The sequence below is a fragment of the Pelobates fuscus genome, chromosome 9 (assembly GCF_036172605.1).
Source record: "Pelobates fuscus isolate aPelFus1 chromosome 9, aPelFus1.pri, whole genome shotgun sequence".
Lineage (NCBI taxonomy): Eukaryota > Metazoa > Chordata > Amphibia > Anura > Pelobatidae > Pelobates > Pelobates fuscus.
The window spans coordinates 22,385,214-22,457,302 of NC_086325.1; the positions used below are offsets into that span (position 1 = coordinate 22,385,214).

General features: G+C 43.7%; 1 protein-coding gene across 1 annotated transcript; it reads right to left on the reverse strand.

The window, feature by feature from the left end:
* Positions 1 to 10,269: 10,269 nt before the first annotated feature.
* Positions 10,270 to 58,248, reverse strand: LOC134572484 (complement factor B-like). The gene is made up of 18 exons (XM_063431473.1): positions 57,986 to 58,248; positions 50,769 to 50,963; positions 50,010 to 50,195; positions 48,437 to 48,610; positions 45,950 to 46,048; positions 40,862 to 40,995; positions 39,886 to 40,024; positions 38,588 to 38,719; positions 37,365 to 37,463; positions 36,733 to 36,870; positions 35,572 to 35,666; positions 19,337 to 19,457; positions 18,762 to 18,906; positions 14,313 to 14,392; positions 13,759 to 13,862; positions 12,833 to 12,965; positions 12,560 to 12,609; positions 10,270 to 10,619 (listed from the first exon to the last, which is right to left on the reverse strand). The coding sequence occupies exons 1-18, from the start codon at positions 58,050 to 58,052 to the stop codon at positions 10,458 to 10,460; spliced, it is 2,253 nt and encodes a 750-aa protein (XP_063287543.1). The 5' UTR covers positions 58,053 to 58,248; the 3' UTR covers positions 10,270 to 10,457.
* Positions 58,249 to 72,089: the final 13,841 nt, after the last annotated feature.

Below are 72,089 nucleotides of genomic sequence, written 5' to 3' on the forward strand. Positions count from 1 at the left end.
GTGTGTGTCTGACACTGAGTGTATATGTGTCTGTCAGTGAGTGTGTATGTGTATTTAGAGGGGGGGAGTGGGGTGCCTTAATTTTGTCATGCCTAGGGCAGCACAAAACCAGGATACACCACTGGTGGCTAGGGCTGCATAAACAAAGTAATTTAGCTCCTAAATTGCAGAGAATTGAGCAGTAAGACTTCAAAAGCATGATCTATACACCAAAACTGCTTCATTAAGCTAAAATTGATTTGGTGAATATAGTGTCCCTTTAACTGTAAATATGAACAAATGGCCTTGCAGCAGCTCCAGCTGGGGTGCGTGACTCGAGAATCATGTAAAATGTGGGATGTATAAATCACAATTCAATATCCTTCCATCTACCCCTTCTGACCTGCCCCCCTCCCTCTTTTTCAGTTAGTTTAATTTTGGTTTACGTTTGTTATGAATCCAACTGTTATACTCATCTTGATTGTTATTCAGAATGGAACACCAAGTTGAGCACTACCAGGGCCGGACTGGCCCACCGGGATACCGGGAAATTTCCAGGTGGGCCGTCGGCACCTGGGGCCGGGGAGACATGTGGGTGTCCTGCGGCCGCATAGTGTCAGGATCGGGACAGGGATCCAACACGCAGAGTACAAAGAGTGGAAAGGTACGTATACCGGGCCTTAGAATGGCCGGACTAACGTACCGAGAGTAAAGAATAGTCAGAGGCAAGCCGAGGTCGAGGAAACGAGAAGACAGATAAGCGAGAGACAAGCCGGGTCAAGGGATAACAGAGAAACAGGGTAGTACAACGAGCCGAGTCAAAACCAAAGGAGCAAACTAGAATACCAGAGCACTGAGTGACTAGACAAGCTAGAACCACGACAGGGCAATGAGCTGAAGTAAGGAGTAAGCTTAAATACCCTGGCTCTGGATGGAAATCACGCCTCTGTCAAGTACCGATTGGATATCGGACACTTGAGTGACAGATTGCTCGTGCTAGCGTCATGACGTCACGTATTGAGCGTCCTGCTAGAAAAGGACGTGGATTCCTCGCGGCCGGTGTTTAAGTGACTGGATGAACCGCGAGGAACGGAGGAAACAGCTCGCCTGGACGGATACATCACCAAGTCTCTACCTCCCTTAGAGGTAGAGGCCTCAGGTACCCTGACAGTACCCCCCCTCTCAGATACGCCCACCGGGCGGAATGAACCGGGGCGAGATGGGAAGCGAAGGTGAAATGCTCTGCGAAGGCGAGAAGCATGGACATCCTCCTGAGGTACCCAACTCCTCTCCTCAGGACCATATCCCCTCCAGTTGACCAGATATTGCAATTTTCCCCTTGAAATTCTGGAGTCAATGATGGAGTTGACCTCGTACTCCTCCCGACCCTCCACCTGAACAGGACGAGGCGAGGGGACCTTAGAGGAGAATTTGTTGCAAATGAGGGGTTTCAACAAGGAGACATGAAAAGAGTTAGGAATGCGTAAGGCAGGTGGCAGAGCAAGGCGATACGCAACCGGATTGATACGAGTGAGAACCCTGTAAGGGCCTATGTAACGAGGAGCAAATTTCATGGACGGAACTTTTAGGCGAATATTCTTAGTACTCAACCATACCCTATCCCCAGGAACAAAAACAGGAGCCGCTCTTCTATGTTTGTCAGCGTGTTTCTTGAACAGCGAGGAACTATGTAATAGAATTTGTCGAGTCTGATCCCATAATTTCTTCAGGTTGGCGACATGATCATCAACCGACGGTATCCCCTGAGAAGAGGAAACCGAAGGAAAAATCGAAGGATGAAAGCCATAATTCATGAAGAAAGGGCTAGAGCGAGTTGAATCGCAAACAAGGTTATTGTGTGCGAACTCCGCCCAAGGAATCAGACCGACCCAATCGTCCTGGTGTTCGGAAACAAAGCAACGCAGATACTGTTCGATCTTTTGATTAGTACATTCAGCAGCTCCGTTAGACTGAGGGTGATAGGCAGAGGAAAAGTTCAATTTGATGCCCATTTGAGAACAAAAGGATCTCCAGAAACGTGAGACAAATTGAGAGCCTCTATCAGAAACAATCTCTGAAGGGATCCCATGTAGACGAAAAACTTCTCTCGCAAAAATCTCCGCCAATTCAGGAGAAGTCGGAAGTTTAGGTAATGGCACGAAATGGGCCATCTTGGTAAATCTATCCACCACCGTGAGAATAACAGTCTGTCTTTTGGAAGCAGGCAAATCAACGATAAAGTCAATGGACAAACAGGACCAAGGTTTCTCAGGAATGTCCAAGGGGTGTAACAGGCCACATGGGGATGCATGAGATAGTTTAGTCTTGGCACAAGTCTCACAAGCTGCGACGAACTCCTCAATATCCTTACGAAGTGAAGGCCACCAGAAATCTTTGGATATCAGAGAGTACGTCTTGCGAATACCAGGATGACCAGCTATTTTACTTTCATGAAAACATTGTAAGAGCTCCAGTTGAAGTTCAGGAGGAACAAAGTTTCTTCCCTCAGGAGTGTTTCCGGGAGCTAGATGTTGTGACTTCAAGATCTGGTCAAGTAGCGGGGAATGAATTTTGAGACTGGTATTAGCAATAATATTGCATTTGGGTACAATGGAAGACAAAAGTGGTTCAACTGAAGCAGAGGGTTCATATTGGCGAGATAGCGCATCGGCTTTGGAATTCTTTGACCCAGGTCTGTAAGTCAGAACGTAATTGAAATGGGTAAGAAACAACGACCAACGAGCCTGCCTGGAGGACAGACGCTTGGCCTCTCCGATATAGGACAAGTTTTTGTGGTCTGTCAGGATGGTAACAGGATGTAATGTACCTTCCAATAAATGTCTCCATTCTTTCAAAGCCTTGATAACCGCTAGTAATTCTCTGTCACCAATGTCATACCTGCTTTCAGTACCGGTCAATTTTTTAGAGAAAAATCCACATGGATGTAATGGTTTATCAACACCCAACCTTTGAGATAGAACAGCACCTAAACCAGTCTCTGATGCGTCTACCTCGAGCAAAAATGGCAGGGAAGTGTCAGGGTGAACTAAAATTGGAGCGGAAGCGAAAAGCTCCTTGAGAGTCTTGAACGCAAGGAGAGCTTCAGTAGTCCAATTCTTAGTGTCAGCCCCCTGTTTGGTCATGTTAGTGATGGGTGCAATAATGGAAGAATAGCCCTTAATAAAGCGCCTATAATAATTGGAAAAACCAATAAATCTCTGTATAGCTTTAAGACCTGTGGGTAAAGGCCACTCTAGAATGGATTGGAGCTTATCCGGATCCATCTTAAATCCCTCCCCAGAGATCACATAGCCGAGAAAGGTTACCTGGGTTTGATCAAAGCTACATTTCTCCAACTTGCAGTACAAGCCATGCTGGAGAAGCTTGTGCAAAACCCTCCTGACTTGTTTGTGATGAATCTCAATGTCACTAGAATGAATGAGTATATCATCTAGGTATACAATGACGCACTCTTGCTGAAATTCCCTAAGAACCTCATTGATCAGATCTTGGAATACTGCTGGCGCATTGCATAACCCAAAAGGCATGACAGTATATTCATAGTGGCCATATCGAGTATTGAATGCCGTCATCCACTCATGTCCCTGCTGGATTCTCACCAAGTTATATGCCCCTCTGAGGTCCAACTTGGTGAAAATTGTAGAGCCCTTCAAACGATCGAAGAGTTCGGTGATCAAGGGAATCGGGTAGGCATTTTTAATGGTTATCTTATTCAAGCCTCGATAATCAATACAAGGTCTCAAAGAACCATCTTTCTTTTTAACAAAAAAAAATCCAGCCCCGGCAGGGGAGGAGGACCTCCTGATGAATCCCTTGTCTAAATTTTCGTGAATATATTCCTCTAGGACTGAGTTCTCCTTTATAGATAATGGGTATACATGACCTCTGGGAGGCATGGTACCAGGGAGTAGGTTAATTTTGCAATCAAAGGACCTGTGTGGGGGTAAGGTATCGGCTTTCTTTTTGTCAAATACTGCCCTTAAATCTAGATACTGAGATGGAATTTGTGTCTCTGTAGGATTGTCAGAGGTACTCGATGTATTAGTTAATCCAAGAGGTAAGACCTTCCGCAAGCATTTTTCTTGACAATTCTCTCCCCACGAAACTATCTCCCCTGATTCCCAATTAATAATAGGGTTGTGTCTCCTCAGCCAGGAGTACCCCAGAACTATGGGAATAGACGGAGAAGAAATGAGCATCAAGGATATATCCTCTTTATGCAGGATGCCAACAGTCAAGTTAATCGGTAAGGTCTCATGAAAAATAACAGGCTCAAGTAACGGTCTACCATCGATGGCCTCAACAGCCAGAGGTGTCTCTTTTAACTGGGATGGAATAGAATGCTTGGCAGCAAAACCCTGATCTATAAAGCTCTCAGCAGCTCCAGAATCGATTAGTGCCATAGTCTTAACTACTCCCTTCTCCCACTTTAAAGAAACGGGTAACACAAGCCTGAGCTCCTTGTAGTTGTGAATAGAGGACAAAGTAGAAACACCCAAGGCCTGTCCTCTAGAGGAACTTAGGTGCGAGCGTTTCCCGAACGATTGGGACAATTTAGGCGTAAATGACCCCTGACTCCACAATACATACATAAACCCTCCCTTCTCCTGTACTGTCTCTCCCTTTCAGTGAGATGAGTACTGCCTATCTGCATAGGTTCAGGAATACGTAAGTCTTCGAACTCAGAGATTTGAAAGGTAGGCGCTAGTCTAAAGGAGGGTCTACGGGTCCTATCTCGAGTGTTCTGCCTCTCTCTTAAGCGTTCATCAATACGAGATATAAAAGAAATTAAATCCTCCAAATTTTCAGGGAGTTCTCTAGTAGCGACCTCGTCAAGAATTACATCTGATAACCCATTCAGAAACACATCTATATAAGCCTGTTCGTTCCACTTAACTTCTGCCGCCAAGGATCTGAACTCTAGTGCATAATCCACAAGTGTTCGATTGTCCTGTTTAAGGCGCAACATTAATCTAGCTGCATTGACCTTTCTGCCAGGAGGGTCAAAAGTTCTTCTAAACGCAGCTACAAAGGCATTATAATTATAGACGAGTGGATTATCATTCTCCCATAAAGGATTGGCCCATCTCAAAGCTTTTTCAATGAGCAGAGTAATAATAAATCCAACCTTTGCTCTATCTGTAGGATAAGAGCGGGGTTGTAGTTCGAAATGGATGCTAATCTGGTTTAGAAAGCCACGACACTTCTCCGGTGACCCGCCAAAACGTACTGGTGGGGTAATACGGGAAGAAGCACCTACAGTGGCTACCTCTAGACCTGAGACTGCAGGAGAGATAGAAGGAGTACGTGTCTCCTCAGGTGGATTACTAGCACGAGATAAAAGTGCCTGTAGTGCCAAAGCCATCTGATCCATCCTATGTTCCATGGCGTCAAACCTGGGATCCGAAGAACCAAGCTGACTGTTTGTACCTGCAGGATCCATTGGCCCTGTCGTAATGTCAGGATCGGGACAGGGATCCAACACGCAGAGTACAAAGAGTGGAAAGGTACGTATACCGGGCCTTAGAATGGCCGGACTAACGTACCGAGAGTAAAGAATAGTCAGAGGCAAGCCGAGGTCGAGGAAACGAGAAGACAGATAAGCGAGAGACAAGCCGGGTCAAGGGATAACAGAGAAACAGGGTAGTACAACGAGCCGAGTCAAAACCAAAGGAGCAAACTAGAATACCAGAGCACTGAGTGACTAGACAAGCTAGAACCACGACAGGGCAATGAGCTGAAGTAAGGAGTAAGCTTAAATACCCTGGCTCTGGATGGAAATCACGCCTCTGTCAAGTACCGATTGGATATCGGACACTTGAGTGACAGATTGCTCGTGCTAGCGTCATGACGTCACGTATTGAGCGTCCTGCTAGAAAAGGACGTGGATTCCTCGCGGCCGGTGTTTAAGTGACTGGATGAACCGCGAGGAACGGAGGAAACAGCTCGCCTGGACGGATACATCACCAAGTCTCTACCTCCCTTAGAGGTAGAGGCCTCAGGTACCCTGACACATAGAGAGCATGGATGTCGGCCGAAGGGGAAGCTCTTCTTGCGGCCGCTGGGGGAGCAGGCTATTCTGTCTCTGCTCCCCCTCCCTCGCGCGCTAGAAATAGGTCTCATTAAGCTGCACGCGAGGGAGGGGGAGCGGAGACAGAACAGCCTGCTCCCCCAGCGGCCGCAAGAAGAGCTTCCCTTGCGGCCGACATCCAAGCTCTCCATGCGGCCGCCAGCACAGCTATCAGTCTGCCCACCCAAAGGTACCAAAAACTATGTATGTCAGTGGGAGTGTGTGTGTGTCATGCTGTGTGTGTGTGTCTGTCTGTGTCATGGTGTGTGTGTCATGCTGTGTGTGTGTCTGTCTGTCATGGTGTGTGTGTCTGTGTCATTGTGTGTGTGTCATGCTTTGTGTGTCTGTCTGTCATGGTGTGTGTGTCTGTGTCATGGTGCGTGTGTCATGCTGTGTGTGTCTGTCTGTGTCATGCTGTGTGTCTGTCTGTGTCATGGTGTGTGTGTATGTGTGTGTCTGTCTGTGTCATGCTGTGTCATGCTGTGTGTCTGTCTGTGTCATGGTGTGTGTGTGTGTGTGTGTGTGTCGGTCTGGGTCATGGTGTGTGTCTGTCTGTGTCATGGTGTGTGTCTGTGTCGTGTGTGTGTCTGTGTCACGGTGTGTCTGTATCATGGTGTGTGTGTGTGTCTGTCTTTGTCACGGTGTATGTGTGTCTGTCATGGTGTGTGTGTGTGTCTGTCTGTGTCATGGTCTGTGTCATGGTGTGTCTGTCATGGTGTGTGTGTGTCTGTCATGGTGTGTGTGTCTGTCATGGTGTGTGTGTCTGTCATGGTGTGTGTGTGTCGTGGTGTGTGTGTGTGTCAGTCGTGGTGTCTGTGTGTGTTTTTAAAAATAGTGTTTTACTCATCTTTTTTTTTTTCCCAACGTCGTGCTGGTCTCTGCCTCTATGACTGAGATCATCAAGCTTGATGATCTCAGCCAATCTGCACTGACACAGGAAGTGCCTCTAGTGACCGTCTGAGTGTCTGTCACTAGAGGTGTCACTAGGAAGCAATGTAAACACTGCCTTTTCTCTGAAAAGTCAGTGTTAACATTCAAAAGCCTGCAGGGACAGGCTATAGACACCAGAACCACTACATTAAGCTGTGTGTGTGTGTGTGTGCGCCTGCTAGTGAGTGAGCTTGCTTGCATGTGTGTATGTGCCTGCTAGTGAGTGAGCTTGTGTTTTTATGTCAATGAGCTTATGTATATTAGTGAAATTGTTTGTCTATGAGGCTGTGTATCAATGAGCTTGTGTGTGTCAGTGAGATGGTCTGTGTCTGCATGTGAGTATGCTTACTGTATAATTAAATGTTTTACTCTGAAAGGACCAATATTTTATATTAGAAAAAGCAATATATATATATATATATATATATATATATATATATATATATTACTCAATAATCTGGGGTGGCAAGACATAGCCCTACATATTACATGCGACAATATATGGCGCAATGACTTATGGGGCTGGCATAGATTTTTGTTTCCAGGGCTGCTTTGTATCCCTAGTCCGGCCCTGAGCACTACAATAGGCACGATAAAGTAAATCACAGCGTTAACAGAGTCTTTGTTAAGAGAAACATATGTAAGTGTGAAAGATGACTGTTACTGCTTTAATCTATCATTGTTTGACCATGTAAAATCATGATAATGTAACTGGATCTATTCCACTGTAATATATTGTATAGCATGGTAAAATAAATAAAAAAAAAATCCAAGTTTAAAAAATAATAACTAAACACCTCCTGGCTGTCAATCAAACATTATATATAGCTTCAGAAACATATCAATGGCAAAAGTCTCTGCCAGGAAAAAGCGGAGGGTTTGCAAAGTTCATAAGAACAGAAGCTTTTGTAATCTGCTTAAAGGGACACTATAGTCACCTGAACAACTTTAGCTTAATGAAGCAGTTTTGGTGTATAGAACATGCCCCAGCAGCCTCACTGCTCAACCCTCTGCCATTTAGGAGTTAAATCCCTTTGTTTATGAACCCTAGTCACACCTCCCTGCATGTGACTTGCACAGCCTTCCATAAACACTTCCTGTAAAGAGAGCCCTATTTAGGCTTTCTTTATTGCAAGTTCTGTTTAATTAAAGGGAAACTCCAGTGCCAGGAAAACGATCCGTTTTCCTGGCACTGTAGGGTCCCTCTCCCTCCCACCCCTTCAGTCACTTACCTCAGGCAGCGACATGTCCCACGTCGCTGCCTGTTCCTCCCCCGCCGCTCCTCCTTCTTCCTCCGTCGGCCGGTGGGCGAGACTGATCCCGCCCACCGGCCGAGGAGTCCCAATGCACATGCGCGGCAATGCAGCGCATGCGCATTGGCGCACCCCATAGGAAAGCATTGAAAATGAATTTCAATGCTTCCCTATGGGGAATAGAGCGACGCTGGAGGTCCTCACACAGCGTGAGGACGTCCAGCGACGCTCTAGTACAGATAATCTGTGCTAGGGACCAGGAAGTTCCCTCTAGTGGCTGTCTAGTAGAGCAGTGAAATTGCAGGGGAATCATCTATACACTAAAACTGCTTTATTTAGCTAAAGTAATTTAGGTGACTATAGTGTTCCTTTAAGATATACCCCCAATGAGTGCATGCATTTTTCAGGAATCTATTCATTCGGGATATATCTACTAAATAATGTTTTTTAATGATTTTAAGCGTGGAGTGGTCCTTTAATCCTGTTCTGTGAGGAAGGTGAGTAAAATAGTTTTCAGGGTGCTTTGGTGAACGTGATCTTTTATGATTTTGTTAAAGCATTTAAAAGAAAAAGGGTGCATTGGTGAAAACGTGTCCGCGTGAATTGAATAGTGGCAGAAATAATGCAGACAGCTGAACAATGAAGAGATGGAATTATCTGACTAGAGAGGTTATATAAATATAATAAATATTCCCAGCCTGTTGATTCAGGGAGTTCCATGGTATTTGCTATAAAGAGATCAGATTTTATTTGGAGCCATCGGTCTAAATAGAGAAACTAGGGGACCGTTGTTACATTTTCGGCTTGTAGTTGGGGCATGTATGAAGGTATTAAATTAAAGCATCTGGAGGTTTCAAATTACAGAAGTTCCTACTTATTTGGTATTTGAGACAAAATTATACAGTTAGTATCTTTTTTATAAATGTACTTATCTGTTTTGTTCTTTGTTCTCTGGTATTTTACATAGATCTTTACTATATATTCATCTGGATTCACTAATTGCAGTAAGATTTTTTTATTGGCATTGAGTTACGCCAAAACGGATATTCACTCAATGGCGTAACCCTGTAATTGTAAAGCCAATTAGTAAAAGGTTCCGTCCAGACTTCTCCACAGAAAACAATAGAAAATGGAACACTATTTAGTACTCACTAACCTGGTTGGCTTCAAAGCCAACCAATCACAGTGCTCTAAATGGCATTCAAAGTTTGGGAAGGCCTTTATAAAGGAATTTCCCGCTTTGAGTGCTCAGTAGCCCCCAATATTGCGACGCAGATTTTCTTTTGACAGTTTTAGTGGTTTATTATGATTTATTTTGGCCTATTTTACAGCCCCAAAAAAGAATAAAAAATACATAAATATATATATATTTTAAGGTTTTTTTAGTCATTATTTTAAATTGATTGACAATTAGTGTGAGAGTAGGTAGGTAGGGGAATATTTGGGTTGATGAGAGACAGGGGGATTTCTAGCCACCAAGGATGAGAGAAAGGAGGTTGGCAGATGCACATAATTTAGATATATGGACCCAATAAACTGGGCATCTCCTAGGCCCACATATAATATACTGGATAAAGTAGACTGGGCATCTTCTGATCCAAATGTGGGTGCATAGTCAAATAATACCCATATTTGTTTGTGTTTTTGTTTGCTTTATACTTTTTGATTTTGTATTATTATGGTCTGATCAGTTAAGGCAGACTTTAGCATGCAATTTTCTTTTTAAAGTATTAGCAAATTGTAGCTGCAAAACGTTTCACAGTTTGCAGCTATAACGGACAGCCTTACATTTGCTATTTACCTGTTCTTGTGCGTTATTAGCATTTACGCTAGGGAAACAGATCCTCTGGCTGAACTCCTGCAACACATGATAGTAAACATCTTGGTTCCCCAAACTGATAGTCATGTGGAGGTAGAATAACAAAACTTTACACTTTAATATGATGCTGTCCAATCACTTTACTTTGACTTATTATCAAATGCAGACAGAATACAGCCAATGGGAGTCTCCACCTGTTGGGTTTTACACAGGAATGTTAACTTGGTAGGTGTTTTCTAAACTATGAATATTTTGTATAATTCTAAGATTACCCTAGGAGGTTCAAGGTTATTGGAAGCTACTTAAAAAAGGTTTACAGGGTCAATTCCTTCACCCCTGTTACATTGCCCCCTTCTGTATTCCTGAAACTCCGAGATCGAGGGCTTCAGTTGGGAAGGTAGATAAGTTCTTCTTTCACAATCTCCTCTATCCAGGGCAACATGGAGAAAATACTGATATGGAAGTCCCGAGAATCTTCTGGAACTGGAGTTTTGAGTCTGACGGGGCCTTTGCAATGGTTTATGGATCCCCAGCTGATAACCCCCACCTAAAGAAAGGGACAAGAGACTGGTAATAAGGGAAACATGAGAGATGTCTAATGATATGCAGTCTCGGGTATCTGTAGATCATTTACAGCATCTAAAATTCACTAGAAGAAAACATTGGATCCTTATTGAGCAAATGTAGCGTTTTCAAGTTTTACGTTGCTTGTCCACATAGTAATGAAAATCTTCAAAAACATGTAGGGAGGAGGAAGCAGAAGATACATCATTAACAGTAACAATATTAACAGTAACTAAATATAGTAATATAGTAACTACAAATATTAACTAAACAAGTAAACATCATAGAATGTATTTCCCCTGTGGAACTGAATGTCACACTTAATGAGACCCTTGCAGAGCTTCTCTGCGGAGCTGAATGTTCTGCTAACTGAAGCTGAGTTTAACCACGTGGAGCTTTTTCTTTTATGACGTTTTATTCAGGGGAATGGGGAGAAAAGAGCATGATCGTGGACAAGAACAATCTGACTGGATAAAAAGCCTTGCTTTATGGAGCTAAGGAGAAAAGATGAGTAATCAGGATGAGATGTGAAAAATGTCTGGAGAAAGGAATTATGTAAAAGTTTAAAAAAAAGATTTATAAAAAGCGTGAAGGTCCCTTTATATGATTTCCATAAAAATGTCTTTTTTTTTATTCTTTTTTTTTTTTGAGTAAATTACAGGCATAAACAATGACTTGTTCAACATATGAGATCATCATAAACAATTGGTGTGGGTAGTCAAGAAATACTGCACTTTTTTTTTGTGATAACAAGTTTGAGATATGAGGAAGACAAGAAAATGATACAGTGATGATTTACATAACTGTTTAAGCTAAGCATACATATCTATTCGATTTACCAGGATTAGGTTTATGCACAAAATACTAGATATGAAAGGTTGCTTGGAAACACCCCAGGGGCTCCCAGGTCGCCAGTCCCAGGCATAGGAAGCCGAGCTTTCTGAATGAGTCCATCAATCTCGATATAGAGATGGGTGTACAAGAAGCATTACCATGGTATTTGATTGCTTTGGGGATTAGCAACAGTGTTAGGCGGTAAGGTTAAAGCCTGGTACCCTTTAACCTATGCCTGTGGTAGGTAGAACATAGTCACCCCAGAGTCTGCGGATCTGGAAGGTTCGGCGCTGGACTGCTGTCAGCCTGACTGCAAAGAGCCTTTCCGGTTACCCGTGTGAATTCCCGGCCATTTCCCTCCTCCTGGAGGAGGAGGGGTAGCAGGGCGCTTGTACTGTGTGCATGGTAGCCGGCTCCTGCCGGATAGGAAGAGCGGCCGCCTCTCCCATCTCCGGCGTACACCAGGCCACACTTATGGATCTGCGTCCGGAAGGCTTCATGTGGCTGCTGACAGCGACCCCGAGCCAGACAGTTGGTGCTGGGTGTCTGAGCCGCTCGATTTGCCTTGGATTAATAGCTGATAATGTCGGTATTTAGGGTGAATTGAGTATTGCTCGAGGAGCTTGCTGAAAATACGTCCGGGCGCCATTACAGTCAGGCCCCGCCCCCCACTATTCATGCCTTAATTCAGATCAAAGCAAAAATAGAAAAGTGAACCACACACTATATACGTAAAGTAAAGGGTGCTTAATTGGACCAAGGGCCAGCACTAGTCCAAAGGAGTAAATACCAGAGGTAGAGAGATAATCCAGGCACTCCAATGACTTCAAGCACGTTTACCGGTAGTTGCGGAACACTGCAACGTTTTGACCCCTGATAGAGTCTTTATCACATGTTCCACATGTTCCAATAAATGTACTTGAAGTCATTAGAGTGCCTGGATTGTCTTTTTACTACCGGTACCTAAGTCAGATAATAGGCCCCATTACTGATGGTTTATTTCCTCTTCCAAATTCTTATGGAGGAATTATCTCCTGCAGCTAGAGAGAGAACTTTCCTAATTATACATAAAGCCTTGATTTACCTTACCTGAATGTATCGATTTTTATATTCAATGATCAGGGGACCACCCGAATCTCCTGTATAATATGGGCACAAAGCATCGTGTTAGTACTTGGAGATAAATGTGTATCAGGTATTTGAAAATAGGAGAGCGGCGTTATCTAATGGAATTGGAGAAGAAAGGTGCAGGTAGAAAATGGTTAACAGGAAGATTTAATGAAAGGAAAGAAAAAGTATAACAGTGTGGCTAACAAATGATCAGTTAGAATAGGATTGGTTACAATAAATAGAAGGCGTTACCTTTACATGTTGGGGGTTCCACATATGGCTCTGTCCCCCCTGTACAGAGGAACTGATCAGTCACCATATCATGAATATCAGCTATATCTTGAAATTTCTCGATTCTTTCTGTAGCTCGGAGACAGGATTCTCGCTACAGGATAAGACAAAGTAAATTTGTAGGGGGAAAAGGTTGAAGTATGGAGGGCTAGTAGAGGACAGTGAACTGTGGCCAACGGTGCAATTGTGGAAAGATAGTGAAAAGATGAGGCAACCAGGCAATTTGATAGGATGAGGACCATAAATACTATCAATTTAAACTGGGAGATATGTTCAAAGAATAAGAGGATGAGATCTATAAATAGGTTGTTAATTAGTGTGATTAGGGAAGGAGGAAGAAAAAAACAGTACATTAATGTTTCCTTAATCCCCTTAAGGACCAAACTTCTGGAATAAAAGGGAATCATGACATGTCACACATGTCATGTGTCCTTAAGGGGTTAAGGAACATGACCCCAGTCACAGGATTCTGCTTCAGTCAGTAAACTATGGGAACATTGATTTTCAAATACTATCAGGATAAACGAGAGGAACAAACGAAAAGTATTAAACGTCTACATATAAGAACACCTACTGTCCATGTCGTGTTGGGAATTTCTCTTATTATTAGTTATGACCTCCAACATCTTGATCTCTGCCTATGTTCCATGGGAACTTGGTTATATTGTTATTTGGCTTGTTAATATATCTTTATAAAAATATCAGATTATTGCTCTCAGAGTAATAGAAACGAGGAGAATTCAGGGTCAGAAAAGGTTACGCTCACACTATGAGCCTGGAATGGTTCCACAAAGTAAATGTAAAAACCCACTAAATATGAAGTGATACGGGTTTATACAAGTAAAAAAAATACATTTAGCATAGGTTTGTGTTAACTCTCTTCATACCGCATTCCCTAGCTTGATTGTTACATTCATCCCCTCCATGGGTTTTGGGTCTTCCTCTGCAATAAACATCGCCTTGACCAACTCTTCTTTGAATAAAAAGTCCTCTGTGGGTGAAAATATTGTGATTTCGACAATATTTAATGTTGACTCAAACCCCTGTCCGTCTGCTGAGCTTCTTATTTCGTTCTTTTGTCCCACTATATATCTAACTTTTCCTTCACATATCTGTTTCATGCAATCTCTTAACTATCCGTTCTCTGTCTGCGTCTCTCATCTCTTCCATATGCTAACTGTTAGCAATAATCACTAGTGCCTAGTCTGAATGTGTTGGAGGACTTCCTGTTACTTTGTAACATTTGTATGTCTATCCTCTATGGTCTCTGTGGTGCTAGAGAGGAGGTGTGTTATCTTTCTGTCTATCTCTTCTTCCTCTCTCTATTGCTAGGCAGCCATTTTGCATTTGAGATCCTGCACTAGCTTCTACATGCTGTGCTAAAACAATTCTTCTAAATTTTAACAATGATCACACTATTTCAGTCTCCTCCATGACTCACTGTGGTCTTTGCATTTTGTCGTATCTCCCTTCATCCTTAGCGCCCATGATGAGCTTTTAGTGCAGGGAATACAGATAGGCCTGAAAGACAGAGTTAATGATTGCCAGATTAACGATTACAAAGACAATTTTCGTTTGTGGACAAAATTATATAATTCAATAGACTCAGACTGATGCATGTTTTGGCTTCCCAAATTTTCCCATAAAACAGACCTCGAACATATTGACTCTTGACATGTTTAATGAGACAGCAGTAGAGACCTTGTGGACATTCCTAAGGGCTACTTTAGGAAAAGACTGTACATTTCAGCTATTCAGAAGGACAATTCAGATATGTGGTTCGCAAGGTGCACACCTAAACCAAGAAGGTTTGAATTAGAGGGCAGATGGGTGAATTATGGGGCAAAACAAGGAAAATAGAAAATAGTGCCCTGGGACAGAAAGGATCCCTCTGTAGTAAAGCTGTTACTCCTAAATCAACCAGATCTCTCCTACTCCTGGACACATAGCCTCAAATACTGGTTTACAAAAGATGGGGTTAGGTGGGAACCAGGAGAAGTAAGGAAGTCCATACAGAAGTGGTATGCTGTAAGCAGTGTGAATTAGGAGGGAGTGGAGCATGTTCCCCTGGATGAAAGGGAAGTCAGTGATAAGAAATGTACATGGCTTGCAAAGTTCAACCTTGGTGGCATTTTCTTTTTAAATGAGTGGTTATTCATACATTCTAAATGATAAATTATGATTAATATTTTTATAAAGTTTTTTATTATTATAAAGTATTCTATTGCATTGTAGTACGGGATATAGAATTTAACATGCCAGGGGACAAGACTTTTTTGTTCTTTAAAGTAGATTTTGATTAAACGTAGGCAGATTTTTTTGGAGGTATACCGAGAACCTGGTTAAATTTGCTATTTGTTTCTCACTTTCCAACAACACCTTAGCAGGTCTCGAGTCCTGCAGGAACGCATGGGAACGGCGTTCCTGCACTTTTTCCAAAGCAGGAACGCCGTTCCCGTTCCCAGTCCTGCAGGACCTGCCCTGCTACCTGCACACAGGGGCCATCACACGCTGTGTTTCCTCTCCAGCTCTAACTCTCGCGAGACCCGCGGCTGTGAGAGCGTTGCCACCGGTTACCATGGCAACGCTCCGCACAGGCGAGTCTCGCGAGAGTTAGAGCTGGAGAGGAAACACAGCGTGTGATGGCCCCATGTGTGCAGCGGCTGCCTCCCTCCACCGGACCACCAGGCGATCTCCCCCCTCCCTGACAAGGTAAGAAGCAGGGAGGGGGGAGTAAACGAAAAAAATAAACACACATACAGTTTAAAAAAAAAATGCTACCCCCCCTATCATCCAGCACACACACACACACACACACACCATCCAGCACACACACACACACACCATCCAGCACACACACACACACCATCCAGCACACACACACACACACACACATCATCCAGCACACACACACACACACATCATCCAGCACACACACACACACACACACACACATCATCCAGCACACACACACATCATCCAGCACACACACACACATCATCCAGCACACACACACACACACACACACATCACCCAGCACACACACACACACACACACACATCATCCAGCACACACACACACATCATCCAGCACACACACACACACACACATCATCCAGCACACACACACACACACATCATCCAGCACACACACACACACACATCATCCAGCACACACACACACACACATCATCCAGCACACACACACACACACATCATCCAGCACACACACACACATCATCCAGCACACACACACACACACACACACCATCCAGCACACACACACACACCATCCAGCACACACACACACACACACACACCATCCAGCACACACACACACACCATCCAGCACACACACACACATCAACCAGCACACACACACACACACACCATCCAGCACACACACACACACACACATCATCCAGCACACACACACACATCATCCAGCACACACACACACACACACACACACATCATCCAGCACACACACACACACACATCATCCAGCACACACACACACATCATCCAGCACACACACACACACATCATCCAGCACACACACACACCCACATCATCCAGCACACACACACACACACATCATCCAGCACACACACACACACACACACCATCCAGCACACACACACACACACACACACACACACATCATCCAGCACACACACACACACACACACATCATCCAGCACACACACACACACCATCCAGCACACACACACACACACCATCCAGCACACACACATCATCCAGCACACACACACACACACATCATCCAGCACACACACACACACACATCATCCAGCACACACACACACACATCATCCAGCACACACACACACACACACATCATCCAGCACACACACACACACACACACCATCCAGCACACACACACACACACACCATCCAGCACACACACACACACACACCATCCAGCACACACACACATCATCCAGCACACACACACACACACACACACACACCATCCAGCACACACACACACACACACACATCATCCAGCACACACACACATCATCCAGCACACACACACACACACACACACATCATCCAGCACACACACACACACACACATCATCCAGCACACACACACACACACACACACATCATCCAGCACACACACACCATCCAGCACACACACACACCATCCAGCACACACACACACACACACACACACCATCCAGCACACACACACACCATCCAGCACACACACACACCATCCAGCACACACACACACACATCATCCAGCACACGCACACACACATCATCCAGCACACGCACACACACATCATCCAGCACACGCACACACACATCATCCAGCGCACACACACACACACATCATCCAGCACACACACACACACATCATCCAGCACACGCACACACACATCATCCAGCACACGCACACACACATCATCCAGCACACGCACACACACATCATCCAGCGCACACACACACATCATCCAGCATACACACACACACATCATCCAGCACACACACACTGCATTCATTATACACAATCTGCACTAATTACAAACACACTACATTCATTATACACACTCTGCACTCATTACAAACACACTAGATTCACTATACACACTCTGCATTCCTTATACACACTCTGCACTCACTACAAACACACTACATTCATTATACACACTCTGCACTCACTACAAACACACTACATTCACTATACACACTGCACTCACTACACACACACTACATTCACTATACACACTTTGCACTCACTGCAAACACACTACATTAATTATACACACTATGCACTCACTACAAACACACTGCATTCATTATACTCACTCTGCACTCACTACAAACACACTACATTCATTATAAACACTCTGCACTCACTACAAACACACTACATTCACTATACACACTTTGCACTCACTGCAAACACACTACATTCATTATACACACTGCACTTACTACACACACTACATTCATTATACACATTATGCACTCACTACAAACACACTGCACTCACTACAAAAACACTACATTCATTATACACACACTGCACGCACTACAAACACACTGCATTCATTATACACATCTGCACTCACTACAAACACACTGCATTCATTATACACACACTGCACTCACTACAAACACACTGCATTCATTATACACACACTGCACTCACTACAAACACACTGCATTCATTATACACACACTGCACTCACAACACAAACACTACATTCATTAGACACACTCTGCACTCACTACAAACACACTACATTTATTACACACAGCACTCACTACAAAAACACTACATTCATTATACACACACTGCACGCACTACAAACACACTGCATTCATTATACACATCTGCACTCACTACAAACACACTGCATTCATTATACACACACTGCACTCACTACAAACACACTGCATTCATTATACACACACTGCACTCACTACAAACACACTGCATTCATTATACACACACTGCACTCACAACACAAACACTACATTCATTAGACACACTCTGCACTCACTACAAACACACTACATTTATTACACACAGCACTCACTACAAACACACTACATTTATTATTCATACTCTGCATTCACTACAAACACACTACATTCATTATACACACACTGCACTATATGCATAGGAGTGTAAAAAAAAAAAATTTTAAGGGGGAGGGGCGGGAATCTTGGGTGAGTTCCCACACTTTTCCCCCCAGGACTTGACCCCTGCACCTTAGCCATCATCACAACAAACTATAAAACAAGTGTAGCGCACACAATTATCTCCCATTACCCTGTTTTCTATGAGATGCCGCTTCTCCATAAGGAATATTTTGTTAATTTTGACCATGACCATTCTCTCACCTGACACTCGATGAATATGAAATCTTTTTTTCCATCTCAAGAATCGCTATGTCATAATCAAAGTTCTTTGGAATATTTTTGTCCTTCTTGGCATCTGGGTCATACAGAGGGTGCCGATAAAAGTTTTTTACATTCACTAATCGGCCTGTCGAGGAGCAAAAAGAGGAAAGAAATGGAAAAAAACGCACAGACAGACCAGTCCGATTTTATTCTAGAGGAATATCGTTCACTAATATCACATGATCAATATCATCACCAAATACTAGCCTACCGCAGTCTGACATATAGAGCTAGCTGTTATTCCAAGCAATGAGACCTTTAAATTATTTTAGAATATGGACTGCTTTATGAAAAATACCATTAGATCTTACAGGTTGTGTTAGTGGTGCCATATTACACGTGTTCATATATTTCTGTGCTGGACTTTTGTATGTTATAAGGGGTAAATTATAATATAATAAATTTAGTGGTACAAATCGCATGATTATATCGTATTATTAAAGTGTATATATGTACGCATCCCTCATAGACTGATATGTCAGCTCACAAAATGCTGAGAAAGAGCGAGCACTTACCATCTCCCAGTTGGACTTTGATATAATCTAGTCTTTCGTCAATGTAAAAGCAGTGCGCAGCCGTCAGGATAAAGTTTTTTGTCAAAATGGATCCTTTGCAGATTTCTTGTGCCCCTGGACGCTGGATTGAGGATAAAAGAATATAAAGTCTAACTGTCTATGAGTGAGATAGCTCAGTAATGTCTGTCTGTCTGTCAGCAAGAAAGCTCAATAATGTTTGTCTGTTAATAAAAGAGCTTAAGAATGTCTGTCTGTCAGCAAGAAAGTTCAGTAATGGTTGTATGTCAGTGAGAGAGCTCAGTAATGGCTGTCTATTGGTAAGAGAGCTCAGTAATGACTGTCTATTGGTAAGAGAGCTCAGTAATGGCTGTTTTTTGGTAAGAGATAAAAAAATATATGGAAGGGCTGCGCCAAATAAGGGTAGATAGTCCAGTAAAGTATTGCTAGGGTGCCAATAGATGGTCTAGGATACTTGATAGAGTTCCTCTGTGGATGCGTCTGGTGTAGACCGTTCCGTATATGTAAATACAAGAGAGGTAGAGGCGACTAATGGTATAGTAGGAAAGTTCAGGGTGTGATAGGTAACAAAATGTAGAGAACTCACATTCAAGAGAGCTATGGCCAGCTCTGGTGTGGTTTGCCTACAGCGGTATAATCCCCGCTTATGGGATATGTAGGGAGGGGGTCTCCGTCAACACCGTCTGGTAGTCCAGAACTCGGAAAAGAAAGACAGAAAGCGACAATAGTGCTCTCAATTTTGATGTGGTTCAGTGTGCAGATAAGTAGAGGTAAAAAACTCAAATTTGAGGGAGCTATGGCCAGCTCTGGTGTGGATAGCGTACAGCGGTATAATCCCTGCTTATAGGATATGTAGCGGCGATACGTCCGTCAGCACCGTCTGGTGATCCAAGGCTCCATTATAGAATAATAAAAAGGAGCAATAGTGCTCTCAATTGTGAGAGGTTAAGAGAGTAGTAGAGGAAATAAAATAATACTCACAAAGATAGAGCAGAGGTACTGCTCTATGTATAGGCGCTGGTGGTATGATCCCCACCTAGGATTTCTTGGAGTACTGGAACTTTAAAATTGCCAGTGGAAGTAAAAGTAACCAGGAGAGGTTAAAATGCCAGGAATAGGTAAAAAAAAAAAAAAAGTTTAAAGTGCATAGAGGGGGGGCGTGGTTTGGATGCCGCTCCACCGGTCCCAACACAGCCCTTCTAATCGGCCAAAACTGCTCCTAATGGGAAGAAATCGTAGGGGTGACCCTCCAAGAACCCCCAGGGGACCCCAGACACATCAACCGGTGGGCCCAATGGACGATTTTGTCCACTCTCCGGCGGACTCACGCAAAGAAACCGAAGGCCCCAAAATGGCGTCTGCCTCATCCACACCCGGAGCTCCGTCTTCCTCCACTCTGGACGGGGTCATGGACGAAATCCGCGTCCTAGCAGCCAACATGGTCACCAAGGCAGACCTACTGATACAAACTACGACCATCCAGGACGCCCTACGAGCTGAAATAGCCGGCATTAGAGCAGAAGTAACGGCACAAGGTACCCGCGTGCAAGGTCTGGAACGCTCCCATGAGGCCCTGAACACCAGACTGATCGCCACAGACACAGCCGTGGCCCGACAGGGCAATCTGCTCCTACAACTTCGGAGAACAACGGAGGATCTGGACAACCGCGGGCGCCGCTGCAACATCCGGGTGCGCGGCCTAACAGAAGCAGAGGGCGAGGAGCAGGTTGAGGCCGAGCTGACGGCCCTGTTCCGCCTGATTTTACCCGACAACAACACCATGGAGATCAGGTACGACAGAGCGCACAGAGCACTCAGGCCCCGCTCCTTAGAGGACAGCCCAAGGGACATTATCTGCTGTTTGCACTCCTTTGCTGTCAAGGACGCCATCATGAAGGCGGCCAGATCCCAACACACATGGGAATACAAGGGGGCTCATGTATCTTTATTTAATGACCTGTCCCCAATGACCCTGGAAGCTAGAAGGGCGCTAAGACCCATCACCACACTCCTTAGAGACCGCAACATTGCGTACAAATGGGGCTTCCCATTTGCCCTCATGGCGAGACACCAGAACGGGTGGATAGCGATTCACTGGCCGGAAGAGGTCCCCAAGTTCTTGGAGGATCTCGGCCTACCGCATGTGACTGTACCGGATTGGGTGCTGGGTCCGCTGGAGGCGGGCCCGAGGCCGCAACGAGCATCACGCCGACACAGGGGTCGGTCCCCACTGGAACTACCCCACCACCGCCGAGAAGCGAGAGGGGGACAGGAATAACGACCACCAGCGATAACGCTGTCCCACCAGGTGGTCCCCACCCCACACATCCTAAGGCGACCCTTACCCCGTAATGTCGCAAGGCCCACCTACCCAGAATTGCAAACCTCGCTGACGCTTGTACGGGGTCGCTATACGACATTGGACTAACGTTATCAATAGACCTGACCTGCCCGAATCCTGCCGCAAATACACCACTGGTGCCACCTGCCTAGTGTTGGAAAAACTCTCTCCGGAACTGTGAACTTGTCTGGCAATGACTCCCTCACACACGATGCACCGACGGCTCCGCTGCTTATATCCCTCTACAACCCAAGAAATCCAGTCCCTCCCTCCAGAAGCGTTTGCAAGGGCCCACGGGGATACCCATATTGGGTTGGGAGGAAATGGGGGGGGGGGTGCGGGGTCATGGATTGCCTAGTTCCTGCTCAGTTGCTGCTACTGTTACCCCCCTTTTCGCTGTTTACACATGGGACACTGCCACGCATGGAACAGCCTTCAACACCGTTGCTGTAACAGAACTGTGCGACACCTTCAGCAACTGGGCCCAGAGACTACCCACAACTGCTAAGTACCCACAAATACCGTATTATCGTGTACATGTTTTGCTATTCTGTCTCTTCATATGTTTATATATTCATCATAACTACTACTGCTGATATGCATCTCATGCTCTCTGAATGGGGACATCAGACTGGGTACAGAGTTAGATAAACGGACAGTTAACGATGATTTAGGGGCTGGTGGGTGCAATTAACTTGATCACCGCTATAGGAACTGTAGAGAGTGACATACATGCAGCGGGTGCCACGGGAAGGACACATGGGACCCACCCATGTAGGGTTCCCAGCGAGAAACACACATCACTCGGGACTGGGATAACACACCCGCAATTCACAGTTAACTCCACCTTCAACACCTATCTAGATAAAGGGTTACACTCACTACTGGCGCAAAACACTGGGCGGGATACCGGGGCAAAGGCTATGGGGGTTAGCCTGGGGGGTGGGGGGTTGGATAGACTACCCGAGGGGAGGCTTCTACGGAAGGGGTGGGTAAGGGATGCCACCGGTTGTTAATATTGTTATTGTTATTGCTGATATTGTAACTGCAAATATCCACAGAGTTTAACATGCTATGATACTGTTTGATTCCCCATATGATTGACCTACCCACGACTACACACTAGGGCAGGGCACTGGACGGAGCGTACCGGACTGGAACCTGACTTATATATAACACTCAGGACACACAAACCCTGGATTGAAATCCAACCACCGCTCTACACTATCACTGGCGCAAAATCCTCAGAGGAGCCCCAGGTTTTTTCCCCCACCGATCAGGCCATCGGGGGGACACCTGGCCACTCCTGCTGCGGCGCAAGTGACTCTCCTCTTCTAGGAGATTGCGGGGTACCCTCCCCCGCTGGGGACGCTCCCCTAAGGAAGAGCACCTCTGGCTCACCCTTATTTTATTTTACCCTAGATTTTCCCTTATACTCCCCCATCCACTCCACTGAACCTCACTACGTACATCTCCCACATTCAATCCCACACACACCCACACGAACCCATTCTCGCCCACACTACCACTGGTGGCGGCTGCACACATCCTAGCCAAGCACAGATAACAGGCGGAGACATTCCCCCGAGAACTGGTCGCAAAACAAGACACGAGGGATCCCTGTCCCCCTAACTGTATTCAGAACTTACCTAGTGTCAGGGTACCTGTGGTCTCTACCTCCGAAAGAGGTAGAGACTTAGCTGTTCCTCCATCCAGACGGTCTGATGGCTCCCTTCCCCGCGGTCTATCCGGTCATGCTAGGCCGGCCGCGAGGGAGTGACTGCCTTTTACAGCATCTAGGCAGGAAGTAGTCATCAGGACACTCCCCCGGAACAACCTGTCAGTCAATGGCTGCAGGACCAATCAGGACGCCTTGGGGGCGTGGTTACTGCTCTGAACAGGGTATTTAACAGAGCTTCTTTCATTAGCTCATTGCCCTGTCGTGGTTCTAGCTTGTTCTAGTCACTCAGTGCTTGTGTATTCTATTATCCCTTTTGGTTTTGACCCGGCTTGTTTACCTTACTCTGCTTATCTCTGTTACCCTTGATTCGGCTTGTCTCTCGCTTACCTGTCTTCTGTTACCCTCGACCTCGGCTTGTCTTTGACCATTCTATACTGTACTACTTACGTTAGTCCGGCCATTCTAAGGTCCGGTATACGTATCTGGCTACTGTTTGTACTCTGCGTGTTGGATCCCTGTCCCGATCCTGACATTACGACAGGGCCAATGGATCCTGCAAGTACAAACAGTCAGCTGGCTGCTCCTGATCCTAGGTTTGAAGCCATGGATCACAGAATGGATCAGATGGCGCTTGCGCTACAGGCTCTATTAGCTTGTGCCAATAAACCACCAGAGGAGATACGTAATACCCCTGTTTCTCCTGTCGGTTCAGGTCTAGAGGTAGCCACAGTGGGTGCTTCTTCTCACATTACCCCCCCAGTACGCTATGGTGGGGCTCCTGAGAAGTGTCGTGGTTTTTTAAACCAAATTAGTATCCACTTTGAATTGCAACCTCGCTCTTATCCTACAGATAGGGCAAAAGTAGGATTTATTATCACCCTACTCATTGAGAAAGCTCTGAGATGGGCCAACCCACTATGGGAGAACGATAATCCATTAGTTTATAACTATAATGCATTTGTAGCTGCTTTTAGAAGAACATTTGACCCTCCAGGTAGAAAGGTTAATGCAGCCAGATTACTGTTGCGCCTGAGACAGGAGAACCGAACACTGGTGGATTATGCACTAGAGTTCAGGTCTCTGGCGGCAGAAATCAAGTGGAATGAGCAGGCGTATATGGATGTATTTTTGAATGGCCTATCTGATGTAATCCTTGATGAGGTTGCTACCAGAGAACTCCCTGAGAATTTAGAGGATTTAATTTCGTTCATCTCTCGTATAGATGAACGTCTAAGAGAGAGACAGAACACTCGAGAGGGGAACCAGAGACCTTCTTTTAGGTTAGCTCCCGCTGTTCCAAGTCCTGACTCCACGATATCTTTGCTTACTGAACCTATGCAGAAAGGGTATACCCGCCTCTCTGAGGAGGAAAGACAGCACAGGAGAAGAGAGGGTTTGTGTAGGTATTGTGGAGCCAAGGGTCATTTACTCTCGAACTGTTCTAACCGCCCGGGAAACGCTCGCACCTAAGTCTCTCTAGAGGACAGGCCTTGGGTGTTTCTATTTTGTCCTCTACTCCTGATTATAAAGATCACAGGCTTCTGCTACCAGTTTCCTTAACTTGGGGGAAGGAAGTAGTAAGGGCTATGGCATTGATAGATTCCGGTGCTGCTGAGAATTTTATCGACCAAGCCTTTGCTAGTAAGAACAATTTCCCATCCCAGCTAAGGGAGACACCTTTGGCCGTTGAGGCCATAGATGGTAGACCACTACTAGACCCTGTTATCTTTCGTGAGACCATACCCATTAATTTAAATGTGGGTATCCTACACGTGGAGAATTTATCTCTTCTGCTCATTTCGTCTCCTTCCGTTCCCATAGTTCTGGGGTACCCATGGTTGAAAAAACATAACCCTATTATCGATTGGGAGTTAGGAGAGATACTCTCGTGGGGCCAGGGCTGCCAGGATCGGTGTTTGTGCAAGGTTTCTCCATTAGCTAATATTAACATACCGGAGAATCCTACTCAGTCCACAGAAAGACAAATACCAGACCTTTACCTAGACTTAAGGGCAGTGTTTGACAAGAAGAATGCCGATTCTTTGCCTCCACACAGGTCATTTGACTGTAAGATTAAGCTTCTACCCGGCACTATGCCTCCGAGGGGCCATGTATATCCTTTGTCTGTTCAGGAAAACTCGGTTCTAGAAGAGTATATTCGGGAGAATTTAGAAAAGGGATTCATCAGGAGGTCTTCTTCTCCGGCCGGGGCTGGGTTCTTTTTCATTAAGAAGAAGGATGGCACGCTGAGACCTTGTATCGATTACCGAGGCTTGAATAAAATAACTGTCAGAAATGCCTATCCTATCCCACTGATTACCGAGTTATTTGATCGTCTTAAGGGCTCCAAAATCTTCACCAAGTTAGATCTCAGAGGGGCTTACAATTTGGTGAGAATCCAGCAAGGTCACGAGTGGATGACGGCATTCAATACCCGGTATGGCCATTACGAATACACTGTTATGCCATTTGGACTATGCAATGCTCCTGCAGTATTTCAAGATTTGATTAATGAGGTACTTAGGGAGTTTCAGCATGATTGTGTTATTGTTTACCTAGACGACATACTAATACACTCTAAGGAGATTGAGACTCACCATAGACAGGTCAGAAAGGTATTACACAAGCTGCTGCAACATGGTCTATATTGCAAATTGGAGAAGTGCAGTTTTGATCAGTCTCAGGTAGACTTTCTTGGATACGTGATTTCTGGGGAGGGTTTTAAAATGGATCCTGTAAAACTTCAATCTATTTTAGACTGGCCCTTGCCCAAAGGACTCAAGGCTATCCAAAGGTTTATTGGTTTTTCCAACTACTATAGGCGCTTCATTAAAGGATACTCCTCTATCATTGCGCCTATTACCAATATGACCAAACAAGGGGCTGATACTAAGTTCTGGTCTAAGGAAGCTCTGGGTGCTTTCAAGACTCTCAAGGAACTTTTTGCCTAGGCTCCCATTCTAGTCCATCCTGATACGACTCTGCCTTTCTTGCTCGAGGTCGATGCCTCTGAGACAGCAGTTGGGGCTGTTCTGTCTCAAAGGTTAGGGGTGGATAAACCGTTACACCCTTGTGGTTTCTTCTCTAAGAAATTTTCTGGGCCTGAGAGCAGATATGACATCGGGGAAAGGGAACTGTTAGCAGTCATTAAAGCCTTAAAGGAGTGGAGACATTTGTTGGAGGGGACCCTACACCCTGTTACGATTTTGACGGACCACAAAAACTTGTCCTATATTGGGGAGGCTAAGCGCTTATCCTCTAGACAAGCTCGTTGGTCCTTATTCCTGACTCACTTCAATTATGTACTGACTTACAGACCTGGTTCTAAAAACTCTAAAGCCGATGCATTATCTCGCCAATATGAACCTTCTACTGTACCTGAACCAGTTCTTTCTTCTATAGTTCCGAAATGCAATATCATTGCTAATACGAATCTCAGGATTCATTCTCCATTACTGGCAGAGATCATTAAGTTGCAACATCTAGCACCTAAACAGACTCCTGCGGGCCGTCATTTCGTTCCTCCTGCTCTTCAACTGGAACTTTTACAGTGTTTACATAATAGCAAGATGGCGGGACATCCTGGTATCCGCAAAACTTACGCATTGATCTCTAAGGACTTCTGGTGGCCTGCTTTACGGAGGGACATTGAGGAGTTCATCGCTGCATGTGAAGTTTGTACTAAAACCAAACAACCCCATACGCTTCCATGTGGATTCCTGCAACCCTTGGAGGTTCCAGAAAAACCATGGTCCTGTTTGGCCATGGACTTTATTGTCGATCTACCTATCTCTAAAAGACAGACTGTTATCCTCACCGTGGTTGACAGGTTTACTAAGATGGCACACTTCATTCCCCTGCCTAAACTCCCGTCTTCTCCCGAATTGGCAGAGATATTCGCTAAGGAGATTTTTCGCCTACATGGGATACCCTCTCAAATTGTATCGGACAGAGGCTCCCAATTTGTTTCCCGCTTTTGGAGGTCCTTCTGCTCTCAACTTGGTATTAAATTAAACTTTTCTTCTGCCTATCATCCTCAGTCTAACGGAGCTGCTGAACGTACCAACCAGAAAATTGAACAATATTTACGATGCTTTGTTTCTGAACACCAGGATGATTGGGTCGGTTTGATTCCTTGGGCGGAGTTTGCACACAACAATCTCGTTTGCGATTCTACTCATTCAAGCCCCTTCTTCATGAATTATGGTTTTCATCCGTCTATTCTTCCTTCGGATTCCCCTTCCCAGGGGGTGCCGTCGGTTGATGTTCATGTTGCCAATTTGAGGAAGTTGTGGGATCAAACTCGACAAATCCTTGTGCACAACTCTATGTTGGTCAAGAAACACGCTGATAAACGTAGAAGGGCGGCTCCGGTCTTTGTTCCAGGTGATAGGGTATGGCTGAGCACGAGGAACATCCGTTTAAAAGTGCCCTCCATGAAGTTCGCTCCTCGTTATATTGGACCCTACAGGGTGCTGACCCGTATCAATCCAGTTGCGTATCGTTTAGCTCTTCCTAATACCTTACGCATCCCGAACTCGTTTCACGTTTCATTGCTGAAACCACTCATATGTAACAGATTTTCCTCCACAATAGCCCCTCCTCGCCCCGTGTAGGTGGAGGGTCAGGAGGAGTATGAGGTTAACTCTATTATTGATTCTCGAATCTCCCGGGGGAGAGTACAATATCTGGTTGATTGGAAGGGATATGGTCCTGAGGAGAGGAGTTGGGTACCTCAGGAGGATGTTCATGCTCCCCGTCTCCGCAGGGCGTATCACTCTCGCTTCCCATCTCGTCCCGGTTCATTCCGCCCGGTGGGCGTATCTGAGAGGGGGGGTACTGTCAGGGTACCTGTGGTCTCTACCTCCGAAAGAGGTAGAGACTTAGCTGTTCCTCCATCCAGACGGTCTGATGGCTCCCTTCCCCGCGGTCTATCCGGTCATGCTAGGCCGGCCGCGAGGGAGTGACTGCCTTTTACAGCATCTAGGCAGGAAGTAGTCATCAGGACACTCCCCCGGAACAACCTGTCAGTCAATGGCTGCAGGACCAATCAGGACGCCTTGGGGGCGTGGTTACTGCTCTGAACAGGGTATTTAACAGAGCTTCTTTCATTAGCTCATTGCCCTGTCGTGGTTCTAGCTTGTTCTAGTCACTCAGTGCTTGTGTATTCTATTATCCCTTTTGGTTTTGACCCGGCTTGTTTACCTTACTCTGCTTATCTCTGTTACCCTTGATTCGGCTTGTCTCTCGCTTACCTGTCTTCTGTTACCCTCGACCTCGGCTTGTCTTTGACCATTCTATACTGTACTACTTACGTTAGTCCGGCCATTCTAAGGTCCGGTATACGTATCTGGCTACTGTTTGTACTCTGCGTGTTGGATCCCTGTCCCGATCTTGACACCTAGGCACATAAAACAGTACACCTCATAGTCACATATCAGACACCACTAGCTGGCATTGCTCTCCCGACTGCCCATCTCGCCCGGACCCTCCAACTGGGGACCGAAACGAGGGGACACGAAGGCACTATGGCATACAGCCGTGCACCCCTGTCCGTCATGACCCTCAATTGCAGGGGCCTGAACATCCCGGAACGCCGCTCCTACCTGCTACGATCCCTGCGACAGAAACACATCTCGATAGCAATGCTACAGGAGACCCACTTCAAGGAGAACGCGGCTCCCAAACTTAGGAGCACTCACTACCCAGTGAGCTACTGCAACAACCATCCGACGGCTCGCCGAGCGGGGGTCGCGATCCTACTTGCTGCGAACCTAGGCTTTCGGGAGCTAGATAGAATGGCTGACGAACAAGGACGCTACCTCTTCCTGAAAGGTATAATAGCCGACAAGCTGTACACCCTTGCAACCATATATGCCCCCAACTCGAAACAAATGCAATTCCTACGTGGGACACTGGACAAGCTCCACGGATTTTCGGAAGGGGCGTTAATAGTGGGAGGGGATTTTAACGCCCCCTTAGATCCTCTCATGGACTCATCTACTGGCCACAGTTGCCTATCTCAATCCCGCATCAGGTCCATCCGCAAATCTTTGGATAAATTGACATTGGTAGACTGCTGGAGAACGATTCATCCTTCCGTCAAAGATTATACACACTATTCGGTGATACACAACCGATACTCCCGAATAGACTACATATTCGTCAAACAAGAAGGACTCTCCCGTCTACGGACGGCCACCATAGAACCGGCCACATGGTCGGATCATGGATCAGTCCGGGTGGAACTGGAATCTCCACTATTTAAGCCGGCAACATGGACATGGCGCCTGAATGAATCCCTACTCCAAGACGTTGGGGTGAGAGGGGAAATCTCACGGGCACTAGAAACTTATTTCGCCGAAAACGGAACGGATGAGATGTCCCCGGTGACAGTGTGGGAAGCCCACAAGAGCGTGATTCGGGGTACACTAATCAGTATCGCAACGCGCAAACGGAAAGACCTGACCAACGCGATGGCAGACGCGTACAAATCCATCACACGCCTCGAACTGCAACACAAACGCTCCCAGCTATCCGCGACCTACAATGCACTGACAGAAGCCAGGCAAACTTTGCAGACCCTACTCACACAAAGATACCATCGCTCGCTCCAGAGATCCAAAACATTTTTCTATACCCATGCAAATAAAGGTGGGACGTTTCTCGCCCGCCTTTTGAAAGGAGACACACCCCGCACTCAGGTGAGAAAGTTACGTCTAGCAAAGGGCAATACATCCCCGTACCCAGAAGAAATAGCAAATGAATTCCGGGAATACTACAATGCTCTCTATAACCTTCGCACCTCGGAAAGTCCGGCACGCAGAAGAGATTCATCGTCACTCATTAGAGCGTACCTGGAGAGTAATGTGCGAAAACGGCTGAATCCTGAGGCAGCAGCTACAATAGATGAGCCGATCACTACAGAAGACCTGGCAGCAGCGCTGAAGAGCACGAAAACCGGACGAGCACCAGGACCAGACGGGTTCTCTACGGGGTATTATAAACACTTCGCCGCGACACTCTTGCCTTGGCTGATGAAAGCAGTCAACAAAGTCGCGGAAGGAGGCAGCTTCGGCACGGAATCCCTGACAGCAACAATCACAGTCTTGCTCAAACCCGGCAAAGACCCGGAACAATGCGGTAGTTATCGCCCGATTTCTCTACTGAATGTAGATACGAAACTCCTAACGAAAGTATTGGCAACTAGACTCCAAAGGACACTACCGAGCCTGGTCCATGCAGACCAAACAGGGTTCATCCCGGGTCGGGAAGCACGAGACAGCACATTACATCTATTCTCCATTCAACACCATGCACAGAAATTTCAGAAACGGCTCCTTCTACTGTCTACGGACGCCGAGAAGGCATTTGACCGGGTCAACTGGGACTACATGTTTCAAACTCTTCGATCCTTGGGCATTGGTCAGAGGACCATGACGTGGATTACTGCCTTATACAGTAAGCCGAGAGCGGCAGTTAGGGTCAACGGAGCACTGACGGCTAGCTTCGGTATCGCGAACGGTACCAGACAGGGCTGCCCCCTATCACCACTCCTGTTTGCACTCGCATTGGAACCACTCCTACAGGCGATCCGGGACTGTCCAGACATCCACGGCTACACCTGGCAAGGTACGGAGCATAAGGTGGCCGCATACGCGGACGACCTTTTGTTTTTTATCTCACAACCTCGGATCACATTGCCATGTGTGCTCTCGGAGATGGACAGGTTCGGCCGAATATCGGGGTTCAAACTCAACCTGGCGAAATGCGAAGCACTAAACATCACCATGCCCACGGCGGAATACTCAGCCCTCGGCTCCCTATTCCCATTCCGGTGGTGCACGGATGCGATGAAATATCTGGCCATCTGGATCACCACGAATCACCGGGACATATACCCACGCAACTTCGCGAAGCTACTGTCGAGCATTGAAACCGACTTAAAAAGATGGTCCCACCCACACATCTCGTGGCACGGCAGAATAGCAGTCCTTAAAATGAATATTCTTCCGAGGGCCCTATACCTGTTCCAGACTATACCGATAGCCCTACCGGCCACATTCTTTTCGTCCCTAAAATCAGCGGTTATCAAATACGTATGGAGAGGGGAGAGGTCCAGGATACGCCACGACATACTATGCATGCCTAGACACAGGGGGGGCTTAGCACTTCCCGACTTCAGAAAATATCACCAGGCAGCAACGTTACAGAGGATTCTGGAATGGCATGAAACAGAAACGACCAAACATTGGGTACTCCTGGACCGAGAAGGTGGGGACACCAATCTGAAAGCGGCGATCTGGAGGAGACGAGCGACGAGAGCCAACAGAAATGTAGATGGCGATCCAATCGCACAAACCCTCCTCACATGGGAGACCCTCAGGGAAACAACACAAGTCTCCCCTACCCCCAGCCCCTTGTTACCAATCGCTCATAACCCCGACATAGGTGGAGGACTGCCACCGAACGCCTGGTCCTTCCTGGGCGAGGCGGACTACATCCCAATCTATAAAGTTACTAGGGACGGCAACCTGAAATCCTTAGATTCATTACTAGACACACGACCGCGCTCACATATGACGGTCTTTCGGTACATGCAACTAAAGCACTACTATGACTCACTCCCACACAAAGATAAGCTCCACAGAGACCTAACGTGGTACGAGAAGTTATGCTCGCATGGCACCCCATTAGAGAATGCTATCTCGAAACTCTACCAACATCTACTAACCAGCCCCGACATGGAAAATAACACCTTTAAACGACACTGGGAACGAGCCATGGACAAGACCTTTACGCAGACACAATGGGACAAGGCCTTGATATGGCAGCATAAAAGCTCCTCTAGCTCCCACTACCAGGAGGTGAATTATAAGTTACTCTCCATGTGGTACCGCACTCCGGTGTTACTACACAGGATTTTCCACACTACACCACCAACATGCTGGAGATGCCAAGAGGATAGGGGAACCATGCAACACATATGGTGGGACTGTAGACATATTGTTCCCTACTGGGATCGAACCAAATCCGACATCCAACTGATCCTGGGGGATGACCTTGACTGGTCGGAAGAATTAGCTTTATTACACATCTCCCCACAACCGGTGTCCACCTACAAGAAGTCTATCATGCGCCACCTACTCAACGCAGCCAAATCGCTCATACCAGTATATTGGAAGAAAACAGGCATACCCACACGGGAGGAATGGATCCACAGAGTCGAGGACATCAGGTCAGCCGAAGCCCTAAAAGCGGAACTGACGGGCAGGGAGACACAATTTGCTGAAGCCTGGTCACCGTGGTACACCTACCGTGCACGACCATAGGGGGATTCCGGGAGGTAGACGGGCCGTGGGACAGTAATACGTCCGCAGCACTCGCGATACACGCATTACGCCCCGAGACCACTGTTTCCCACCCACTCAATCAGACTGAGACGCTAACATACCACACATATGCCACAAAACGGTCGAGAGACGAACACATCCCTACCGACTGGACGAGCACATAAGCCTACACTCCCTACAGTGACAACCCTAGACTTCATTCTACCACAGCCACGGGAAGACTCTTAGAGTTGGCAACCACGCCCCCACAGAGACCACAACGAAGTGCACCCCGCACAGACACCACCGGGGACTCTACACCACTAATGGGCCAACTTTGCAGTAGGGTCTTGGGATGTGTGCAGCAACCCCGAGACACCACAACATACACACGCCAAACTCCTACATCACCTCCTCCCAGAAAAACATGAACAAGATAGGCCCACGATTACACTAAACCAGGCAAGTAACAGGCAAACTTCCTCACTCTTTACCCCCGTCATGCCGCAACACAACCAAGGGAATCAGACACGTGACAGACACGTAATCACGCAAAAGAGGAGGCGGAGCCAAAATACGAGCCGGGAATACGGAAGTAGAGAACGAGCTTACACTCACCTGCCGACCCGACTTCAACAACAGGAGCTCCATTCAACTCGTGTGATTCAGGAGACATCACCCAGTGTGGGACAGTCTTGCTGTGAGCAAACGGGAACATATACCGTTATGCTCACCACCATTTCCAGTAAGCAGGAATTTGTTTTTACTGCTATTTAGCTATATTCTAGCTGTTTTTACTGAATTGTATACAATAAATTGTTAATTTTTATACTATACATACGCATATGAATTTATATCAGTCCATACAGATCTGTACTATGATCTTTTGTTGATCTTTTTTCTTTTACATGTTGCATTTGAAATTTGAATCATATCCAGCAAAGTCTAAGTATAAATTTATCTTTGTTTGGTGATAGGGGCTTATTCACTTCATATCGCTCCACTTCTTATACATCTTACTAGATAGAACATCTGCCTGGAAAATGACCACCCTTCCCGGCCATATACCTACTACCAAACTAGATACTGTAATAGGCTCCCTACGATTGACCACCTATGCCCACTTCAGGGTGGGAGACACAACTGCTCTAAGAGCGAAGCCAAAACATAATCGTATGAAACGAGATAGGGGGACACTGACTACACAACGACCTCGATCCGCACGGATCGCCCCCCCCACTATTTTCCCTGTCCCTACACAATACACCTAACAACACCCCAACACTACTCACTCCTCCACACGATCTCTAGGTAGATCGCCCTCCTCCTTCAAATCGATCTGTACGACATACCCTCATAGACGACGGTCTGGGAAGGTACTGCGACCACGGAACCACACTTGTTATATACCTATGACCGCTATTATGCTTACTTAATCCTAAAACACTCGGATGCTCTCGGCCCCAAAACATATTGACGCTCAGATCCTTTGAACTCCACCCTATAGAACAGGAACACTTTACACAATGTTATTGGTTAAGTAACAAAGCAATAGGACAAAACCTTGTTTACACCTGTATGTAACCATGTCATCTGTAAAAATATTAATCTACTGCATTATTTCGCTAACTGTTTTCTCGGGGGCCTGCGTGCTCACCACTATCCCTACTTTTCTACTAATAAAATCTTGATTTTCAAAAAAAAATAAAGTGCATAGAGAGTGCAATAAAAAGAGGATTGGTACAATAAAGTAGCCCAAAAACTTTTATTGATCTAAAATACACAATAAAATACAGAATTAATAACCATAAACGTGTTTCACCATAAGTGGCTTCTTCAGAATGGGATAAAGAGTGTTTATCCCTGAACTTTCCTACTATACCATTAGTCGCCTCTATCTCTCTTGTATTTACATATACGGAACGGTCTACACCAGACGCATCCACAGAGGAACTCTATCAAGTATCCTAGACCATCTATTGGCACCCTAGCAATACTTTACTGGACTATCTACCCTTATTTGGCGCAGCCCTTCCATATCTTTTTATATCTATCCACCGAAGGACCCGAGGGGTTTTCCTTCATTTAGGTTGCTGCCTACCTTGACTAATTTTGTGATTACTAGCGCTGAATTATTTTTGTGTTCATCTATTGGTAAGAGAGTTCAGTAATTTTTATCTATTGGGGAGAGAGCTCAGCAATGGCTGTCTATTGGTAAGAGAGCTCAGTAATGGCTGTCTATTGGTAAGAGAGTTCAGTAATGGCTGTCTATTGGTAAGAGAGCTCAGTAATGGTAAGAGAGTTCAGTAATTTGTATCTATTGGGGAGAGAGCTCAGTAATGGCTGTCTATTGGTAAGAGAGTTCAGTAATATATGTCTGTGAGCAAGATAGCTCTTTATTGTCTATCAGTCAGCAAGAGAGTTCAGTAATGGTTGTATGTCAGTGAGAGAGCTCTGTAATGGCTGTCTATTGGTAAAAGAGCTCAGTAATTTCTTTCGGTTGGCAAAAGAGCTCAGTAAATGCTGTCTATTGGTAAGAGAGTTCGGTAATGGCTGTCTATTGGTAAGAGAGCTCAGTAATGGCTGTCTATTGGTAAGAGAGCTCAGTAATGGCTGTCTATTGGTAAGAGAGCTCAGTAATGGCTGTCTATTGGTAAGAGAGCTCAGTAATGGCTGTCTATTGGTAAGAGAGTTCAGTAATATCTGTCAGTGAGTAAGATAACTCATTATCTATGGATTTTGCCCTCCCCCTCTGCCCCCCCCCCCCCCCCCCCCTCCCTATTACTTTACATTTGGGGGCTCTAGTTTTGGTCCTCACACTCCCTAGTGCTGTTTCACAGTAAGTACCGACAGCCATGCTTACAGTGATTTTTATCTTAGTGATCCAGGGAAACAGCTCAGTGGGTTGATTTGAATGATATTTGTTGAGTCCGCACATATCCATAGCTTCTGTCTCATCTGAGAGAGCAAGGAAGAGATGCAGTTAGTGGCAGAAGATTTGAAAATAGGCTCTAAAACCTTTGGCCCTATTGTGACAGCCATGCTGTCCTGTGAGAGTGTTGGTGAGGTCACATATGTGATTGGATGGAGACGGGATGGACGAGTATAAAATAGGAGCTTGTGATGAGAGACAGCGTATTATGTGGAAGAAGGAGCTTGTAAGGTGACAGACTGCAGGGTGTTCTCAAAATGCCACCTTAAAGGGGAACAGAGAATAATCCGGGTAATACTGAGCTTTAGGGGAGAAACTGAGTTAATATACGTGGAGGTTCTAGTAGGGTAAAAATATAGAAAAGTTTGAGAGAAGGAAAGTATATACTAACTGGGAACATGGGGTGAGTAGGGAATGTGAATGTAAGCTAGGAGAGACTAAGCAAAGGGTAAATAGTTAAATTAAATATAACATCATAAAATTATCGAATATTTAGAAAAATATTTTAATATTTTAAATATTTAGAAAAAATATATATTTTAAGCATTTATCCAAAAATATGGAATCATTTAAAAAGTTTATCCAAAATATAAAATCAAAGTCAAACTTAGGGAATCTAGTCTCATGATTTATGATCTTTTTTCTCTGACAAATCTGCCCATGAATATAAGTAGTACCCCCATTAACTAGCATGCGTTCCCTAAAATGTGTCAACAATATTTTAAGGGGTAAAGATATAAAAATAAAATAAAAAAAAATAATAATAATTTAAAACATATAAAAGATAATAACATAATGAAACCTCACACTGGAATCATCAAAAGAAAAAAAAAGTGTCTGTAAAACAATAACCTTATAGAGAGAACAAGTGATTGCAGGGGGCATACAGAGGAGAAAACGCCCCTTCAGTCTATCAATATATTAATATATTTTGCACTGTTAGATAGATTGTTGTGTGTGTTTTATGCAACTTGTGCCAAATCAATGCTTATGTAAAGATGGTTGTTTGTTAACGATTTTTTGTATCTATTTATCTGTGATAAAACTCATTAAAAAAAAAACAGATGGGAAAACGCGTGACACGGTTCGTACCTAACATATGGTCGAAGGCCTTTTTCATGCTGCTTACATCTTCCAGATGGAAGACATGCTGTTCGTGAGGTTTTTTTGACGCAAGATTATTAAGCTCAGTTTGACTGATATCGTCTCCAAGGCCAAAAACGTACACATCTGTAAACATGACATGGATTAATCTCTATGAAGACTCCGACTGTAACACTCACCAAATACACACATTACTCCACTGCCTTTTACGGGTACATTGCATGTTACACTACTGATGTTGCCAACTGGTACACAGCACTTTACATAATATGTATAATGTGACTATGTTATTGGATTGTACGTGACATAGTTTATATAATATACACAGTGTGGCTGTGGTAGTTGATTATATTTTGTACACTTTATTAAATATATTGAATTCTAAGTGGTGTCGTTTGAATTATACAGAGTGTGGTTTATGCTACAGGATTGTACGTGGTATAGTTTTTATAATATATTGGATTGTACGTGATATAGTTTATATAATATACACAGTGTCCGTAGCACATGGGATACAAGGTATAGTTAATAGGTAATAGGTAAAGTTAATTTAGTGTATATGCTGTTGTTGTGCTATATTATTACATATTGTATTTCTGCTACAAAATGTTTTTTTTTACCTAGGAAATCCTCTCGTATATTGTCTTTCATTCCGATATCCAGAAAATGTCTGATGCTGTCTAATTCTACCTTTGGATCTCCACCCATATTGTACTTTCCTAGAGAGACAAACAGTGATGTAGATAACATATTGTAAGAGGTGGAGGCACTCTGAGGAGTGAGATATGTATATTGTAACTCAGAAGAGGTGTGGGCTATCAGTCAGTAAAGGAGTAAAAGGTGGAGGCCGTTAGTCAGTAGAGGACTAAGAGGTGGAGGCTATCAGTCAGTAAAGGAGTAAGAGATGGACGCTGTCAGTCAGTAGAGGAATAAGAGTTTGAGGTTATTACTCTGTGACGTAAAAGGTGGAAGCTCTGTTCTATGGAGGAATAAGAGGTGGAAGCTAGCATTCAGATGTATAAGAGGTGGATGCTTCCAGTCAGCAGAGGAGTAAGAGTTTGATTCTATCAGTCAGTAGAGGAGTAAGAGTTTAATTATGTCAGTCAGTAGAGTAATAGATTGTATAGTAAAAGGTGGAACCTCCATTCTATGGAAGAATAAAATATGGAGGCTATCATTCACTAAAGAGGTATGATGGCGGCTGTCATTCAGAGGAACAAGAGATGGAGGCTATCATTCAGTAGAGAAGTATGATGGAGGCTATAATTCAGAGGAACAAGAGATGGAGGCTATCATTCAGTAGAGAAGTATGATGCAGGCTATTATGCGGAGGAACAAGAGATAGTGGGTATCATTCACTAGAGAAGCATGATGGAGGCTATCATTCAGAGGAACAAGAGATGGAGGCTATCATTCAGTAGAGAAGTATGATGCAGGCTATTATTCGGAGGAACAAGAGATAGTGGGTATCATTCACTAGAGAAGCATGATGGAGGCTATCATTCAGAGGAACAAGAGATGGAGGCTATCATTCACTAGAGAAGTATGATGGAGGCTATTATTCGGAGGAACAAGAGATGGTGGGTATCATTCAGTAGAGAAGTATGATGGAGGCTATCATTCAGAGGAACAAGAGATGTTGGGTGTCATTCACTAGAGAAGTATGATGGAGGCTATCATTCAGAGGAACAAGAGATGGAGGCTATCATTCACTAGAGAAGTATGATGGAGGCTATCATTCAGTAAAGAAATGAAAGGTAAAGTCTATCCCTCTGTAGTGGAGGAAGAAGCGAATGATAATTGTGGGCAGTGAGTAATTATTGCACGGTGTGAATGCTCTTACCATCAGTCATGAGCAGAATGACATTTCGAATGTCCAAGAAGTTTTCCTTGTTTCTCAGGTGCTGCAAAGACAGCATCTCATTCACAGCATGAAGAGCAGCTCGCGTGTTTGTTCCACGTTTATCTTCGTGTTCTTGGAGAATGAGAGGAGATCAGATGGAACTCTTGTTCTGCAACAACACCTAGTCCAATGTCTCCAATCTCTGCAATTTTACTCCCTTTACTAGATTGTTCTTTACCTCTTGTCTCTGTCAATATTATTTTTTATGTAAATTACTCGTTATCAAATTTCAAATGATCTACTATTTTTGGATACATTTTTAAAATGTATTTATTTTTTTGTTATATAAAAATATCTATTTATAAAAAATATATAATTATTTTTTGAAATATTACAATATTTTAAAAGTGTATACAAATATATTAAATAGTTGTGAATTCATTGTGTTTTCCCTTTCTTATTTCATCATTAAATTGATACTCCAACATGTAATGTCTTTATGGGCTTGGATACGAAAGCTGAATAGGCTGAGAGTGAATACATTGGGATCTAGAAATCTACCATTCACACTGAACAGGGCAGGATGCACCACTCTCCGCAGCTTACAATGTAGGCAAAGAGCAAAATTAATGTTTTGGCTAATATTAAAGAGACCACATTGTGGCTGTCAGGCTCTGTGAGGTGTCTAGTTCCAAACCAAGCCATTCTGAGTCTCTGACCCTCTGGAACATTTGACACCAAAATCTGTTTAAAAATTATGGGTAGAAAAGCTAAAATGAAATAATGTCAAAGGACCAGAGAGAGAGAGAGGTGACAAACACACACACATGCTGTTTGAATCTTGGGATTCCTATGTTTTAGATTGTAAATTAGGATTACCAATGGTCAAGCGTCTAATGCAAATTATTTTGATATATGTAACGTAGACGCATAAAAACCATCAGCAGGTGTAACACGAAGAACGTATGTCAGTGCGTTATAGCTGTCAGCATAATATGATTGGCTGGGTTGTTCCAACCAATCACATTGTTCTTTTGCTTTGACACATAGGTTTCAAATCCTAAATCCAGTAGCCTCGCTATACTGCCTTATAAAGGTTATAAAACACCTCAAATCTTCAATCCTGCTATCACTTCCTATCTCCACTACCCAGATATGTTCTATTGTTGTCTGTAGGTGGAAAATAAACTAACACTTAAAATGCAACACATGACACTGTATCGTATAGCTGTCTATCATAGGGGTAACACGATACACTATACTGTTATATGTTACTAGTTATTTCTTACGGCACTAACCTCTATAGGTGAAATCACTAAGTTTTTCTATCACCGCGTCTGCCTCCAGACTCTCTTCATCGGACAGACGTACAATACTGATTGCCAGAGAAGCAAAGGAAATGATTGCATATCGGGGTTCGATATCGAAAGAAGAAACCTTCAGAAATACATTTGTACAGTTCATTTACATACAAGATGTCCACTTACCCTCCAGTCAGCTCCACGGGATACAAGCCTCCATTCTACGCCACATATATTATTATTATTACTATTATTTTATTATTTATATAGCGCCATCAGATTCCGTAGCACTGTACAATATATAACCTCCATCCTGTAATACCCATTTTACCCTCCATTCTACTGCTCTTATATAACCCACCACTGCATTACCCATATATAACCCACCACTGCAGTACATATATATATATCTTTATTCCACTACACATATATAACCAGCTGCTTTATTATACATATATAACCCATCATTCCACTACACCTATATAACCCTCCCCTTCATTACTCATATAAAACACTCTATATATACACCTTGATTCACTAAGCAATGTAAATAGCCACGCTGACTTCAGTTTCCCTAGGGAGTCATTTTAAAGACCAGTAATATTTATCACATGTGGCAGGCTGGCTTCCCCTGGCAGTGAACGCACTATGTCAGAGAAAAAGAAGTCGAAACCAATGACACCCATAAACTCGCTATTTCTATGTTAAATGATTTTTGTATTGGATAGCATGCCAGTGACAGATAATGTGCTATATTTAAAATATTATATAGATCTGTCGCTCTGATTGTAACTGTTGGCAATGCTTCTACAATTGCATTGAGCCTTCAAAATGAGTTGACTATTGCTGAAGCACCCCCTATTCTGTATATATGGGGTGCCACAGATAAAGAATAATAAAAATAAAACATTATGGGATAAATTATTCAGCCCTAAAATATTTCCCCCCCTCTCAGTCCATCACTGTATTTTACCTTCTCAATGAATATTTGACTACTTTCTTTTGCTATCTCAAAATTTGTTTCTCCAACGCTTTTCGATGCATCCAGGAGTAGAAATATGTTCATGGGGTCCCCTTTCTTTATGTGTATTTTTCGTGGTGTGTAATCTGATAGAAAAGAAAGAGCGTTATAAACTAGGAGAGATATATGAGAGAATATACACAAGTGGAATAATCCAGTTTCATTGTCAGTTATTTACACAGATTAACAGATTAACAAGTTATGATTTTACACATACAAATTATGATTTAAAGTAGATCTGTTTTGTTTTCATTTTAGCATTATAAAACGCTTTCACAAAATCCAGCTATAAGCAATTCTATATCAGATTATTTTTATAGAATTTTATTGAAATAAGAGAGGTGTACAAGACATAAAATATGTGTATTCAATATTCAGTAGAACATCAATAAAATGTATTTGAGTCAAGTTGTTTTATCTTTTTTCTCTTCTCCTTTTACTTTTTTCCTTCTTTTTCCCATTCCTTTCCCTTTTATTTATTTTTTCCTCTTTTCTCTCTTTTTTAGCCTTTTTTTCAGTGTGATGTCTCATTAATCGCCAATTATGTTTCAATTTAAAAAAAATTATACATAAAAAAGAACATATGACAAAGTCTGTGGATCAGGAGTAACAAAAAACAATATTAATAAACAAATCTCTATAGTAAGTTAATAGAACAAAAAGGATGAATCAGATCTCTGGGAAAAAAAATAGACATTTTAAAAAATGTATGGGGGAGGAATGGATAAAATAAAATGATGATAAATAAGAAAAATTAGCAATAAATGATGATAAATAAGAAAACAGTATAGTATGCAAAATGGAAATTTTTTAGATGTGGGAGATGCAGTACATGCAAGTTTCAAGCAAATAAAATTACAGAATTTCAAAACTTTGTTACGAAATAACTCTTTAAAATTAAGCATTTTATTAATTGTCAAAGCGCATATGGGGTTTATTTCTTACAATGTAAGTGCAATGTGCAATATGTTGGACACCCCATTAGAAAATGACACATAAGGATTTTAGAGCATTTTAATGGTATTAATAAATACAGATTTAGATAAACTGGCTTTTATAGAATTAATTTTGTACTGTATACCATGTCATTAATTTCCTTTTTTTATCTCACCATCTTTTTGTCTCCCCCCTTCCAACTTCTTTTATATGTGATTTCCTATAATTTTTTAATGGAATTTTTAAATGGAATTTTATATATGCACTTTTTCGAATTATATATATATATACGTATATATATATAAAATTATTTTGTGTTTTTTATGCATTTTTAGATATCTCTTACATATTGTGAATTTGTATTTTTGAACCGTACTATATACCTCTGATTGATTGATTCGTTTTGTTGTTATTTATTATTTTATTTAAACATTGAGTTAGATTTTCCGATAAGATACATTTTAACATTATAAGAAAATCAGCCATTTATAAAGATATATGTTAATGATTAAGAATTTCTCTTTTGAAATATGAAATCCCTCATTTGTGAAATTACCATGATTATTATTTTTATAATGATTTTTATTTTTGATCGAATGAAACAATTCCTGTTCTACATAAAATGCTCCTGATGTCTTCTTCCAATGACTCCATGTTACTAGACAATCAGGTTTTAATTTATGCCTATTATATACATATATAAAAAGACTATTCTGCATACATGCTTTATTCATATATATGGGTTTTTATTTTCATAATTTATTTCCTTTTTAACATCAGGTCCAATTTATATACATTTTTATCTGTGCTAGTATTCTCTCTGTTAGCGATAAGATAAGGCATGAACGTAAACACAAACCGCAAAGACTCTGAACTTTTCAAAGTTCGTAATTTCAGAGATGCGGCTGTGTAAATTGTCAATAAAGTTAACTTTCGTCCCAGCTTGGAACCGTCCGTGCATCATGATTTATGACGTTATGCCCGGCGTGGCTCGCGCATGCAAGTTCACCTGATTTAAAAGGCACGTTCACCTGCGGATTTAAAAGGAAGAAGACCAGGAAAGAAGATAGAAGCTCGAGGGGGCGGAGCCAAGCTACCATGCTGAGAGGTCACGCTCTTAATAAGCCATAATTAGGGCAAAAACCCACCAATTTGACGGTTGGGGGACCTAGGGAAGTGAGCACCAAACCGTGGAGCCCAGACTCAAGTATCGCAACCGAAATCGGAGGACTCTAAACAGGGATAGATCCGAGGCCTACTCAGACAAAATGAGGGAAGCGGCCGATCTCCACACCGCCTGCAGCCACTCATCTGGAGGTCTCCCCGGTACAATTCCTCCCCCCCCTGCCGGTGAGGGATATCCCGGCACATAAAACTTAAAGCTTGAGACACAGCAGCAAAACCGAAACAGGGACTGCCCCACACAGCCAGAACAGCACCAGCAACCATCAAGCCACTGGGACGCAGCTACGATGGCCGCCCAGCGAAGGCCCCAAAAGCGGAGCGCATACGCCCAACCACCCACGCACCCCCTGGGGGAGTTCGACCGGCTCTGCGAGAGCCTCTGGACTATGCTGTAGAAATGTGGAATGGCTTCTCACCAGGCAGCAAGACTAGTGGCTACATGGATTCGTCCAGCGACCCGTCGGCGCCATTATAGGCACCCACCACAGGCATCCAGAAAGGCTGCCAAACTACGCAAACACCGTCGTTCACACTTTAATGGGTGCGGGACAACTAAACCAGCCTTCCATGCCAGCTACTCACCTTACCCGAGAACCGGCGCTCAGCAGAGCTCGACCCCATCCCTCCAGAATGCAGCCGCAAACCGGGGTACCACACGGGTTAACAATCCACTGAATACCGGAGACGGAACCCGAAACAAGGCCCTGCACACGAGTGCAAGGAGGAAGAGCGAGGTGACTAAGCAGCAAGGAGCTCCGACGCAAAGCTGGTGGAGATCAGCGACAATGCTCACTAATGAACACTCTTCCTGGCTAGTGGGACTTTATCCGACGGGCATGGGCTGAACCACTGACTCTCCGCAACCTACCAGCCACAATGACTAGACTTCCACAGGCATACCAAATCATTTCCAACCAGCGGTATTTTTCACTCTTTACATGTTTTTGATATGTTATCTCAATTTTCTGGGCCCTGCATGCATGTATAACCTGCCCATAGGTTGCCCCACGCTAACACGTATGAGAATAGTTACCTACTGTGGTCCACATGAGAGGAGGGCTGACTTCAGGCTAATCCCGACGCCAGCTAATTGGACACGGCAGACTCACCAGACCCAGGATCAGAAACAAGTTATTAACATTTTATAAGTTATGCCATACTAACCCTGTCTTACCTGCTTAATGCCTAATAACATTTTTTGTACCACACATGACAGCTAATGCCAGCGAACTACTACACACACAACTCTCATCCCACCACTAGCTTACTTCATAAATGAGCTGTGCATCATATATACACATAATGAGAGCAACGACACTCACCTATACTGCCTTTAGTGTATATAGTGTCCCCATGCATGTACAGCAGGTTACGTGTTCCACGCTGCGCAGTACCACCCCTTAACAATACTCTGCTAAGATACTTAAGCTCTTCTACAACTACATTACCACATTTAACCCAACGATGTTAAAAGCTAATTATTCCACTGCATTTAATATTGACACAAATACTGTTTAATCAAGCTTGACTTCCACACATAACGTACTCTCTACATCTAAGCGTGCTCACTGACACTACTCATGCTTTATCACCACTTACTCTCACTTTAAATATAAAATGTGCATATGTCTATGTACACCCCACTGCAACAACAGTCTTTGATTTAAGCGAGTGGACTGCCTTTGGGGTACCACGAGCATGTCTATTAAACCTGAATGCATGAAAAATAAAGAATTAAAATAAAAAAAAATAAAAAAAGAAGATAGAAGCTCCTCAGGAAGTCGGATCGACGAAACGCGTTGGCCGCTGCTGAGACAACCCTGAATTTTGGTACAAACAGTCTTTGAAGCATCTTTGAATTATTTCTGCAATTTAATCCTGTGCTTTGAGCTGTGTGCTGTTAAGAGAACGGGGTTGTCAGCTGCCATTTAAGCGATTATTAAAGCACCTTATACTACCCTTTACTTGAATCAACTGGCACGTTAGCCCTTGCACTTTGTTTTTGTGTATTAAGTTTGTGCTGCTAAAAGAAAGCTGCTAGCCATAAGGGGTTTAAGCCTTTTCAGGTTTCATATTGTGAATATTGCACATTTGTGTTTTATGCCATTACCCATATATATATATATTTTTTTTTTATTTTTTTTGACTTTCAATAAATTGTATATTATTTTTACTAATTATCTTTTTTTGTTCTCTCTTTCCATCTTTTGAGATATTCCATGTGAAGTTGTTAATTATAGTGACCGTGGCGCCCTGTTATTTTTGTATGTATATGTATCTTTAGATATTCCAATAAATGGATAGCCCTCCAGGGTATTTTCATCTGAAAGACCCTGGAGTGCTATCCATTTATTGGAATATCTACATCATTGTGCTGGATCAGCACCGGGCAATATTAGTATCTTTACCAGGAGTGCAAGCATTTTTGGATTTTATATGTATCTTTACATTGTGTTCTTTATGGGAATGATTGAGTATTACATACTGTGTTTTTTATCTGATTCATATTGAATTTATTCCCAAGTTGAATACTACGTCTTCATAGCCCATATCTCTGAAGGCCCAGTAAGGCTCTGTTAATATATGAATTCACTTTTTGTGTTTAAACCCTACTTTTTATGGCTTTACTCTTGAGTGACTGCTGTCATCCATTAAGTAATGAACTCTGATGACCAAAAATTATAAAAGTGAAACAGTGAGTACATTAAAACAATAAAAACTTGGCATTACTTTTTTTTTGAGGGGGGTGGGGGGAATTAAATAAAACATGTAGCCAAAAGTTTGATACATAATTTTACCATGCTAAAAGTACACAACATGACAAACACTTTAAATGTATTTTTTTTTTTAAATCAGTTCTAGCATTCCAGTTTATCAGACATAGTTCAGCAATATAGATTAAAAGAATACTTTTCGTACCTTCACCTAACTTATCCCGGTTTGCAGATTCAATATTTGCAGAGAAGGAGGACGAAAACATCTCAGCCACTTCTTCTGGTGTATCGTACGTGTACCACTCTGTGGATGGACAGTATCCAGACAGGTGAAAGTTCAACTTCAGAATTCTAATTTTATGACTGGTGGTTTAAAAACAAGAAAGAGTTAATTTTCAAGGTATACAGTGACTATAGAGTGTTGAGGAATTGGATGTTGTAACAGGAGGCTTGTATTCTCTATTTAAAATATATATATATATATATATATATATATATATATTTAATGATTGTCTATCATGTGTATTTTATTTTGTTTTCCATTCTTCTTCTAGTCCTGTTTTTTTTGTTTCTTGTTCACATTTTTGGTTTGTATCAAGCTGGGGTTCTCAAGGGCCTACTGGTGGTGCACAGTTGAAATTATGAAATGACCACTAAGCCCCTAGTGGTAAGTGGTTTTGTAAGTCCCTAAACTGAAACTGTCACTGGCCATTTACAACCTGAGTGGATCAGTAACCAAATCAGTGACAAATAAAAATAGGTATTGTGTTCAAACCAAAGGAATAGACATTGCTAGGTTCATCAATTAACTGCGGGGGTCTGTCGTCCTCCAACTCTTGAACATGGATGGGGGCTGTGATTGGAGTTCTGTTAATACAGGTATTCATCCATAAATATTTCCTGCCCCATCCTCCATCATGTGGTCAGTGAGTTGTAAAAATGAAAGATGTATGGTGGGTTGAGAGTACCCCGAGCTATTCTTTGTATATTTGAAAGTATTGGAAGGTTCTGCAGAATGTTCTGTCCCCTGGAAACCAGGTCAATGGAGTCCTCAATTCACCTTGTTATGGAAACTCAGTCAACTGATGTGTCTGAATTCCCTTCCATAGAACAGTGGTCATGGTTACCCATGACCAGGCCACCTGCCCATGACACAGGCTGAACTAAGAATATGTTAATATTTTCAATAAGAATGTGAAAGCAGTGATCAGACCACTAGAACTATCCACAGGTGGGAGACATGGAGAAACTACTTCTGAGTTAATTAAGCTGCTATAAGGGTGACTCTTACTGAAGAGGTGCCTTCTCTCTTTTTGGAAGGTCTAAGTGTAGGACAGAAAACAACATTCTGGAACACTGGACAGACTCAAAATCAAAATGCAATCCCAGAAAAAGTGTGTGAATACTTTCAACCAAAGAAAACTATTACATTTATTTTGAAAATGTGTGTCTAATTTAATTGAAAGAAGTTTTTTTTATAACACCAGCTGAGCAGTTCATAGAGGATTTCTATACTCAATTTGCAGTAAAGTATTGCACTATAGTTTTTCCTCTTTACCCATCTTTCAAGATTTGAAGTAAAAGGAGACATATGAGGTAGTGAGAAGAGTCCTCCCCACGTATAAGGATCAGGACCATCCATTTGTAGGCTCTGAAAAGTGTGAGTGAATTTTTAACTTGATGTATTGGCATTGTACTGTTGCATGTGGTTTACACTGTTATTCATATCATTCATTAATATTAATAATATTGTATTATAAAGACTGCATACCTCAACTGAAAAAAACATCATCACAGCCATTGTTGTAGCTGTTTGAAACCAAATAGTGGACAATGTTTTTCTGACATTGAGGAAAGCTGAGATAGCAAGTTGTTTATTAACACTCAAAAGCTAGTCCTTATTAGATAATGATCTAATTACATGGACTTCTCAAACCACTTTAGCTAAGACGTGAAACAAATAGAGTTTGTTGATTCTGCCGAGTTATAGAAAACTAGGAATTCTTCACTCAAACTATAGACTTCTATCTCATGGTGAATAGCTAGACCTCTTATCAGAAACATAAGAGGGGGTGGGGGGTACTAGATAGTTTGACTGAATTTAAGTTACAAGGATATACATTTTAAAGTATATCTTTAATGCAAATTATAATCATTATATTGATCTTGATATAATTTTATTGCATAATAGGTTTAGATAGTTTTGGTTTTTTTAGATATATATCTAAAATATATCAAATATAAATACATTTTTTACTACTATATAAATAATATCAATACATGTAGTTATAGAACACATTTATCACACATATATACTTTGGATATATTTGTGGTCCTATAATAATTGGTATTGTCATATTAATATACATACTAATAATTGTTAATAGTTTTAATATTAATAAAATTATAATGTTTTCATCATTTTTAATATTTTTCATAAAATATTATTTTTAATATTTTGTTCCACAATTAGGCAACCAGCACTTTGATGGTAACTTTCATGAAGGTATTTTAAAACCAGTATAATGTGAGCATGCACTTTGATGCCCTGCACCTTCTTCACAATGCCTTCCGGAGACAGTTTACTTTTGGACATTGAAACATGACTCTACTGGCTCTGGTTTCCTTTGTCAATATGACCCATAGATCATTTGACCTCTCTTCAATTAAACAATAGCTGTATTTATCCTACCCCTGCACGAAGGTTCAGCTCCAGACCAATACTTGTCCTCCATGCATATTCTTTCACTTGATCCAAACATTTTAAGTCCTTTCTCGCATTCGTAAGTTACTTTATTAAATACATTATATGAAATTCCCATTTTGGTGGTGCCTATTGGGATCCCAGGGTTAGGACAGAAGCCTCCTGTGTAGAGAAGGAGAGAGAAAGGAAATTAAAAGGGTGAGATGCATCTTCGTGGTTAGTTACCATCTAGTTTCATGTTACCACCTAGTCGCCATGTTACATTTATCTCTACCCACCTAGCCACCATGTTACTTTATCTCTACTCCCATAGCCCCATGTTACCTTTATCTCTATCCACCTAGCTCAATGTAACTTTATCTCTACTCACCTAGCCCCATGCTACTTTATCTCTACTCACCTAGCCCCATGTTACCTTTAACTCTATCCACCTAGCCCCCATGTTACTTTATCTCTACTCACCTAGCTCCATGTAACTTTATCTCTACCCACCTATCCCCATGTTACTTTCTCTAACCACCTAGCCCCCTGTTACATTATCTCTACCCACCTAGCCCCATGTAACTTTATCTCTACCCACCTAGCTCCTTGTAACTTTATCTCTACCCACCTAGCCCCATGTAACTTTATCTCTACCCACCTATCCCCATGTTACTTTCTCTACCCACCTAGCCCTCAGTTACATTATCTCTACCCACCTAGCCCCATGTAACTTTATCTCTACGCACCTAGCTCCTTGTAACTTTATCTCTACCCACCTAGCCCTATGTAACTTTATCTCTACCCACATAGCCCCATGTAACTTTGTCTCTACCCACCTAGCCCCCATGTAACTTTATCTCTACCCACATAGCCCCAAGATTCATTAATTGTCTTCACCTACCCCTCGTGTTGCTTTTATCTCTATCCACCTAACCTCATGTTACCATTATCTCTACCACCAAGCTCCCTGTTATCGTTAAGGTCTACCCCCATGTTACCTTTATCTCTGCCATTTTCACCTTTACCATGTTAATTTTATCTCTATCCGCCTAGCACTATGCTATCTTTATGGTCCCTACCTACCCCAGTGGTAGCTGTATCTTTACCCACTTAGCCTTATTTGTCTTTATGGTTTTCACGTAGCCTTGTGTTGTGTTTATGGTTTCCCAGTTTGTATTAATTGTTTTCACCCAGCCACACGTTGTCTTTATGTTTTACTAGTTTGTATTTATGGTGTCTGACTAGCATAAGCTTTGTTTTCATGGTTTTCACCTTCCCTTGTTTTGTCTTTCTGGTTACCATCTAGCTCCATGTAATGTTATGGTTACCATATAGTTTCAAGTTACGTTTATTTATATAACCTAAGCTTGTGTTTTCTTCATGGATACCACCGAACCCATATTTTCTTTAGCTTTACGTTTACCTCTCAGAGTCCTTGTAAGGTCTCTATTTAAGGTTTATATCCACTAAAATCAATGCAACCAATTAGTAGTGTTTTATTTGTAAGGCACCAAAATATATTTAATGGGAACAGATGGTATACATATAAACCGTTTGTTTTTATTTCTTTTAGTCTTACCATAATCCTCACATACTGTTGTCCTTCCACTCCATTTTCCATTTTGTTGACATGTACGATTCTCTGGTCCTCTCAATTCAAACCCGCTGTAGCACTCAAAATTCAGGACATCTCCCACGTAGTATTCAGATTTAGAAGGAAAATAGTCTCCATCCTCTAATATTTTTGGACGTGGACAGCGAACAGCTAGACATGAGGCAAGAAGAATTAACGGGAGACATGGACTCAGGTAAGAAAAGGTTTTTCAAAGTTTAAGCAGAAAACCCCTGCAGTGAGATTAGTGTTATAGATATACAGTGACAGAGCAGTGATATTGATCCACAGAGATATTACAGCAAGTTCAGTTTTAGGCTTTTAGGTGTCCTTCGCAAAGCTTAGGAGTCATGTCCCCCCTTACCCATTAATTATTATAAGTATTGAATATATAAAGGAAAATATACAAAATATTTTTTTATATTTTTGTTATTATATGTTGTAATTTTGTAATGATTAAAAACCTTGCAAATAATAAAGTGCTAACCAAAGCAGGAAGTGGCTAAATCATATCAGCCAATATTAGCTACCGTACTACTGAGCATATCCCAGAGCGGTTTTACTCATTACTTGATATGAACAAAACTACTGAGCAAGCTGACGAAGGCCATAGTGTGTCTCTCTCCAAGTTTCAGGGTTACAGTAACAGACGAGGGAGGGGTGTGCATCTTCCCCAGTGACATTACAGCCCTACAGACATGCAGTGACACAAAGGGAAGAAGTTACCTTTGCAAACGGCTGGTATGTTCTCTTTAGTCCAGTGCCCATCAAATTGACACCTGCGTATGGGCATTGGGTCAGGGTACATTCCTTTAGGACATGTGTATTTGATACTGTTTTCTTCAGTAATCAAGACATAGCTTCCCCCAGAAATGCTCACTTGGCTGAGATCACATTGAGGAGTCGGAATGGAGATACCAACTGGAAGAAGAAAGCAAGATGGTACAGAGAAGAAATAAACGTTCATGGTAATCCAACCGTGCAAAATCTGAAAAGGCAAATACTAATATTACCCTCTCATGACACCATGCAGCAACCACCACCCTTCCACAACCATCACCACCCTCCCACAGCCACCACCACCCTTCCACAACCATCACCACCCTCCCACAGCCACCACCACCCTTCCACAACCATCACCACCCTCCAACAGCCACCACCACCCTTCCACAACCATCACCACCCTCCCACAGCCACCACCACTCTTCCACAGCCACCACCACCCTTCCACAACCATCACCACCCTCCCACAGCCACCACCACCCTCCCACAACCATCACCACCCTCCCACAGCCACCACCACCCTTCCGCAACCACCACCACCCTCCCACGGTCAACACCACCCTCGCACAGCCACAACCACCCTTCCACAATCCCACTTCCTCGATATTTCATGTAATTGAAAGAATTCCAATTTTCATTACGTAACATAGCCGTACAGCTACATTATTAAACCGTTATGACTAGAGTTGAACAGGTACCCCATGTTTAATTATTTAGCAATCATGCAGTCACACAGTTATTTCTTACACGGTTAGGCCTCGGTTTAACCTTGTTGCATTATTTCATATTTTTGGATACATTTTTCACATTTGTTTTTTCAACATATTAAAAAAATGTAATCTATCATATATAAAGAAATATGTATCTATATATAAAAAAATCTAAATATTAGCAAATGTTAAAAATTTTCATAATATTAAATTGTTTTTAAAAATCTAAACAAAAATGTTAAAACATTTTGAAAGCTTAGCCAGCAATATTAAATTGAGGCGTCACTTAGGTTGATAAAGCACGATATGATACCAAGCCAAGCCTTTCCCGGTAGGATCACCATGAGGAAAGCTGACAAAAGCCTGGGACAGGCTGGCCAGCGTTCGGCAAGATGGTCTGCTGATTAATCAATACTGAAAGTGAATTTTTTTGCTTAGCATGGCAGAGGTCTGAACTACAGGATTGCTGGAGTTATAAGGCAGGATTTACTGTGAGGTTTCCGATGTGTTTTTAGCAAAACACTTGGAGGTTACTTTGTGGCAAGATTTGGAGTGCTGATAGCGTGAGTAACGGCCCTATGTTCTCTTTGCATTTGAAAGGAAGAGTTATAAATGGATATTTTTAGTTTACTTGTGTAGATAGGGCTGGGAGAATGGGTAGTTTGAGACTCATAGCAATACAGCAAAGGTTTCTGTTAGGCTGAGATAAAATCAATGTTATATTAACCCCTTAAGGACACATGACATGTGTGACATGTCATGATTCCCTTTTATTCCAGAAGTTTGGTCCTTAAGGGGTTAAAGGGAGACTCTTGAAAAGCCAGGGAAGGGTGCATAAACAAACTGATTTAACTCCGAAATGGCAGATAATTGAGCAGTGAGACTGCAGGGACATGGTTTATAAACCAATACTGCTTCATTAGAGTGCTTAGAGTATCTCTTTAATATTAATTAAAATAAGAATATTGTACTATGGGAAGCCAGCAGATGGTAGTAATAGAGTGGGGAAAGTGTGCTGAATACAGCAGAGACTGAGCCCAGATTACAGAAGACGAGGTCCTTGTGCAGTACATGATTTGTGAGTCAGAGAGTTAGTTTACTGCTTGACCAGGTAGAGTTACCATCATTGATGTCGAAATCAGAAAGGAATCAGAGACGGAATGCCAAAACAGAAGAACTGTGGGAGTCAGACATGGAAGTATGTTTATTAAAATGTATTTCTCTACACTTTTTTTCCTTTCACCTTAAACGTTTGTGGCGAAACCGACCTCGCCACGTGTCCTTGGAGGGGGCTGATTGCCCGCCTCTTGCCTTTGGACTATGGACCAGACTTTATGGGAATGTGATACCCCAGATAGCCATACCATGGAGCCTATTCATATAATGAAAGACTATGGGAAAGACTTTAGCTCCATGGCAATTGTACTGTGTGAGTAGGACCTGCGCGCTATTCGGTAGTTTTGTGCGTGCAGATCCCAGCTATCTGGGGATAGGTGAAATGTCTGTGTGTTATGTGTAAATGTGACTTTATGTATTTTAAAGTGTTTTATGTCGTTTTGCAACCATGTGGTTAATGGAGTCTGCCTTTAGTCCTGGGTAATTGGATTACTTCTCCAATTAACTCCAGGGCAGAAGGGAGGAAACCAGGGTGCATTGTGGGGATGTTTTTCTGCCAGCCAGAAAGGAACAAAAGATACTTTTAGTAACTTTTGAACTCCTGCTCGGATTCATGCCATTTTTGAATATGTTGTTCCCCTGAATGGATTGATTGTGGATATGTATTTTTATGTGAATGTGATGTATGGTTTTAAAGTTATGACAGTTGTGTAAAAGTATATTTTACACTGTATGCATAATGGGATTATGTGTCACACTAAGGGGAGGGGATGTGTGGGAGGTAACATCTATGTCATTGGTTCTTTTATGCCTCCCCCTGGGTGTGGCCTGTATGTGTGAGTTGGAAATAAAAGCCAGGCTGGATGAGCCAGTCCAGAGTTCCTGTTTTTACCCTCAAAGTGATGTGTCGTCTCATTATTGGGTGGAAGGATTTATTGCATGCTGTTCCAGTTGACTGCTAGGAGTACAAGCCTATTCATATGGTTCCTATTCAATGGTCTACAGCATTCATATGCTTGGGAGAATTTAAAGGTTTTCTCGGATTCGGTGATTGTGGTGTCTGCCAGAGTGCTTGGAGTCGTCAGGAAGCGCTAGGAGCATCCATTAACGGAGGTACCAAGTCGGGGTGCCAGGTGATCCGTTACATTGGTGGCAAGCGGTGGGATGGCGTCCTAGTGCGAGGTAAAGCAGCTCGGAGACACACACACCTGAGGAAGAGAGTGAATTAGAATGGAGAGATAATGCCCGGAAAGAATTATGGTACGATGCCCTGGAGGAAGTCCAGTATCAACGGCAGCAGCGCCTTCCTGGTGTCGCATACCAGTTGGAGGAACAAATGGCCTGGCGGATGCCGCTTCTGGGAGACCAACCTGGAGGGCAGCGGGTAAGACAACTCGAGTACCTCGTGGAAAGGGAACTGAGCCTGGACGCCTCATACCGGGCACTGTGGCGGTGCACTGTCCAGCCAGAGACGTGGAGGGCAGAGGGCATCCAGCCAGAGGGGGAGAACTACACGAGCCCTGGCCTGTTGTGGAAAGCCTTAGTGGAGGATGTCGACTTCGGCAGTCCAGCAGAGTCACGGTACTGGGCTATCTTTCATTACCGAGGTGAGATGATACAGGGCCCGAGATCTATTGGACTGGGAGAAGACCTCCGCCGTTTCGCTGCCATGGAACGAGAGCTGGAGATGGACTATGTAGAACTATTAAATTCCTGCCACCCGCAGAGCAGGGACGCAGACCGGGAAAACTGGGTGGCAGACCCAGACCTGCTAGCCTATAGCTGGGAAAACGCGGCAGAGGTACCCCCTGCTTCACTACCAGTTGCAGAAGTAGGGGACCTCATAGACTGGTCCTGGAGAGACCCACAGATGGCAGGTGGAGATGGGATCGAGGTCTCTCTACCGGCCCTACAGGGATGCTGGGCAGTCGGCCCAGATCCCCAGCGGCAGTGTGCGTTACAGGGAGCTGAAGGTACTGTTCTTGCTCCCCAGCGGCAGTCTACGGTGCAGGGAGAGGAGCCTGTTATCCCCTCTCCCCAGCGGCTGAAGGTGTGTAAGGGAGAGGAGTTTGTTATTCCCTCTTCCCAGCGGCAGCACAGCTCACCAAGGGGAGACAGTAAGCCCCTCACCAGCGCAGATGGGACCGTGGTCTCTGCGCCCAAGTTACAGGGAGCTGAAGGAGCCGTCCTCCCTCCCCAGCGGCAGTGTGATTTGTTGGGAATTGGGAGCCCGGTCTGCATTCCCCAGCGGCAGAGTATCCAGCAGGGAATAGAGAGCCCAGCCCCCTTTCCCCCACAGCAGGACTCTGTGCTGGGAGGAGAGACAGTCGGTCTCCCTCCGCAGAGACGGGAAGTATGCATGGGAGAGGAGATTGTTACCACCTCTCCCCAGCGGCGGATCATTAATGTACAGGGAATAGAGAGCCCAGTCTCCATTCCCCAGCGGCAGAGTGTTCTAATGGGAGAGGAGCTGGTTACCACCTCTCCCCAGCGGCAGCTTAATGTACCAGGGGGAGACTGTAAGCCCCACACCTGTGCAGATGGGACCGTGGTCTCTGCACTTCCAGCACAGGGGGTAGGGACGGTCGGTCCTGCCCCCCCCACAACAGGGCTGTTTAGCCAAAGGGGAGACAGTCTGTCTCCAGCAGCAGAGCTGTGTAACTAAAGGGGAGACAGTCGGTCTCCAGCAGCAGAGTTGTGTAACTCAAGGGGAGACAGTCGGTCTCCAGCAGCAGAGCGGTGTATTTAAAGGGGAGACAGTCTGTCTCCAGCAGCAGAGCTGTGTAACTAAAGGGGAGACAGTCGGTCTCCAGCAGCAGAGCTGTGTAACTCAAGGGGAGACAGTCGGTCTCCAGCAGCAGAGCGGTGTAACTCAAGGGGAGACAGTCGGTCTCCAGCAGCAGAGCGGTGTATTTAAAGGGGAGACAGTCGGTCTCCAGCAACCAGGCTCCAACCAGACTACTCCCGTGGTAGTGCTGGCAACAGGACAGAGTACCGCTGGTCTCTGCCCCCTCAGCAACCTACCAAGGCAGCCTACCAGTCCCCCACACAGCCGTGGTGAGGCACCTGAACCTGGACAAGATTCTCCCTCACCCAGGTGTAGTAACTGTTTATTGTGGGTGGGCTGCTCTGCTGTTTCTGTCTTGTGGGTGGGCTGCTGGACTAACAAGGGCACTGACCGGCAGGAGGTCAAGTACCCTGTTAGTCTGGGGGGTAAAGGGGAGAAGTGTGGCGAAACCGACCTCGCCACGTGTCCTTGGAGGGGGCTGATTGCCCGCCTCTTGCCTTTGGACTATGGACCAGACTTTATGGGAATGTGATACCCCAGATAGCCATACCATGGAGCCTATTCATATAATGAAAGACTATGGGAAAGACTTTAGCTCCATGGCAATTGTACTGTGTGAGTAGGATCTGCGCGCTATTCGGTAGTTTTGTGCGTGCAGATCCCAGCTATCTGGGGATAGGTGAAATGTCTGTGTGTTATGTGTAAATGTGACTTTATGTATTTTAAAGTGTTTTATGTCGTTTTGCAACCATGTGGTTAATGGAGTCTGCCTTTAGTCCTGGGTAATTGGATTACTTCTCCAATTAACTCCAGGGCAGAAGGGAGGAAACCAGGGTGCATTGTGGGGATGTTTTTCTGCCAGCCAGAAAGGAACAAAAGATACTTTTAGTAACTTTTGAACTCCTGCTCGGATTCATGCCATTTTTGAATATGTTGTTCCCCTGAATGGATTGATTGTGGATATGTATTTTTATGTGAATGTGATGTATGGTTTTAAAGTTATGACAGTTGTGTAAAAGTATATTTTACACTGTATGCATAATGGGATTATGTGTCACACTAAGGGGAGGGGATGTGTGGGAGGTAACATCTATGTCATTGGTTCTTTTATGCCTCCCCCTGGGTGTGGCCTGTATGTGTGAGTTGGAAATAAAAGCCAGGCTGGATGAGCCAGTCCAGAGTTCCTGTTTTTACCCTCAAAGTGATGTGTCATCTCTTTATTGGGGGGAAGGATTTATTGCATGCTGTTCCAGTTGACTGCTAGGAGTACAAGCCTATTCATATGGTTCCTATTCAATGGTCTACAGCATTCATATGCTTGGGAGAATTTAAAGGTTTTCTCGGATTCGGTGATTGTGGTGTCTGCCAGAGTGCTTGGAGTCCTCAGGAAGCGCTAGGAGCATCCATTAACGGAGGTACCAAGTCGGGGTGCCAGGTGATCCGTTACAACGTTCATACAGCATGGACTTTAAACTGAAAAGGATAGGGTGATAGCATTAAAGGTGAAGTATGGAGAAATGAAATCATGGTTGGGGAAATTTAATGCCACCATGACATACTGAAACGAGGGGTGGCAGTGTCAGAAGGCAAAGGCGATTTAATGTCAGTCGGTGAAAGAATATAGAAATAAAATGACTGACAAATAAACGCTGGTATTTTAACACAACATTCAGAGTAATTATTCCTAAATTTTGTTAAACGTGGAAGCACAGCTTGAGCCCATCATGAGAGTGCGTGAGAATGTACACCTACCCACGCAGCATGGCAGACTATTGGCAGAGCTCTCTACATGACTGTGTGGCTGGCAATGTACGGATGTCAGCTTGGCATGTAAACACATCACTCTGTCACCCATCGCATAACGGTGTTTCACTTAAATTGAAAGAGGCTGTTTTATTTTCTATTTCATTTAAAAAAAAAATGTTTTCTTTATTTTATATTTAATATTTTTTGATTAACGGACTATTTCAAAGTGTACAATGTGTACACATCTAACGTACTGTATCACAGAGCTCCACAGCAATAATACTCCCAGTAATGTGTCTGAGTGTATGACAGAGCTCCACAGCAATAATACTCCCAGTAATGTGTCTGAGTGTATAACAGAGCTCCACAGCAATAATACTCCCAGTAATGTGTCTGAGTGTATAACAGAACTCCACAGCAATAATACCCCCAGTAATGTGTCTGAGTGTATAACAGAGCTCCACAGCAATAATACCCCCAGTAATGTGTCTGAGTGTATAACAGAACTCCACAGCAATAATATCCCCAGTAATGTGTCTGAGTGTATAACAGAGCTCCACAGCAATAATACTCCCAGTAATGTGTCTGAGTGTATAACAGAGCTCCACAGCAATAATACTCCCAGTAATGTGTCTTTAATACATTGTCCTTTTTCTAAATTACATTCTAGTGGCATAAATTATTAGTAAGTCACCTAAAATTTCTCTCAATACCCCCGCCCCTGGCCACACCCCCTCTAACATTCCTAAAACTTACGACAAAAATATGCATCGCAAGTTATAGAGAACCTTCCTACTTACCGAATACTTGGCTGAGAAGCAGCAAATACCACATCTTCAATACAGAGATAAATGCAGGAATTCTCATATACTATAATTTATATTATAGTCTTCTTCTCCAACACATTTGTGGAAATTGGGTCCTGGGTTAAACTATAAGTGGAAATCCCTGTATTTTTTTTTATTATTTTGTCTCTCAGAGTATCTCTCTCTCACACCAGCTCACACGCACACTCACTACTACCTCCTGTAGACTCAAATACGGCAAGGGATGAAAAAATGAACTTTGGGATCAGAGGATAAATAAATTCAGGGGGATGTTAAAATGCAACATTGTGTTTCTCAACAGTTTGTTTTGCTGTCTCATTACACAATCAGACACAAACACACAGGAGTGAGGGAGGATTTGATATAATCTCAGTCTGTTCACCCATAATAATTCAATTATAGTTGAATGTCACAACCCACCAAATTGGAAATGGGAACGTAGTGCTCTGTGGAGTCCGCCATCCGTTCATGACCATCAATGGTTAGGAAAGTGAAAAATTCAGTGACAAAGTCAAATTGTTCTCCCAACAGTCAACACATTGGAGGGAGATTTATCAAATAAATGTCTAATTTAAAGCTATTCTAAGATATCTGTTGGTTTTTGTTTTTTTATCATATATTCAGTGCTCAAAATTTTCTTTCTCAACTAGACAGTGGCAAGTAAAAATTGAGCCCTGGTGAGTATAAAGTCGCACTGGTGAATGTATCATCCACTCTCCATGCTTGCAGTAGCGAGTGCGTTTTTAGGTTTGGCTAGTAGAACCAGATTTAGAATGTTAAGCCCTGATTATATTAATGTTTACATATATGCAATTTTTTTAGAGTTGCAACAGATTTATCTACCGTTTCCACACTTCTTTCAACAGAAATAATGAGGTAGAAAAAAGTTATTAAATGGGATTAAAATAGATATATTTAAAAAAAAAAAAAGGCTATTTGAAACAAAACAAGAATAGCATAGAACAGGATAGTTTGATTTCAGAACAAAATAAACTAAATATAAGAAAAAAGAAAAATACAAAATTAGAAAAATTAGGTTACGGTACCTTTTATTTGCTTTTTAGAAAACAAAATCATAAAATAGGTAATAGAATTTCACAAATTGGTCTTTATTCCCACATGAACCTTTATTCCCTCAGATTATCCTTAGGGGAATAAAAGAATAAATAATTGTCCATTCAACGCGTTTTACTCTAGACATTTCTGAGTGCTCGTTTAGCTACATTACTTCAAAAAATTTTAAGGGTAATATACTGTATTTTTTTTTATTCTAACATTTTGGAAAGGTTGTAGGAAGATCTTGGTACAACAAAATCTCAACTTGAGGTGCTAGAGGGATCTGTCCTTTTAAGCTTATGATGACATCATGAAAGGCACCACAAGATTTTACCACTATCCTGCATCATACATGGTACAAAAGCCCTGTGCAAGATGATATGTACATCACAGAGAATACAGCATCCTCTTACTTACACATCACTGAAAGGGCGATCACTTAAAACCCATTTTAAGACCTCTCTTTTTTAACTTACATTGTCCTATTGGACATTAGCAAGTGAGTCTCCCCTTTAAAACCTTAAAAATTACTGTAGCGGAGAGCCGATCTTGCACAGCTATTCTCCACTAGAGATCCCAGTGAGGCTCAGGAACAAGGTGATGTTAAGTCCACAGGCAAGGTTTCCAGCAGGTAAAGTAATACAGCAGTATCCCCATCGCAATCCCAATAACTGGACGACACACAGTTTCAGGAGTAGTCTGACAAGCTTTATTCCACAGTTCCTTATAAAGCCCTCTCCCATGCAAGGGAGGAGGTTCTAACACTTAAGACATTATCCAATCTCTAAGTAGTAACCTCCCACAGATCTCCTCCCCTCCTCTAGCATCATAATCCCCTTATTGTGTACACAGTTTTCCCCGAGTTTTGGATGTACCCTAAATACTTGGGGTACATCCACAAATCCAACATCCCCAGATAGCTCTATTCTGGGGGACCAACATACTTAAAAATTAGCCCATTCGGATGAATGGTTCGTGAGATATGGGGTTCCAAAGATTTGACCGACCGCATGGGTAAAGTATCCGAAAACAGTTCCATGCATTTTGGCCCTGCGGTCGGTCACAAACAAGGGAATGAAAACAGGCGAATTGCCTGTGTTATAGAGCCTGGAGAGGGTTTGAATGAATTCCCTTGTTTATGGGGCTCTTTCTACCGAACGGCGGGTCATTCGGTAGTTTCCATACGAATTTCTGGAAGTATGGAGGTCTCAGCGGTGTTTGCCTAGTCAAGTGTCCGATTTTAGTTCCAGACACTCGACGGCAAAACACCGCTGTTCGGTAGTTTAAGATGGCCGCCGCCACGTGTTTGTTTCCCGAATGGCGGCCACCCAGAGGACAAAGACCACACTGCACTGATTGCCAATTACCTGTTTGCAACATTGTTGCAAACGGTAATTGGAGGCACACTCATTCCTGGGTGGTCTGGTTGTTCGGTAGTTTCATTCCCTTGTTTTATTTGAATGATTCTACCGAACAACTAGAGGAATACAATTCTTTACATACATTTAACTGTCATTATACCCGGATACCATGCTTTCTATACATGTACATACACATTAAACCAGCCATATGACCAAATACACTTATTCTCATACATGTCGTGGGACAGCCCGGTACCAATCCGCTACACTGCTCCCCCTTGCCCACAAGCCGGCATACACAGTCTGATCCAACACGGATCGGCTTGGGGATGTCCGGGGGCTCACGGATCATTTCTCTAAGTCAGTTTGTCTTGACAACCCGTCAGCATTTCCATTCTGCTTACCCGGCCGGTACTGGATATTAAAGTCAAAAGGCTGTAGCGCCAAACTCCAGCGCAGCAGCCTGGCGTTGTCTCCAGCCACCCGGTTCAGCCAGACTAACGGGTTGTGATCCGTGAGCAAGGAAAAGGGCTGTCCATATAAATAGGGTTGTAGCTTCTTTAGGGCCCACACCACAGCCAGGCATTCCTTTTCGATGGCGGCGTAGCTTACTTCTCGAGGTAACAGTTTGCGACTGATGTAAGCCACTGGATGTTCCCCGCCATCGGCCCCGACTTGACTCAGTACTGCCCCCAATCCAAACATAGAAGCGTCTGTGTGAACAAGAAAACGTTTAGTTGGATTGGGAGCTGCCAAGACAGGGGCATTTATCAGTGCATTTTTCAATTGTTGGAATGCCTGCTCACACTCCGGGGTCCAGTTTACTTGGCGGGGAAGGTTCTTACTGGTCAGGTCAGTGAGGGGTTTGGCCAGGGCGCTATAATTGGGAACAAACTTCCGGTAATACCCTGCTGTCCCTAGAAACGCTAAAACCTGGGTCTTAGTCCTAGGGGTGGGCCACTGGGCTACAGCCTCTACTTTGGCGGGTTCGGGTTTTTGTTTACCGCACCCTACTCTATGTCCCAGGTATTGTACCTCAGCCATGCCGATACTACACTTGGCCGGCTTCAAGGTTAGACCTGCTTCCCTTATCCTATCTAGTACAGCTCCGATGTGAGCTAAGTGTTCCTGCCACGTATTGCTAAAAATAGCAATATCGTCCAGGTAGGCACATGTATAGTCCTGGAATCCATCTAGGAGTCGATCCACCATCCTTTGGAAGGTGGCTGGGGCGTTTTTCATCCCAAATGGCATGACCTTAAACTGGTACAAGCCAAATGGGGTGACAAAGGCCGACTTCGGGATGGCGTCTGGGGCCAGGGGGATTTGCCAATACCCTTTACACAAGTCAATAGTGGTGAGGTATTGGCCCCTGGCCATTCTGTCCAGTAACTCGTCTATCCGGGGCATCGGATAGGCGTCAGATACAGTCTTCTCGTTCAATCTCCTATAGTCCACGCAGAAGCGGGTCGTACCGTCTCGCTTTGGTACGAGGACTACAGGAGATGCCCAAGGACTGTCTGAGGGTTCAATCACCCCCAGTTGGAGCATTTCGTCGATCTCCTTACGCATGTTTGCCCGCACCGCTTCTGGGATGCGGTAGGGAGTCTGGCGCATGGGTAGTTGCCCTGGGGTCTCGACCCGGTGAGTTGCCAGAGGCGTGTATCCAGGTACATTAGAGAACGTGTCGCGTTTCTCTTCCAATAGTTGCTGTACCTCGATCCGCTCCTGTGGGCTCAGCCGATCTCCCAGCGTAACTTCCCCTAAATCTCCGGACAGCTGCCCATCCCCCAGCAAATCGGGGAGGGGTAAGCTGTCAAACTCTTCCGTGTTAGGGGCACAGATGGCGGTTACCTCCTCAGTACGCTCGTGGTAGGGCTTCAGCATGTTCACATGGAGCATGCGTCGCCCCCCAGTCCCTGTGCAGGGGCCGATAATATAGGTGGTATCGCATCTTTGCTCCACCACCTTATATGGGCCCTGCCAGGCGGCCTGTAACTTATCATGTCGGACAGGTTTTAAAATTAGTACCTTCTGCCCGATCTGAAAGCTACGGTCCCTGGCTCCCCGATCATACCATGTACGCTGGCGGGTCTGGGCCTCCTGAAGGTTTTCCCTTACCGTCTTGGTCAACGCTTCTAGGCGGTCCCGAAAGGCCAACACATATGGTAGGATGGGAGTGCCATCTGTGCTCCGGTCTCCCTCCCAATGCTCTCTAATAAGATCTAATGGGCCTCGGACCCTCCTTCCAAACAATAATTCAAACGGGGAGAACCCTGTGGATTCCTGCGGCACCTCCCGGTATGCGAATAGGAGGTGCGGCAGGAATCGTTCCCAGTCCTTGTGGGTCTCTGCGAAGGTTCGGAGCATCTGCTTCAAGGTACCATTGAATCGTTCGCAGAGCCCGTTCGTCTGGGGGTGGTAAGGGGCACTGATAATAGGCTTAATGCCACAGATCCTCCAGAGGTGTTGGGTGAATTCTGCGGTAAACTGGGTACCCTGATCCGAGATAATCTCCCTGGGTAATCCCATCCGGGAGAATATCCGCATGAGGGCATCCGCGACCGTCTCAGCGTGGATGTTGGTCAGAGCCACTGCTTCTGGATACCTGGTGGCATAATCTACGACCGTTAAAATATACCGTTTTCCTGACGGGCTAACTTTATTGAGGGGGCCTATCAGATCCACCGCTATTCGGCTAAAAGGTTCCTCTATTATGGGTAAGGGGTGAAGTTTAGCCTTCCTGCGATCCCCCCTTTTTCCCACTCTCTGGCAGGTATCGCAAGTCGTGCAATATCTGCGTACTTCCTGGCTAATACCTGGCCAGAAGAAACTCTGGGTTAGTCTGTATCTGGTGCGACTAACCCCTAGATGTCCGGATAGCGGAATATCATGCGCTATCCGGAGTAATTCCGCCCGGTACCGCTGTGGTACCACTAATTGTCTCCTCGCTATCGGGTCTAACCCCGTAATCTGTTTGGTTGTTTCCCTGTACAACAGTTGTTTATCCCAGATAAACTTCTCTCCCTCCGCCCCGGGGGAACCCGTGCCAACCTTGTCCCTATACACCTGAAGCGTGGGGTCTGTTGCGACTTCAGCTACAAATTCGTTAGGTGGAGCCCAGGGGACACATTCTAGAGGGGGGGTAGGGTTGCTTACCTGGACCTCCGGCAGTGTGTTGTGGTCCTGGGTGCGGGCCTGTTGTCGGGTGACTACAGGGTTGACCTCTCCTGTGGTGGGCGACTGGGGCTCAAAAGCAGAAGTGAGCCTCCCCAGATCGTTCCCCAATAAAACCTCAGCCGGTAAATGTGGCATCAACCCCACCTCCACTTCCCCTGCCCCCGCTCCCCAATGTAAATGTACCCTTGCTGTAGGTAGCCGGTACACTGCTCCCCCAGCTACCCGGACGGCAACAGTTTTGTTCAGTTTTGCCTGATCTGAAATCAGGTGGCTCTGTACCAAAGTGATGGTGGCTCCCGAATCTCGTAATCCCCGGACTGCTGTACCATTCAGATATACCGTCTGTCGATGGTGCCGTAGATTATCCACATTGGCCTGGACCGGATCTGCCTCGTGCAGTACCTCCCATTGTTCCACAGTAGTAATGGGGACTGCGGAACCATACGGGGTGGTGACTAGGTCCTGGTAGTGGTGGGCTGCGGCCGCCCTGGGTGGAGGTGGGCCTGGACGAATCCAGGTGGAACGGTCCCGTAGCTGTGGGCATTCCCTTTTATAATGTCCCCACTTCTGGCAGTGATGACAGGGGCCAGCGGTGGGTTGTCGGAACCGGGGCTGTGCAGCGGGTGGTGGTGGTGGTGGTAGCGGTCTCGGTGGAGCTGGGGTGTAGGTGTTTCCCCCGAATGTTTTGAAGGTTTCTTTTGGAGCTGCAGGTTTTTGTGACCTGCGTGCATCCAGGTAGTCATCCGCTTTCCTAGCAGCCTCGGTAAGGGAAGTAGGGTTTCTGTCCCTTACCCATTCCTGGACCTCATTGGTTACTCCCGCATAGAACTGCTCCATCAGCAACATCTGTATTACATCCTCCATAGAACGTGCCTTGCTAGCTTGCACCCACCCGAGCGCTGCCCCCTGTAATCGGCATGCCCACTCTGCGTGCGAGTCCTTCTCTGCTTTCTTTAGATCCCGGAACCTCCGCCGGTATGCCTCGGGTGTTATAGCATACCTGGCGAGTATAATTTCTTTCACTTTATTGTAATTCCTTATTTCGTCATTAGGTACAGTCCGATATGCCTCTGCTGCCCTCCCGGTTAACCTTCCGGCCAAAATAGGTACCCAGTCCTCTGCGTTAATTTTATGCAGTGCACACAGTCTTTCAAAGTCTTGCAGGAAAGCGTCTATATCTTCCTCTGCCTCCACATATGTTTTAAAAGCCTGGTATGGTATTTTAGGCTTACCTTCCTGTGGCACATTAATTGCAGAGCTTTGTTCTGGTGCTTGGGTCCTTAGGATGAATTCTTGTACCTCGGCCATTGTCCTGGTAACAATTTCTGTTGGGGGGTTTTTCCCATAAAAGGATAGCCTGAACTGAACCTGCCTCTGGAATTCCGATCCTTGTGGTGTTCCTCCCGGCTCCCTCTGTGCCGGAACTGAATCGCCCTCCATTCTGTACTCTGCCATGAGTTCTGTAACAAGTACTGCTTTCTTCTTATTGCTGGCTTGTATACCCCTTGCCTCTAGGAGGTCCTTTAGCGTGGAGCGTTTTAGCGCAGAAAAATCAATCTCCATCCGTACTCCATTTACGCTTGTTCCTCTGTGAGTTTGGATCCCACCGCTGCCAACCAATGTAGCGGAGAGCCGATCTTGCACAGCTATTCTCCACTAGAGATCCCAGTGAGGCTCAGGAACAAGGTGATGTTAAGTCCACAGGCAAGGTTTCCAGCAGGTAAAGTAATACAGCAGTATCCCCATCGCAATCCCAATAACTGGACGACACACAGTTTCAGGAGTAGTCTGACAAGCTTTATTCCACAGTTCCTTATAAAGCCCTCTCCCATGCAAGGGAGGAGGTTCTAACACTTAAGACATTATCCAATCTCTAAGTAGTAACCTCCCACAGATCTCCTCCCCTCCTCTAGCATCATAATCCCCTTATTGTGTACACAGTTTTCCCCGAGTTTTGGATGTACCCTAAATACTTGGGGTACATCCACAAATCCAACATCCCCAGATAGCTCTATTCTGGGGGACCAACATACTTAAAAATTAGCCCATTCGGATGAATGGTTCGTGAGATATGGGGTTCCAAAGATTTGACCGACCGCATGGGTAAAGTATCCGAAAACAGTTCCATGCATTTTGGCCCTGCGGTCGGTCACAAACAAGGGAATGAAAACAGGCGAATTGCCTGTGTTATAGAGCCTGGAGAGGGTTTGAATGAATTCCCTTGTTTATGGGGCTCTTTCTACCGAACGGCGGGTCATTCGGTAGTTTCCATACGAATTTCTGGAAGTATGGAGGTCTCAGCGGTGTTTGCCTAGTCAAGTGTCCGATTTTAGTTCCAGACACTCGACGGCAAAACACCGCTGTTCGGTAGTTTAAGATGGCCGCCGCCACGTGTTTGTTTCCCGAATGGCGGCCACCCAGAGGACAAAGACCACACTGCACTGATTGCCAATTACCTGTTTGCAACATTGTTGCAAACGGTAATTGGAGGCACACTCATTCCTGGGTGGTCTGGTTGTTCGGTAGTTTCATTCCCTTGTTTTATTTGAATGATTCTACCGAACAACTAGAGGAATACAATTCTTTACATACATTTAACTGTCATTATACCCGGATACCATGCTTTCTATACATGTACATACACATTAAACCAGCCATATGACCAAATACACTTATTCTCATACATGTCGTGGGACAGCCCGGTACCAATCCGCTACAATTACTTTATACTTACACGGACTTTGAAATTAATGTATACCTTCTTGTTTATAGTTAATGTTTCTGTTTGACTAAGCTAACTTTCTCCATGACGGTCCTGAAGAAAGTTAGCTAAGTCTAACTGAAACGTTGACAATAAACATGAAGTTATATATGAATTTAAAAGGAGTGCCGCTTGGAGTGCCGTTTGTTTGGTAGGTGTGTGTGTATTTATATATAAACTGCAATTGGATAAATACTTGCAAAAACATACCATGCAGGGATATAATTTCTAATTAGTGGGGTAATACCTTGATCCAAGGAGACATCTGACTGCTATTTTGGGGTCAAGAAGGAATTTTTTCCTAGTTTGTTGCAAAATTGGAAGCGCTTCAGACTGGGTTTTTGTCTTCTTTTGGATCAACAGCAAAAACATATGTGAGGAAGGCTGAACTTGATGGATGCAAGTCTCTTTTCAGCTGTGTAACTATGCAACTATATATATATATATATATATATATATATATTGTGAGCATAAAAGTGGCATTGTGGTTGATGGAAGATACATCAGGCCGGATATGCTAAACTGCAACCTGAGAATTTTCAGTTAATTGCCCCAGGGAAGATGTTAGTGTTTGCAATCTACATTGCTGAGGTTCTGCAAAACATGGTATGGGTCCCTGGGGTGGAGTATTTGGAGAGTAGGGTGGGCCAATGCTCCAACAGCATTAGTTGCTGTGTAACAAACCACAATTTAGATCGGACTTAAGAGTTAACTAATTGACACTCACCTGTAGCTAGTCAATTAGTAGACAGGCCTTTAAATGAAGAGGGCAGCCTGCTGCAGGATGAGGGAGAAAAAGACAGCTAGGAGAGTGAATGACAACTGTGTTCATTGCAAAGACATTTCTTTTGTTTGGAAAATTGGTAAGTGGGAAAGCCACCCAATTGCAGATAGCAATTTCCTGTCTAGTAAGAGCTCAAGTAAGAGCAAGGGATTTTGTTTGTTTTTTGTTATTATTTAAAGCACCTGTTTTCTTATTGAATAAACAAAAAGGAAAACCGAGCTGACTGTGTCCTGGACTTTATATACCCTAGAAGGCGGTGGTTACTGCAAGATCTGTGACAACCCTACCTGTAAAAGAGGTGGTTTGTTACAATATATATATATATATATATATATATATATATATATATATACACATACATACAAATCTGACTGTTTATCTTTTTTATTATCATTCTAATTATTGTTATTATAATTATTATTATTATTATTCATTCTGACCAAATTACACACACTCTTTTTTACTATCTGCCTGCCTCTGTTTGCTTAATTTTGAGTAAATTTCCTGTAATTTCTGCATTCTAGTAAAAAAATTATGGATTTTTAATCAAAATTCCCGTCAGATTTTATTCATGAGTTGAATGAAGAGGCAGATTAATACTTCTGCCTCTGTTCGTGCATGATCTTTTCCTGTTGGGCCGTGGTCCAAAAATTGGTCAGGGAAACTACCTTTTCCATGGAAGTTAACACACTGGTAAACAAAGTTGAAACTGATAACATTTTATGTCTACACTGAGGAATGGGGCTGAGGCCCAAGCCCTGCCAGTTCAAATACCATATGTTTTCCGTGTGCAGCCAACGCCATTGTTTGTTCCTTGTAGCATTGTCCATTACGGATTAAGCTTATTACGTACTCTTTAGGGAAAATACCAGTGTGATTTAATACTTGCAATAAGTGGGAATCCCCCTTATACATTTTTCAGCTTTTGTGGGAGGGCTGGGGCTTGACTGGTAGACTTCGACTCGTCATTGGCTAGTGGAATTTCTGACCCCAAGTAGACTGTGAGCACAGAGAGTCCTATGGCACTGGAAGATGAGAATGGGAAAAGAGTCAAGACGAAGAGGTGGGATGCATACATTTGAAGCATGAGAACAGAAATGTATCTCGTCATAGCCAAGAAAGGGGGGCTTGTTACTGGCATGTAAAGTGGGAGACTTTGCAAATTGATTTATTAAGCTAGAGAGGCGTCATTCAATATAATTGGCAGTATTTAATAAGTGTCTCAGTATTGGCCTTTATTTAATAGAGGTTTTTGGGTATTGGGTTAAGTGCATTCTTGGATGACCTTCCTCTTTTTTTCAAAAACGTGGTTAAGAGATGATGATTGCAGCAGGAAGTTAACGGAGAAATTAAAAACAGAAACTAATTTTGTTGCCACGACACTAAGACTCAGGAATGTCATGTCTCTGTTTACTTGTATACAGAACAGACATTACTAACCTCTGCGATCACCTATTGCTATGGGGAGATTTTATTGCAAAGTAGTAGAGAAAAAAATCCCCAACTGTTGGAATTGCTGGAAGGGAGAGCGAAAATCCAGCTTCCAACAAATATTAACAGGGGGTGTGCCCATACAGAAAGGTATACAGCTCAAATTCCATGGTGTATACAATATCAATGAAAATAAAAAAATCTTTAATAGAAAAAACAATATTAACAGTGAAAAGGGTATAAAGCGGTGCTACCCGTATTGGGTCTAGATCTTAAGTGGAGTCTAGCTGATATAATACAAATATAGGGAGAACTTAGGGCAATTAGACCAATTATGTGCCTGGTATTCAATAAGTTGGAGAGACAGAGAGTGTGGGTTGCCAGAAACCTGTATGTTTATTATTAATAGTATCTAGATTGTGAGGGAGATGTACACTCCTCTAGGTCTAAAAACAGTTGCAGATTAGATAGAACGTAAAAGGAGACAGTAAAATAATGTATTATAAACTGTCTTCTAATGGACTTAGTTCATATGAATAATATCAAGTGCTACTAGTGGTAGGAGCAACCCTGACTAGATAAATATGTTAAGAAGTCAATTAATTCTCAGTCTGGAGTGCCAAATGTCTTACACCTGTATCTGTAGCTAGAGTGGCAGCAAAGTAGACTTTCAGTATCTTTATTTATGTGTCGGAAAAACCTACTCAGTGTTAGCACGTACCTAACTGGGAGCAATAATACTATTTCAGTTTTGTGTCAATGAACAAGAATTACACAGATACAAAATGAAGCCCTGCACTCAAACTCCCACTACCACTGGCAGCAGCAATAACTATAGTACACGTCGGCCCCAATACATACAATAACAAAAAAAAAGAAAAAAGTTACTTAGGCATTAGCCCAGATCTATTTAAATAACTGGAGGCAAAGGCAAAATCCTAGTCTAACAATTACCCAAAATTAATTTAGCTAAAAGGCAAAATCTCTAATGAGACAGAGAGGGGTATTTTTTTTCAACCTCTGCATACTTATTAACCCTTAATAGTGAACACATGGGGTATGGGGCAGCACTAGAGTGGCCATTGGAGTGATGTTAAAAAACTTCCAGTTATTTAAATGTGCGTAGGAGATGGGGATAGTGGGATAGGTAATTTATTTATTTGGTTTTTAATTAACAAGAATTATTGGCCATGGTGGGAATTTTTGCCAATGTATACCCTTGCTTTTGGCTGCTTTTTGATATTTACAAATAATCTGGGATGTGGGAATCAGGGGTTCTATTGCCCTTTTTATGTTAGATATCACAGGCAGAGAAACAAGAATACTGTTTAATTTTTTAAGTACATATAGCAAGATATAAGCAGGCTAAACTGTCATGTCCGCATGGTAGTCAGGTCAGAGACAGCGTAATCAAGAGGATAAAACAATGACATTTAGAGTTGGGCCCATTATCACATGCAGTACTCAAGCTGAAACAAGTTAAACTAAGAGCCACTGGGTATAAATAATCTAGATAAACTAAACACAAGTATAATGAAGAGAAAAATGTGTCTCTGCTTAGCTTGGTGATATTTGCATAGGTGTATAGATTGGATGTGAAGGCTCAGGACACTGAGGCAGGATAACGTTGCTCTTGGTACAGGAAGGGCTCACCAAGATTTGTCACCTTATGCTGCAAGTAGGCCAGAGTCAATCTCCACAGAGGGATCTTTGACCCCACTCTTGTTCAACAGGGGAGGTAGTGGTTGCTGAGTGCCCCAGTGCTCATAATGGAGAAGCTTGTAGTGCCATAAGTACCCCTGTCTTCGGCCCCAGGTCTTGGAGGAGGCCGACACCTCAAATCCAAAGCTCCACCATCTGTCAGTGGCATTATCGCTAGCCGTTAGGGTCTCCAAATAGCAGTTGATATCTCGGACAAAAGAATGGCTGCTTGACGTTAGTACCACGTGGACCTCCGGCCCGGCAGAAGGACATGGTGGTGTTTCTGCTACTAGTGTCTGCTGTGGAGCCGTTGGAGTGGATATGATAAGTCTGGTTTCAATATGATGCCAAAAGACCCCGACAGAGAGAATCAACTCGTGTGCTGAAGCTATCTTCCCACCTCTGACTCCCGAGGCCTTCATGGCATTGCGGAGGATACGATGTGAAGGCCATTTTGGACACGCCACGCAGTCACGAAGTGCAGGGATCACAAGCTTTGTTTAAAAAAAGCAGGTTGGCCCAGTGGGGACTGGGATAACCCCTGCTGGTCCAAAGGAGAGGGTAACAGGGCTGCAGATTATCAACTGTGGGGTGTGCGCACAGAACCAGAAGATCGCCACATGCCCGTCCCAGTAGGCCTCAAGGCTGGAGATGGTGAGATGGTATTCCCTCAGGACACCAGGAACCAGACAAAAAGGATTTTGTTTTGCATGTGGGTTGTTTGCTTATGCCTGGGAACCAATTGTATAGTAGAATCAGTAGATATCAGGCTTTATTTGCTCGGACCAGTCGGAGCTACACAAAAGCACGCCCGGCCCCCTCTCTCATTATTTTTATTCAAAAGTTAATTTATTTTTATATTTATATGAATAACAGTCTACTTTAATTTGGCAATAAATATTCACAGAATGTCTCCAATGAGCATAAGGAAGCAACAATTAGACATATGTAAGCTCAGTTAAAGGTACATTCTAAGCATTAAAACAATTTTAGCTTAATGAAGCAGTTTTGGTGTATAGATCATACCTCTGCAGCCTCGCTGCTCAATGCACTGCCATTTAACAGTTACATCACTTTTCTTTCTGTTTATACAGCACTAGCCACACTTCCCCTGGCTGCCACTGATACATACCTGTATTATTATTATTATTATGATATTTATATAGCGCCATCAAATTACACAGTGCTTTACAATGGGTGGACGAACAGACATGTAGATGTAACCAGACAAGTTGGACACACAGGAACAGAGGGGTTGAGGGCCCTGCTCAATGAGCTTAAATGCCAGAGGGAGTGGGGTAAAATGACACAAAAAGGTAAGGATAGTATTAGACTAGTGACAGTTGCAGAAGAGGAATCAGTTGGGAGCTATTAACAGTTTAATTGATACGCTTTTATGAAGAAGGGGGTTTTTAACGATTTTTTTGAAGGAGTGGAGACTGGGTGAGCATCTAACGGAGGAGGGAAGCGAGTTCCACAGGAACGGTGCAGCCCTTGAGAAATCTTGAAGGTGAGCATCAAAGGTAGGAGTACGGACATAAGATAGACGTAAGTCATCAGCAGATTGTAAGGGCCTAGACGGGACATACTTGTGTATAAGGGAGGATAGATAGGTGGGAGCAGCATTATGTAGAGATTTGAAAGCAAGAACCAGAATTTTAAATTGAGCTCTATATTTTATAGGAAGCCAATGTAGGGACTGACAGAAGGGTGAGGCATGAGAGGTGCGGGCGAACAGGAAGATGAGCCTCGCTGCCGCATTCATTATGGACTGTAACAGCGCAAGTTGGGAGCACGTAAGAC

Coding starts and splice junctions, on each gene's coding strand:
- LOC134572484 (XM_063431473.1), bottom strand. CDS start 58,052: ATGAGAATTCCTGCATTTATCTCTGTATTGAAGATGTGGTATTTGCTG. Junction 50,196..50,768: donor CATACCAGCCGTTTGCAAAG/GTAACTTCTTCC, acceptor CCTCATGTCTAG/CTGTTCGCTGTCCACGTCCA. Junction 12,966..13,758: donor CAATCAAGCTAGGGAATGCG/GTATGAAGAGAG, acceptor CTTATCCTGTAG/CGAGAATCCTGTCTCCGAGC.